The sequence below is a fragment of the Drosophila persimilis genome, unplaced genomic scaffold (assembly GCF_003286085.1).
Source record: "Drosophila persimilis strain 14011-0111.01,24,50 unplaced genomic scaffold, DperRS2 tig00001528-arrow-arrow-pilon, whole genome shotgun sequence".
NCBI classification, from domain to species: domain Eukaryota; kingdom Metazoa; phylum Arthropoda; class Insecta; order Diptera; family Drosophilidae; genus Drosophila; species Drosophila persimilis.
Genome location: NW_020825515.1, coordinates 806 through 72,894, shown reverse-complemented (window position 1 = coordinate 72,894; position 72,089 = coordinate 806). Strand labels below are relative to the sequence as shown.

Here is a 72,089-nt window from a genome sequence, read left to right as displayed (position 1 = left end):
ATGTCATCTTCAGGGGTTCCCTCAAGTACTTCCTGGTGACTGGAGCACCATTTCCTAAGTCTAAAGTTACCACGGGACAGTAAAGCTGATGTTTGGTCCATCTTTTCCATGACCTGTGCGACCGAATTACCGCCCGAAATGAGGTCATCCACGTAAAACTCCTGCCGCAGAGCAGCTGAGCCAAGAGGGTAGGATTCACCCTCGTCGATGGCCAGCTGGTGCATTGCGCGGACCGCTAAAAATGATGCAGCCCTCGTCCCGTATGTGACGGTGTCTAATGTGTAGACTTGAACCTCGGACTCGATGGAATCTCGCCATAGGATGCACTGATACAAATTGTCGGGTGGAGACACTCGTACGCAGCGGTACATTTTACAAATGTCCCCAGTGAGAGCGACTGGATATGTTCGAAAGCGAATCAATATGTTGAACAATGCAGGCTGAATAACAGGGCCTGTCATCATCACATCATTTAGAGAATATCCAGTTGATGTAGCTGCGGATCCATCGAAAACGACACGGAGTTTTGTCGTCGTACTGTCCTCCTTTAGGACACAGTGATGAGGCAAGAAATATTTGCAGAGGCTACGGGAATCAGGGTTGACTTGGTGCATATGATGCAAATCAATGTACTCCCTCATAAAGGCGGAATACCGCTCCTTTAGTGTAGGATCACGCTCCAGTTTTCGCTCCAGACTGATGAACCGTCGATAAGCCTGAGCATAAGATTCTCCTAAACGATCAATATTGTTGTTTAGCGGCAGACGAACTGCATACTCCCCGGATGGCAACCGTGAAAGGTGGCTTACGAAATGTGCTTCACAATCGTCTTCTTCTTTGGTATTCAACCCAACCTCCACACAATTCTCGACTTCCCAAAACATACGAAGAGTTTTATCCAACCTTGCTTCCATCTCAGCTATCGAATCTGGACAATTGTGCGTGGCCAAAAGCGCCGAGCTTGATACCTTCTGTCCACCACCAGATACGATCCACCCAAGCCGGGTCTTCTGCAGAAGAGGCAGTCCATCGGTGAGTTTGATTTGCCCTACGCAGAGGAGATCATAAAAAACGCTCGCACCAATCAGAAGATCAACCCGTTGAGGATTGAAAAATGCAGGATCAGCGAGCTGAATGTTAGATGGAATACGCCAATCGGATACATTTACTGCCATACTTGGTTGAGAATCGGTAATCGTGGGGGCGATGAGAGCAGTAAGCGTAGTTGTGTAAGCAGAGGTGCGAGAATACATACAAATGCTTATGGTGGATCCCTCAGTAGAAACGCTGGTATCGCCCAGCCCAGACACAAGTGCAGACGATTGAGTTCTCCTAAGCTGAAGCTGCTGGGCGAACCTGGATGTGACGAGATGCAGCTGCGATCCTGAATCTAAGATGGCACGACAAGGAACTAAAACGCCAGACCGATTCTTCACGAGAACCACGGCTGTAGCCAGAAGCACGACATCAGAGTGAAGACCTTGGGCAGCAAGAGAGGTAGACGAAGGTAGAGACGAGCTGCTAGCAGAATTTTGAGCAACGGAAAGAGTGTCCGGTTGAACGGCCAGATCGGGAGGAGTAATACCTGGGCAGCCTTGTGTTGTGGGCTGCATACTAACGAAGTGCAACAAACTATGATGCCTACCGCCGCATACTCGACATTTTCCACTATTGCATGCGCGGGTCCGGTGCCCCGGTTTTAGGCAATTGAAGCATAGGGAAAGCTTCTTCACTTCTTTGTGGCGCAGCAACGGTGAGAGATTTTCGAATATCTTGCACGAGTATATTCCATGGCCCGCTGAGTGGCAAAAGACGCATACAGACGGGTCGGCGGAAGAGTTGGAAGCTACAAACGTTTTCTTAACATGCGTATAGGAATGGTTTTTTCCCACCTGATCGCTACTAGCGTGTGTCGCTGTAGCATATTCCAATCGCTCCATTTTCTGGCAGCGTTGCTGCAAGAATTCGAAGAATTCCTCTGCGGTAGGTATAGCATCCGACGATGTGTGCTCCTCCCATTTGGTTTGCGTCTTCGAATCCAACTTCTGCAGCAGCATGTTGATAACCATGAATCCCGAGATCTCCTCAGCAGTTCCCAATGTCTGCAACGCTCGCATGTGTAAATTGACTGCATCCGAAAACTCCCGAAGCCTTTTAGCAGAAGGCGAGTCTACCCTCTTTAGCCCAAGAATCTTCTTGATGTGTGCCTGGAAAACAAGTCTTTTGTTATTAAAGCGTTTATTAAGTATATCCAGAGCCGCACGATAATTGGCACTGGAGAGCTCCAACGATCGAACCGAATCCAAAGCCGCATCAGCGAGGCAAGAGCGAAGGTGCTGGAATTTCTCGATGTCACTGAGATCCGCATCCGCTTCAATCACCGATTTGAACATTGCCATAAAATCCGAGAACTCCACGTATCCACCAGAAAACTTCGGCACCTTCAGCTCAGGAAGTCGCTGCTTGTGAGCCATGATGATGGTACTATGTCCGGAATGGCTTGGCAGAGTCGTAGAATTGGCAGCGGCGTGTGACTGGCTTACTTCAACAGCAGCCAGCAACTCAGCTTTCAACGATATGAAAAGAGTATCGAAGATTTCGCGCAGCTCACTCCCAATCTCGTTTTGATCGAGAGCCTCCAACTCATTATGGGCCTTATTAAATTCCGCTCGAATTTCTGCCAACATATCAAGGCGCACCTCGACTTCCGCGGCGGTCAGCTTGTCGATTTTATTCCCCGCGAAGGATTCGCCAAGCCTGTGCAATCGATCATATAATGACTGACTTTTACGTTTATACAGACTCAGTCTGGAATCAGCCACCACAATATTTCCGCCCGCGCCTGTATTTGGATCGTTGTCCATGTTAACCGTCGTGCAATCGACACAACAACGGAAAATGAAATACCGCTTAAGCGACGATGTATAGACGCGAGAGCGAGAATGCAAGACACGAAAAGTCAAGAACCGCGGCTGCAGCTGCGCAGAGAATGAGAGATTCGACGCTTAAAGTACCGGAATTTGTCTATAAATATTCCAGCCGCACTCTCACTGAATTTGCACTTTAAACTGTTTTTAATGTGCACACAAATGTATTTGTTGGTAGTTAAACTACCCAACAACACAATATTGTATAATTAATAAGTGTTTTAACGGAACGCGATTAAGCAATGGTTTTATATCACGTCGGGGGGTCACCAATGTTTGAGATGCCAAGCTTTTTTGGCACCTATGTATTTCAAAATAAAAAGAGATTTTGGGTTAAACTTTATAATTCGTATTTAATCTTGGTGGCTTAGCGGAAGCCGATTGCTTGCTATTGCCAGATGAACTTTATGCGAGATCGATATGCAACCAATGCGCAGAGGGGTTAGCATAGAACTAAAAACTATAGACGACGGCGTTAGATCAAAGTGACTGCCGAAGTGGCGGCAGCAGATCAAAGTAGTTGCCGAAGTGGCGGCGGCAGAGAGCCCCTTTAGCGAGAGAGCGCAGCAGCTCTGCAGAAAGTCAACGTTTTACAACATATGTAGGCGGCTCTCTATGCTCATACAATAATAATGTTAAAGTTACGGTTATTCTCCAGCGGCTGGCCCGAACATTGATAGTAACACAATTCTTGACGTATTTTAATCCATTTATTAAAGTCACTAGTTTTTTTATCATGTAAAATAGGCAAAAACGTTATATTTATTAAATCGCGTTTCTGGGCATTATTTACCAATTTTTGATATGCATTCGGATGCATTATGATTGTAGTGGAGCGGATCGAGGATCAATTATCCAACGGCGAGGTGTATGTTCCAGTATAAACTCCTAGCAGTCGTCACAGAAAGGAAAGGCCGATGGGTTTCGTTGTGTGTATATATATATATTGTTCATGTAGTTATTGGGTATTCGCGCGGTATGTCGACAGGTTGAAGCGGGGATGAAAACGTAACTGACTCTCTCATGAGGTAATCTATGCTTTATGCTGCCTTTATGCTGCGGTGAGCGCCGTGTGGATCGTGGATTGTGGATCCGAGCGCCCCTCCGAGCGCGCGAGCGCGAGCCGGGACCGAGGCGCGCGGAGCCGGCACAGTGCGCGGAAACTGTCTATTGCTGGCCTGAACATCCTCCCCCCCCCTTGCAGGATTGCAAAGTATAATGGGGTGGCCTATGGCTGGGTGCACGCCCCCGACACGATCCATCCAAAAACGGTGCTCTGGGCCACCGGCAGGCCGTCCTCACGCGCAAGGAACCCGGGCTGGATCACCTTCGGGTAGACATCTGCTCCCAAGATGAGCGAGATTGTCGCCGGTCGATGGAATTGTTCATCGGCAAGCCTCAGGTCACCGAAACGCGCCCGCACGGAATCGCTCAGCTGTCGGATAGGCGTGCGGATGCGCACACGGGGCTCGACCTTGAGCATCGTTTCCAACGTTTCCACACAAGTGGTGGGCAACTTGAAGGCGCTGGCCAAGGAGTCGTCAATACAGCTCACCGGCGTGCATGGGTCGATGAGCGCCGCCGTCTCGAAGTTTTTGGAACCCGTATCCAAGACCACCAGCGCCGTCGGGAGTATGATGAGGCTTCGATGTTGTAGAAGTGAGTCGACGGATGGTGCCGGGGGCCCTGCCACGGGGCGGCTCACGGGGAGGCGCGGGCGGCGGTCGGCGTGGGCCGACGTGGATGGCGACGATGCAGCCGAGGCTGAGCGGGCTGGACGCCGAGGTCGGCGTTTGACGTGGGGCGCTGTAGATGGCGACGATGCTCCTGAGGCCGAGCGGACTGGACGACGAGACGAGGGTATGTGGAGTAGAGTGTGGTGGTTTTTGCCACACACCCGGCACAGCCCGCCACTGCGACAATCCTGGCCGGAGTGTTGGTGGGCCAGGCAGTTCCCGCAATATTTGTTAATGAGGACAGCTCGGAGTCTCTTCTCAGGGCTCAGGCGAAGGAAATGGTGACAGGTCCGTAGCGGATGAATTCCTCGGCAGACCCGGCAACGGTACGAGTTGATCCCTCGATCACGCCGGCTCTCCGTGGTGCGGCTGGCGCGGATCCGTGGGGCCATGTCTGGATGTGGATGGAACTAGGATGGAATAGAGAAGTCGAAGAAGTATTAGTACGGAGCTGTGAATGGGACAAGTGCACATTCACGTTATTGTTGGATAGAACTACGGGGTTCTACTGGCAGGAGAACGAGCTTGACAATCGGTCTTTTGAGGGTACCGCGGGCAGTAAGGATATCCACCACACGGACCCTGTCGTCGGCACCGGGATACACGGAAGTTATCCTTCCGAGCCGCCATTCGTTGGACGGCAGGTTATCCTCCTTGATGACCACCATATCGCCAACCTGCAGATTTGGCGTCGGCGTCTGCCACTTAGTCCGCTTGTGGAGCTCCTTGAGGTATTCCTCCTTCCACCTTTGACAGAACTGTTGGTTGAGGGCCTTCAAATGCTGCCACCGATTGATGATCGAATTAAGGTTCCCCTTTATTTCGGGCTCGGCCGTACTCATTAAGGGCCCCCCAATAAGGAAGTGCCCGGGAGTGAGGGCTAGCAGCTCCGTCGGATCATCGGACATCGGTGAGAGCGGCCTGGAATTGAGGCACGCTTCAATCTTCGCGAGCAGCGTAGAAAGCTCTTCAAACGTATACCTCCGAGTGGACGTGGCCTTGTAGAAGAGAGTTTTGAAACTCTTCACTCCGGCTTCCCATAGGCCTCCCATATGTGGAGCTCCTGGTGGGATGAAGCGCCACGAAACCCGCTGATGGCTATATGCATCAGTCACCGAGTCCTTAAACGCGTCAAGGAAGTCAGAGCCGCATGCTCTGATCAACCCATGGCGGTCTAGGAAAGGGTTCATGTTCAGGATAGAACTTGACCTTGGCGTTGGCCGCTTACCGCTTAGGCAGCGATACTCCTCGGGGTATTCTCTACGCTGCGTCTCTAGGATAAGATTTTTTTCAGCTTCGGTAATTTCGCCGCTCGTAAGATGGCCCTTTTGCGCGGTGGCTAACTTCCGGCAGCGCTTGGTGAAGCGCAGGATATATGCACGGACTCGTAGAGCTCTCTCCAGATTGGAGAATCGTTCGAGGAAGTCTTCGGCTGGGTTGAGTGCGAAATGGGCTTTTACAGTTCGCTGCTCTAAGGTCATAACGGGGGAGTTATTAACTGGTGCCGGCCATTGATCTCGGCCCTTCTGCAGCCAAGTTGGTCCGTGCCACCAGAGTTGGTTCTCCACCAACTCCTGTAACGGCACGCCTCTGCTGGCTAAGTCCGCGGGGTTCTGTTCGGATGGAACGTGGCACCACTTCTCAATATCGGTCGCTTGAGATATCCTAGTCACTCGGTTGGCCACGAACGTGGTCCAGTGACACGCGGGCTTTGCCAGCCAGGCGAGGACTATGGTGGAATCGGTCCAGCAATAGCAGCTCGTACTTGCTGTTGGCATATTCGGCAGGATAGCCGCCGCCATTTCGGACAAAAGCACTGCCCCGCAAAGCTCTAACCGGGGGAGCGACACGGTTTTCACGGGTGCGACTCGCGTTTTCGCTGTGAGAAGCTGCACCTCGACCAAAAGGTCAACCTTAATGCGGACGTAGATGGCGGCACCGTAAGCCCTCTCGGATGCATCGCAGAACCCATGATGTTCGACTTTTACCGCTGGCCGGGAGCCGACCCATCTTGGAATATGGATTTGGTCGAGAGCGGAGTAGCTCCGCAGGAAACTTTGCCAGCGCTGGCGCATCTCGCTTGGAAGCTCATCGTCCCATCCCAGGTCCTGCAACCAGATTTCTTGCATGAAGATCTTGGACCGAACAATGAATGGGCCCAACCACCCCGCGGGGTCGAACAGCCTTGCGATCTGGGACAGAACTGCTCGCTTGGTGTATGACGACTCAGGCGCTAACTCGGGAGGGACAAAAAAAAACTCGTCTGAAGTCGCTTTCCAGCGAATCCCGAGAGTCTTAGCCGTGCTCTCTTCCTCCATCTCCAGAAAATCTGTGTGGAGACGATGAGCACTCGGAATTCCTGCCAGAATAGGTTTGTGGTTTGAAGTCCACTTCCGCAGCGGAAAACCTGCAGAGCTAAGTGAGGCCTGCAACTCGCGGATCGTTAGTCGAGCCTCATCGGTAGAATCCGCTCCGGCTAGGACATCGTCGACATACATGAATGAACGGATAATGCGACTTGCTTTCGGAAATCTGGACTGGACGTCGCTTGCTAGCTGTTGCAACACTCAGATGGCAAGAAAAGGAGCGCAATTGACTCCGAAGGTTACGGTCTTAAGTTCATAGTCGCGGATGAGTCCCTCCTTGTTTCGAAATAATATTCGCTGGAAAGGGGTGTGTTTCGGGTCAACCCAAATTTGGCGATACATCTTGGTGATGTCCGCGTTGAAAACGTACCGGAAATAACGCCACTTCTGGATCTGGAGGGTCAAGTCAGATTGGAGGACCGGGCCGGCGTGCAGAAGATCATTCAAACTCACACCGTTGGTCGACGGGCTGGATGCGTTAAATACCACGCGGACCTTCGTGGTAGTGCTCTCAGGCTTGAAGACAGCGTGGTGCGGAAGGTAGTAGGTTGAGGACCCATGAGTCGGAGGAACTTCTGTCATATGTTCAAGCTCTAGGTATTCTTGGATTACGGTGTCGTACTGCTCTTGTAGGGGACCGTTTCTTTTCAAGCGATTTTCGTTTCTTAGGAACTGGGCCAGCGCGGCTGCCCTTGAATACCCCAGATCTGATCCGAGATGATCTGGGTCGCGAAACGGTAACGTGACGACGTATTTCCCGCTTGGCGTTCTTGACGTAGTTCGGAGGAAATTTCTTTCGCAGTACGAATCCGACTCGCTTTCTATTTTAGTAGGAATGTCCTCCACCTCCCAAAACTTTGTGAGGAGTTTGTCCAACGGAGTCCCTAGCTCGGTGGAAATTTGCGTGGAGAAGGATGCGACCCGGCCTTGTACCGTGTTTGGCACTGGGCCTGTAAGAACCCACCCGAAAATGGTTTCCTGTCCGAGGAGAGATCCACAGATGTTCGTCTGTGAGCCGCTCAAAAGGATGGATGGAAGGATGTCGGCACCAATCAGGACATCTATTTGTGAGCTTTCGTAAAATGTCGGGTCTGCCCATGGCAGGTTCGGCAAGTCTCTCAACGAGTGTTGCGGGATCGGATGGGAGGGAAGGCTGCCTGATAGTTCCGGCAGGACATAGGCTGTGGCGTCCAATTGTAAGCCCGGCTTAGTCGGGGAACGGATGGAAAAATGGCAGAGTTTCTTGGACTGAGCGGATATTGTCTGATTGAGGCCCGAGACCTGTGCCTGGGCGAGTCGGAATGGCAACTTAATGATCTGGAAGAGACGTTCCGTAATGAACGTCGCCTCGGAGCCCGGGTCGATTAGAGCGCGGGCGCGAAAATTTGTCCCCAAGTGGCAAATATTAATAATAGCCGTGCCTAGGAGTACCGCCCTCTTGCCGGAGGCGAAATAGTTCTGAACGCTAGGCTGAGCTTCGGCAGGAGTCGGAAGTGGTACGGAATTGGGCACGGATTGGCTGGAAACTGGAGTGCCACGGTGCAGCAGCGTATGATGCCGGTCTCCACACGTGTTGCAGTTGTGGGCGCTTTGGCATTCACGAATCTGGTGACCTCTTGCGAAACAGTTTAAGCAAAGCATTTTTTGCTTAATATAGCTGGAGCGAGCATCAGGTCTCATCTGAAGGAATTGAGGGCATACCCGGATCGGATGGTTCTCTTTGGAGCAAAGATCACACGCTCTCCGCTTCGGATCCACAGTTGTTCCGAAAGAGTGAACCCGCCTTGCAACAGGGCTCCCTTGGGAACGGAATGGGTTGGGATTGCCCTTTGAACTCTCTGATAGGGGTAGACTCGCCCTGGAGTGGGCCTGAGTCTCCATGGCTGGATGGCCGTCCTCGGTAGCCTCGAGAGAAAGGTACCGCTCCGCCAGGAACTTGTCCATAGCGTGCCAGGTGGGAATTTCGGACTTGTGTGTCACGGACTGCTCCCAAAGCTCCAAAGTCGTTTTCGGCAACTTCGCGGATATGAGGTACACTAACACTCCGTCAGCGAAAATGCTGTCTGTGGAGACCTCGGAGTGGTTGAGTGTCGTAAGGCACTTGTGGACGGCCCTCTGTAGCTCTTTTAGCGCTGCAGCTGACTCGGTGCGGATTTGGGGCAGACTGAAAAGGATCTTCAGCTGGGCTTTGAGTATCAGCCTCTTATTCTGGAAACGCTCACGGAGGGCGCTCCATGCGGACGCGAACCCTTCGTTCGTGAGTGGAGCCTGTGCCACTATGTCGTGGGCCTCACCGCTTGTTTTTTTGTTGAGGTGGAACAGTTTTTCTACTGGCGGCAACCTCGGGTTCTCTATATATATGGCGGTGAACAGGTCTCGGAACGTGGGCCACTGCTGATAGTCCCCACTGAAAACTTCAGTGTCACATGGAGGAAGACGGCAACCGCCGGACGTCGGCACTTGAACGGCCAGTTGAGGCGTGTGAGGGACAGTCGGGGGTTCGAGCTGATCGTTCAGTTCGGCAAGGCATTGCGCGTAGACCGCGTAGCAGTCATCGTACATCCCCTGGACGTCAGCTACCCCCTCTGGATCTACTTCCGTTATCGCCTCCACACAGGCCTCGAACTCCGCGTCCACCTTCGCCCACAGGCTTCGGAGTTGATCTCGATGGACTTGGGAGAGCGAGCGGGTTGGTGTGCTAGCATCTGGAGCGCTGAGCTTCTGGTCGAAGCGTGTCAGTCTGCTTGCAGCCAAGGCAAACTTAGACCGTGCGGAACTGGCGGCCGATTGGGCCATAGTGCTCGGAACCGTGCGAGGGACGACCGAGGGGAGCAACAAGGCCTCAAAGGCATGTGGTGCGTGAGCCCTGGACGTGGTCGGACCTCGCTCAGTTGGGGCCGGACGGGAAGGTGTGGGCGTAGCGATTGAGCCGTTGGAGCTGGGTGGATGGGTTAAACTCAGCGAACTCACCCGCTTAAACTTCTTGCGAGATTTCTTCTCACCAGTGGGCATGGTTGGCTGATGGATTTGCGATAACGCGTATCAGAGTCGCAAAGCAGGTGAGCGGAAATGGAGAAGTGGAAGTTTTGAACGACGAACCGTGGATATGTGGCCTTGGCGGAATTTATTGCGAGTATTTATATAGTAGATGTCGGGCACCGTGGCCGGAATATAAATATAAAATACTACGATCAAATACAAAAAAAAAATGTCCAACCAAGAGCGACTAATGGATGAGCAATGATATTGATGCACAATGTCCCTTTTTGAGATGCCAAGCTTTTTTGGCACCTATGTATTTCAAAATAAAAAGAGATTTTGGGTTAAACTTTATAATTCGTATTTAATCTTGGTGGCTTAGCGGAAGCCGATTGCTTGCTATTGCCAGATGAACTTTATGCGAGATCGATATGCAACCAATGCGCAGAGGGGTTAGCATAGAACTAAAACTATAGACGACGGCGTTAGATCAAAGTGACTGCCGAAGTGGCGGCAGCAGATCAAAGTAGTTGCCGAAGTGGCGGCGGCAGAGAGCCCCTTTAGCGAGAGAGCGCAGCAGCTCTGCAGAAAGTCAACGTTTTACAACATATGTAGGCGGCTCTCTATGCTCATACAATAATAATTCTAAAGTTACGGTTATTCCTCAGCGGCTGGCCCGAACATACTCCCCCCGTTGCGAGCTAGTCTCTCAACAGATTCCTTAAGGGGCAGCAAACATAGCCGAGTGACGGCCCTCCTGATGTTTCCTGAGGATGTCTTCAGGTCAGCGACGGGACACACTCCGTCCTTGCCGAAAACGACATCGACCACTCTAGCCAGTGGCCAACGCATTGGAGGAAGATTTTCGTCCTTCACCAGAACGAGGTCGTTCTTGCAGATGTTTTGCGCGGGGGTGCGCCACTTCGCGCGCTCTTGCAAAAGAGTGAGATACTCTTCGCGCCAACGGCTCCAAAATATTTGCTGTAGTTGGGTGACCCGCTGCCAGCCATCCAGACGATTGTAGTTCAGCTTCGTTAGGTCAGGCTCGAGGATTTGCTCATGGGGGCCGCCTAAAAGCAGATGAGCAGGAGTCAAAACGTCTAAATCATCAGGATTTTCTGAAAGCGAGAGCAAAGGGCGAGAGTTAACAATTGCAGTGATCTGACAGATCAGAGTGCGCAGCTCGTCAAAGCTAAGCACAGATGGTCCAACTGAGCGGTACAGGTGATATTTTGCGGTCTTCACGGCCGCTTCCCACAACCCGCCAAAATGCGGAGAGCGAGGTGGAATGAAACGCCAGTCGATCGAGTCAGCCAAGCAGGATTCGTGGACCTCCTTCATATGCGGTTCGCTCAGACAGAGCTTCTTTAGCTCCAGAAGCTCGTTCTTGGCGCCAACGAAGTTTGACTTGGCCTTCCTCGAGTGGAAGTAAAACGCTTTAGTGCGCCTAGAAACGATGCAGTGGTCAAATCCTTTACGAGCTCCATGTGTATAGCCTTGGAAGTGAAGCAGATGAATACGCTAATGTAGCACTTGATCGGAGGCCTTGTGCGGATTTCTGATCGGTAGAAAAAAGGTCCACAGTAATCTACTCCAGTGACTTCAAAAGCTCGAGATCCTTCCAAACGTTCCTTAGGTAGGTCTCCCATGATGTGTTCGACCATGCGCGGCCTAGTCCTGAAGCATCTCACACATCTGCTGACGACCCTTGACACTGCCTTAACACCTCCAATGGGCCAATATTCCAGCCGAATTTTGGATAGCAAGGCGCGAGGTCCGGCATGGAGGTTTCTTTCATGGTAATATCTTATCAGCGCAAAGGTAATGGAATGTCCCTTTGGCAGAATGAGCGGGTGCTGAGCATCAAATCCTAGCGATGAGTTGCCAAGACGACCTCCAACTCTAAGTAGTCCAGAATGATCGATGAACGGGTTGAGCGAACTAATAGAACTGGATTTCATGACTTGACCATTGCGCCGAATCTCCTTTATGTCCATCCACAAATTTGCCAGCTGAATGTGTCGAATTAGAAAATGCGTTCCTTGCCGAATATCAGAAACGGTGAGTCCTGGATGCCTAAGACGATGTATAAATTTATGCATGTAGGCGAATGTGCGCTGCATGCGAAAGAATGAATTCGCAAATTTGCATCCGGACGTGAGATCGGCATGTGGAGACGTGATTAGCAATCCTCTCTTGCGAAGCTCCAAAGTTGCTATGTTGTTATTAGGAGATACAGGCCACTTATCCTTGGAGCATAGCAAAAAGGATGGGCCGTGAAACCATAGCTCTGACTGGATAAGATGGTTGGGAAGCGAGCCTCTCGAGAGAATATCAGCAGGATTTAAAGATGTGGGAACATAGCGCCATTCCATGTCTGCCGTCAACTCCTGAATTGATGCCACTCGATTTGCCACGAAAACTTGAAATTTAGCTGGCTCGTCCCTAATCCAAGATAATGCTGTTGACGAATCCGACCAGCAATAGAACCGACCTGTAAAGATTCCCATGTCCTTTACATTCTGCATGATTTTCGCAAGCAAATGGGCTCCACTTAATTCCAGCTTAGGAATCGATATAGTCTTTAGCGGAGCCACTCGCGACTTTGAGCACAAAACGTGGCTCGAAGACTGGGCTTCCCTGGACACGACATACACGCAAGCGCCATATGCTTCTAAGCTGGCATCACAGAATCCGTGAACTTCTGTAGCCACACTAGAACGAAGAACCAAGCGAGGAAATGAGATCCGAGAAATGCTTGCCAAACTATTTCTCAAGTCCATCCAAGTTGAATGCAATGCTGAGGGTAGGCTTTCATCCCAATCCAAATTTTCTCTCCAAAGCTGCTGAAGGAAGATTTTGCACCTGACAATGACTGGATTTATCAATCCAAGAGGGTCGTAGAACCGCGCAATCGTAGATAGAACCGACCGCTTTGATGGCTTTGAGGTTGTGTCCAGTGCGGACAAGGCAAAAAGCAGCTGATCCGAAGCAGGGTCCCACGCTAAGCCGAGAGTTTTGGCTATGTCGCTTCCATCATTAAACTTTAGGAACTTATCTATGTCATCTTCAGGGGTTCCCTCAAGTACTTCCTGGTGACTGGAGCACCATTTCCTAAGTCTAAAGTTACCACGGGACAGTAAAGCTGATGTTTGGTGCATCTTTTCCATGACCTGTGCGACCGAATTACCGCCCGAAATAAGGTCATCCACGTAAAACTCCTGCCGCAGAGCAGCTGAGCCAAGAGGGTAGGATTCACCCTCGTCGATGGCCAGCTGGTGCATTGCGCGGACCGTTAAAAATGATGCAGCCCTCGTCCCGTATGTGACGGTGTCTAATGTGTAGACTTGAACCTCGGACTCGATGGAATCTCGCCATAAGATGCACTGATACAAATTGTCGGGTGGAGACACTCGTACGCAGCGGTACATTTTACAAATGTCCCCAGTGAGAGCGACTGGATATGTTCGAAAGCGAATCAATATGTTGAACAATGCAGGCTGAATAACAGGGCCTGTCATCATCACATCATTTAGAGAATATCCAGTTGATGTAGCTGCGGATCCATCGAAAACGACACGGAGTTTTGTCGTCGTACTGTCCTCCTTTAGGACACAGTGATGAGGCAAGAAATATTTGCAGAGGCTACGGGAATCAGGGTTGACTTGGTGCATATGATGCAAATCAATGTACTCCCTCATAAAGGCGGAATACCGCTCCTTTAGTGTAGGATCACGCTCCAGTTTTCGCTCCAGACTGATGAACCGTCGATAAGCCTGAGCATAAGATTCTCCTAAACGATCAATATTGTTGTTTAGCGGCAGACGAACTGCATACTCCCCGGATGGCAACCGTGAAAGGTGGCTTACGAAATGTGCTTCACAATCGTCTTCTTCTTTGGTATTCAACCCAACCTCCACACAATTCTCGACTTCCCAAAACATACGAAGAGTTTTATCCAACCTTGCTTCCATCTCAGCTATCGAATCTGGACAATTGTGCGTGGCCAAAAGCGCCGAGCTTGATACCTTCTGTCCACCACCAGATACGATCCACCCAAGCCGGGTCTTCTGCAGAAGAGGCAGTCCATCGGTGAGTTTGATTTGCCCTACGCAGAGGAGATCATAAAAAACGCTCGCACCAATGAGAAGATCAACCCGTTGAGGATTGAAAAATGCAGGATCAGCGAGCTGAGTGTTAGATGGAATACGCCAATCGGATACATTTACTGCCATACTTGGTTGAGAATCGGTAATCGTGGGGGCGATGAGAGCAGTAAGCGTAGTTGTGTAAGCAGAGGTGCGAGAATGCATACAAATGCTTATGGTGGATCCCTCAGTAGAAACGCTGGTATCGCCCAGCCCAGACACAAGTGCAGACGATTGAGTTCTCCTAAGCTGAAGCTGCTGGGCGAACCTGGATGTGACGAGATGAATCTAAGATGGCACGACAAGGAACTAAAACGCCAGACCGATTCTTCACGAGAACCACGGCTGTAGCCAGAAGCACGACATCAGAGTGAAGACCTTGGGCAGCAAGAGAGGTAGACGAAGGTAGAGACGAGCTGCTAGCAGAATTTTGAGCAACGGAAAGAGTGTCCGGTTGAACGGCCAGATCGGGAGGAGTAATACCTGGGCAGCCTTGTGTTGTGGGCTGCATACTAACGAAGTGCAACAAACTATGATGCCTACCGCCGCATACTCGACATTTTCCACTATTCCATGCGCGGGTCCGGTGCCCCGGTTTTAGGCAATTGAAGCATAGGGAAAGCTTCTTCACTTCTTTGTGGCGCAGCAACGGTGAGAGATTTTCGAATATCTTGCACGAGTATATTCCATGGCCCGCTGAGTGGCAAAAGACGCATACAGACGGGTCGGCGGAAGAGTTGGAAGCTACAAACGTTTTCTTAACATGCGTATAGGAATGGTTTTTCCCACCTGATCGCTACTAGCGTGTGTCGCTGTAGCATATTCCAATCGCTCCATTTTCTGGCAGCGTTGCTGCAAGAATTCGAAGAATTCCTCTGCGGTAGGTATAGCATCCGACGATGTGTGCTCCTCCCATTTGGTTTGCGTCTTCGAATCCAACTTCTGCAGCAGCATGTTGATAACCATGAATCCCGAAATCTCCTCAGCAGTTCCCAATGTCTGCAACGCTCGCATGTGTAAATTGACTGCATCCGAAAACTCCCGAAGCCTTTTAGCAGAAGGCGAGTCTACCCTCTTTAGCCCAAGAATCTTCTTGATGTGTGCCTGGAAAACAAGTCTTTTGTTATTAAAGCGTTTATTAAGTATATCCAGAGCCGCACGATAATTGGCACTGGAGAGCTCCAACGATCGAACCGAATCCAAAGCCGCATCAGCGAGGTAAGATCGAAGGTGCTGGAATTTCTCGATGTCACTGAGATCCGCATCCGCTTCAATCACCGATTTGAACATTGCCATAAAATCCGAGAACTCGACGTATCCACCAGAAAACTTCGGCACCTTCAGCTCAGGAAGTCGCTGCTTGTGAGCCATGATGATGGTACTATGTCCGGAATGGCTTGGCAGAGTCGTTGAATGGGCAGCGGCGTGTGACTGGCTTACTTCGACAGCAGCCAGCAACTCAGCTTTCAACGATATGAAAAGAGTATCGAAGATTTCGCGCAGCTCACTCCCAATCTCGTTTTGATCGAGAGCCTCCAACTCATTATGGGCCTTATTAAATTCCTCTCGAATTTCTGCCAACATATCAAGGCGCACCTCGACTTCCGCGGCGGTCAGCTTATCGATTTTATTCCCCGCGAAGGATTCGCCAAGCCTGTGCAATCGATCATATAATGACTGACTTTTACGTTTATACAGACTCAGTCTGGAATCAGCCACCACAATATTTCCGTCCGCGCCTGTATTTGGATCGTTGTCCATGTTAACCGTTGTGCAATCGACACAACAACGGAAAACGAAATACCGCTTAAGCGACGATGTATAGACGCGAGAGCGAGAATGCAAGACACGAAAAGTCAAGAACCGCGGCTGCAGCTGCGCAGAGAATGAGAGATTCGACGCTTAAAGTACCGGAATTTGTCTATAAATATTCCAGCCGCACTCTCACTGAATTTGCACTTTAAACTGTTTTTAATGTGCACACAAATGTATTTGTTGGTAGTTAAACTACCCAACAACACAATATTGTATAATTAATAAGTGTTTTAACGGAACGCGATTAAGCAATGGTTTTATATCACGTCGGGGGGTCACCAATTTTTGAGATGCCAAGCTTTTTTGGCACCTATGTATTTCAAAATAAAAAGAGATTTTGGGTTAAACTTTATAATTCGTATTTAATCTTGGTGGCTTAGCGGAAGCCGATTGCTTGCTATTGCCAGATGAACTTTATGCGAGATCGATATGCAACCAATGCGCAGAGGGGTTAGCATAGAACTAAAACTATAGACGACGGCGTTAGATCAAAGTGACTGCCGAAGTGGCGGCAGCAGATCAAAGTAGTTGCCGAAGTGGCGGCGGCAGAGAGCCCCTTTAGCGAGAGAGCGCAGCAGCTCTGCAGAAAGTCAACGTTTTACAACATATGTAAGTTACGGTTATTCCTCAGCGGCTGGCCCGAACAGTCCCCCTATATAGAGTCGGTTGCAAACCGAATGTTCAAAACAATATACCCTTGAAAAGCATGGTAGCGCGTCACTTGGCGTTCCGTTACGGTCAAGCGCGGCACCGAAAAATATTCTCCCACCAACAACAACGCAAGCAAACGGTGGAGAAGCGAAAGCGAAAGGAAAAATGAAAAGAATGCGTCGCTGCTGTTGCTTGTATGTGTGTGTGTGTATGGGTGTAAGTGCTAGGTACCGTGGCTTGGATTAACGACCCCCCCTTTTGACGAGATTGAAACAACGGGTTAAAAAAAAACGGAGTAACCGTTTTATATACAATACAATACAATATATGTATGTACATATATACAGATGTGCAAGAGTTGTTAGTTGAAAATGCGTGCGCATATGTAAGATGATATGTATGGAGTCGTGTTTTATTTTTATTGACAATATAATGAGTTAAATAAAGATTGGTTGTGATTTGTGATTTGTTATTCTATATTCTTTAAAACAAACGAAAGAACTATAACCCGTTGCGCATGCACGGAATGAACAACAAATTAATTGCAAGAATATGTCTTTTTGTTTGTTGCCAGCCGCTTGGATTGCGTTGCTTACACATATGTACATATGTATGTATGTTGGTGTGCATGTGCAGTTGTCAGCAGCGAAAGCTCAGCTGGTAGCTGGGAGCGGTAGGAATCCTCCTGGATCGGAGGAGGAACGCAGGAGCTAGCTCGGATCAAATTAAACCTTTGGAGAAATAGGAGGCCACAACCGTTGGCAGAACGAAGTATGGTTTAATTTGGAGCTAGAGCGAGAAAGGCATATATGTACATATGTATGCCGCGGGAACTCGGACTGGGATGGGAAACTCGCACAAAATCACTGCACTGGTGTTGGGCACAATCGAAGGGTTGTACTTATCTTACACTTGGAGCGATCCGCCGATGCTGGCTGGGGTGAGCTTCTCCTTATGGGGAAGGCGAAGATCCGGCTCGAAGGACCAATGATTGTAGTGGAGCGGATCGAGGATCAATTATCCAACGGCGAGGTGTATGTTCCAGTATAAACTCCTAGCAGTCGTCACAGAAAGGAAAGGCCGATGGGTTTCGTTGTGTGTATATATATATATTGTTCATGTAGTTATTGGGTATTCGCGCGGTATGTCGACAGGTTGAAGCGGGGGTGAAAACGTAACTGACTCTCTATACCTCATGATCTATGCTTTATGCTGCGGTGAGCGCCGTGTGGATCGTGGATTGTGGATCCGAGCGCCCCTCCGAGCGCGCGAGCGCGAGCCGGGACCGAGGCGCGCGGAGCCGGCACAGTGCGCGGAAACTGTCTATTGCTGGCCTGAACACATTAAAATAACTTTGGTTAATTGATGCTTATTTTTAAGCATTGTTCAATATTTTTCCAAAAATCCCCGAAAGCAATGAACTTATTAAAACAGGTAAAAATCCTCCTTTTTGGATGAGAACTTTTCTCTTAGAATTTATTGACCGTTTTGGACATGAAATAAGACGTAATGCATTTTTATACTTTTTTAGAGCATATAGTTGCATTTTTGATATCTTATGATTTCCTCGTAGAGTATTCAACACTATCTCCACTAATGCTTTTACTAACTCAATGTCACAATTACTTATAATTGCATTTCGAAGTTTATTATTTGCCCTTTTGAGCACATAAAATAAATGTTTGTTCGCTTTCAGTCGATTTAGATTCTTTTTGTAAACCATTTTCATCTGAAAAGCAAACTGTATACTCAGAATTAAAAATATGTGTACGAAATCTAAGGAGATCATTTATTCCCTGAGTAAGATCAATAAGTAAATAACCATGTGGTTCATCTGTCACCTCCTTATATATTCTGAAGAGCTCCTGAGAATTTTCAGGATAAATTTGTCTTGCTAAGCATTGAAATTGTATCTTATCCCTAGGATTTTTGAACGCAACGATGTATTTTGTGTTTAGTGAAATATCTCGAGTATGTGATGATTTATGAAATATATTTTGTGTAACCACTATTACGGATAAATTCCTGTGGTGTGATCCTTTTGTAAATAGCTCACAGACATTTTTATTAAATGCACCCATCATTAAGTCATCTAGTATTAAAAGAATAGGGTCATGATTTTCATTTTCAATTGTTTCGGAAACTCCTTTATAGTATTCGATGGTATTAAAATTTGGCTTAGCATGCTCCTCTCCATAACACCAAATTATTCGATTAATTGAAATGCTCAGCAAATCATTCCTTTTGTTTATTAAATTTTCTAAAAACGTTGTCTTACCAGATCCTGAAGGTCCGCAAATAAGCATTGTAAAAGGATGTATAAATTGCTTAAACATTTTTGGGTTATGTTTTATTTATTAATATTTTATAAATGTTTTCTAACATCTAAGATATTCTAATTACGCGTCTCCTGATCGCGCTTTTTGGGGCAGTTTTTTTCTAAGTGAGTATCAGAGCCGCAATAATTACAATAAACAACTTGTGTGTATCCGCTTTTGTGAGGATCCTTTTCAAACAAACGCTTAAATGAATCCATTTTAAACAACTAGTTACTACAAGTGCTGAATATAAACTGAAAATCTAAACATATGAGTCACCATTACAGAAGATAGCGTAGTTAGAATTTTCCAAGATAACAAATAGCTTAAATAAATTATTTAGAGCACATCTAAGAGGAATTTTTTTGTGGATTCTACAGTTTGTAAAAAAATTTGGATAAAATGTGAGACTTTTTCCAATATCGATATCAATAATATTATTTGTTAAATACTTAGATAAAAACTTTTTTTTTAATTTCACCACGTACAATAACGGTGCTAAATCTATTTAGTGGTGAAAGTATTTCACCTAAACTTAAATATGATATTTCACCATCTGACCATTCCAATCCATTTATGGTTTGACGATTAATATTTTGTTGTTTAATCATTTCATTATCCAATTCATTCAGATGATATGGTGGTTTGAAATGAAAGAAGTTTGGTGTTACTGTTCCGGTTTGCATAAACGCCAATTCCTTAATAAAAAGTTGTTTATTATTTCCAAAGACATATTGAAAATCAACTATAACGCTTGAATTCCTGTCGATTGTGTTCATGTTGGTTTGAGATTTTGTAAGAAACTGAATGAGTCGTTGATGCCTATCTCCTTTATATACAGCCCAATTCAGTAAGAGTTCTTAGTTTTACAAAAGCATTCAACCCAAATGGACACGCTTCAATCAAAAAGAATTAGGTCCACTAGAAAGAAGCAGGATCACGAAGTCATTTTCGGTCTCGAATATTATGTAGTACATAATTTAAAACTTAAATGCGGTTTTTCAACTACAAGAAAATTCACTCCAATGATATGGATGCAGCAAAGCAAAAACAATTTCGTCGGTTTAGATAAAGATGAATGGATGCAATTGGTTACATACAAGGAGTATATCCAATTGAAACTTGATCAGTATGATTTTTTGATGCCTGATACAATTATAGACCATCCATTATTACCCACAATTAAGTGTAATTTTAGATTTCGAAAATCAGATAAGCAGTATGTGTTTATAATACATCAGTTTGGAAATAAAATTGAATTTGATAGTGAGTCCTGGAGATCGTTTTTAAGATTAGGCATTATTTTTTACCACATTTTTATGTTGGAATACGATACTTAAGCAAGAAATTATATACCTCTACTATAATAATATTATTCCTAAGTGTGCAGCCTTACAAAAATTTGATGTTCAACTAGCTGATTTAGACGGTACTTATGATAGAAATGTGCAAATAGATTTAACCCGTTTATGCTTTGAAATTTCCAAAAAAATGTGTAATCAAATAAAACGCGATGTTCTTGAGTATAAGCAAACACTTTTAAATAAGCAATCATCCCAACATAACAATAGAAAATAAACAATTATATTAAAAATGAGTAAATATACGGCCGTCCCTTATCCTTACTACTTGGTGGCGCCACCTATCGGTGATAATGTGAACTAACTTCGATCTCAATCCTGTTTCTCAACCATGTAAAATCCTCTCAAATCGATCCTTCGCTCATTTATATTCTCTCTCCTCCCTCTTACTGTCAATGAACCTGTTTTTACGATTGGTCCCGTGGTGCGATTCAAACAACCCTCAAACAGGTAGGTCATCCCTTTGCAATGAATCTAATGTGATAGTTTAGAGGTATTTTTTAAGTGTTTCCTGAAAAACGGTTTCGATGCCCTTGAACCTTTCTACTTTCTCTATAATTTATATTCCTCCTTTGTGTACCTAACACTGTCCCATAGCAAAGTGCCTATATAATAACTACTGATGTGTTTTAACACCCATATAGCTGCAACTGTAAATAAAGCTAAGGGTGTTTTAGCGTTCATCAAGCGTTGGTCCAAGGAGTTTGACGACCCGTACGTTACGAAACAACTGTACATCTCGTTAGTACGTCCTATATTGGAGTATTGTTCTTGTGTGTGGAGCCCGCAGTATAAAGAACAGCAGGCTGTTATTAAATCCGTGCAAAAGCAATTTTTAATTTTTGCCCTTCGGAACTTTAACTGGGACTCAGGTAGAATCTTGCCACCCTACCGGTCTAGGCTAAATCTTATTGACCTGCCGCCGTTGTACCATCGCAGAATATGCAATGGCGTAATGTTCGTGCACAAGCTCCTTCTTGGGACTGTTGACTCCCAAACTCTCTTGGGTCAGATTGACTTGGCCGTTCCATCTAGACCTACCCGTACTTTTAGGCCTATCCGTCTACCCATATGTAGGTCTAATTATGCTGATCATGAACCTTTTAGGGTTTTATGCCATAATTATAACTCCCTCTGTCAAACCCTATCCCCTGAACTGTCTCTTAAACTAATTGCATGCAATATTTATAATCATTTAAATTTAGCTAACTTTTAATCTTATCTTTTTCCGCCTTTAGTAACTAAGTACCATTATTAACAGATAATTGTTAATTTAATAATAAATAAATAAATATAAATATGTAACATGCACTACTGACCTAAATAAATATACAACGGACAGCTGCATGCATTTGTGTACATACACTGTTAAGATATTTACAGCACTATCATTAAACACATTCTGTATGACGTGCATGTGGTGAAATCTCACACCATCTGCATGATAGCCATTGTGACCGTCATAAATCTGACCTTTGGAATATTCCACTGTTGGATTTGTAGTAATTGCTTAGTCCTAAATATATATAACACATTTCCCTAGCAATATTATACTCAGAACTAATTAAACATACCTAATATCCTAAGTAAACAATTATACTCATAGAAATTGTATATAAACCTTGCATTTTACCAAATAAAATTAGTACGAAAGAAAACTCTGACGTATTCACATCTCCGAAGCTCAATTTGTTCAAGTACCGATTGCGGCGACCATTTGTTACTGGTACATGAACCGGTAGAATACAAATTAACATTTTTAGCATTCGATTGTCATATTGACAATCACCACAGAATCAAGTGAATCTACATCAACAGATTCATTTGATTTGTTCATTTGGTGACCATCATCTGGATTGTTGTTCCCGATTTGGAACTTGGATTTAGTTAGAAAATCCTACATAATTGCTCAACCATCACAGTCAACTTGGCGACTAAGGTTGAATTGGAAACAAGAATTCCAGTGTCATAAATATTTATTGAGATACTTTGACCATCTTCGTGGTTGTGAGTAGAGGCACAACCAGTCATAGTGACAAATAAATTACCTCCATCGGGTCAAAGTATTAAAATAAATAAAATAAAATGGCATCATCAAGCATTAATGTTATGCTAGACAGGCAGCTTGCCACAGGCGAAGAGATTCAGAGCCTGGTACGAAATTATAAAAAGGATTCTGCTGAAAGAAAGCAGAAACCAGAATATTTTAAATCCCGTATTGAGAACCTAATGAATCTCTGGGATATGTTTTCAAAAGAGGAAACTAATATTCAAAAAATAGTTCAAGGCTCAGAATTTGAGCATAATTATTTCGCCAATGACTATTTTAAACAAATAAGAGATTTAGTCATAAAACACAAATTCGAATTAACCAAACAACTATTTTCAATCGAAATGGAGATAGACGCAGGATCGATAACTTCTTTGGAGGATGAGCATGAAATAGGGCCCATGATTCGAGAACAAAAGGTGCTGCTTGAAAGTCAGCGCATCATGAACAGAATGACGAATGAGACGCGAAAGGACTTCAAACCAATAATCATAAAATATTGGGATGAGATAAGAACAATCCACATTGAAATTCACAAAAAATGTACAGACCCTGTAAAAATGGGGTATAACAATAAAAATTACATAGCAGCTGAAGACGCAGTGTTATCAGTCCAAATAATGACTGAATCAGACTCTGTTCAGCAAGTCATCGCTGCTCCTCATGTTAATAACGCATTACCATTGCCAAAGGTTGCCATTCCAAAACTTGGTGGAGATTACCTTAAATGGCAACAATTCCATGACATTTTTAAGAAAATGATTCATGAATCATCAGTACCTGTCATACAAAAGATGTGGTATTTGAAGACCAATGTAACGGGAGATGCAGAAAATTTAATACGCCACCTTTCGTTCACAGAAGGAAACTACATTACAGCATGGAATATGTTACAAGATCGTTTTAGTAACAAAAGAGTGCTAAGTAATGCATTGATTCAACGACTATTGGATCAAACTAGCACAACCAAAGATGCTAAATCAATTAAAATGTTGCATGATAATGTAAAGGAAACATTAGCAGCATTAAACAACATTGAGATAGAAACAGACAAATGGGACACGATTCTTCTTTGTCTGTTGACGAAAAAATTAGATCGTCAAACTTTTTCTATGTATGAGCAATCCATACAAAATTCAAAGGAACTACAGCCGTTGAGCGAGTTCATGCAGTTCCTCGAGCAAAGATTCCTAACTCTGGATGCTATTGGATGGGAAAGGACAAAGAAGCCCGTCACATGCGCATCAGCAGGAGCAGAAAATCAATATTACTGTTATTTCTGCGAGAAACCTAACCTAACCTAAAAGCACCAACTATGTGTTAAATGTTTTAAGCGTGACCACGCTGCAAGAAATTGTCAAAGAGATTGTTTTAAATGCAGCAAAGGACATAACACTCTTCTTCATTTAGAAACCAAGTTGGAAGCCAAAACAGCAGCATCGGTAAACAGTATACAAAGCAATTATTAGCCACTGTAGCGCCATTTGGCGTATAATAATTGTTATTAGGATCGTATTTTATAAAGTCTAGTGTAAGTTAGGCTAGGGCAAAGCGGGAGCGCAATAAAAGCTCGCTCTCTCGATCTTGGCGAATTCACCCCGCTTTGCCACCGTAGGTAAGATAGGAGAAGAAGAAATTGTTTGAATATATGAAGTAAGTCGAGAAAAATCTATGAAAACGAACGCACGCACTCCTTTTTTTTCGTCGTCGTAAAATACAAATTTGCAGTCACCCAAGTTTTTCGGTCTCTTTATTTAGAAAAACTATTCTAAATTTTCATGGCGCCCCCGGGTGGACTTGCAAATTAAACGTATTAATTAAAAGTGGAAGGCAAAAGTGACAGTGACACAGTGGAGAATAGATCAATAGCCAAAATCTATTATACCTATGTACATGCATATGTGTTACAGCTAAATTGCCAAATTGACCGCGACGTGTGTGCAAAGAATTCAACAAACAAACTGAAAATCACCGCGTCGGTCGTGCAATACCCTGTCTGCAGCTATATACCAAAGGAGATATATATATATACCATCTACCAAAGGAGATCCAAGTGGAGCATCCAGCACCAGAAGAGGAGAGTACAGCACCTGGAATTTCCAATCTTATCAAGAGGTATTTGTGCAAAAAATTGAAAGCTCGAGTGAAGACGAAAAGATTAAAAAACTCGCAAATATAGTCTTGTGCTTAAAACCTCGCTTTCAATTCTTGGCACATACGTATAACATAGTAGAGCTAGATTTGCATGCTGTAGTTAGAGTTGAGCATATATATGTAAGAAGGAGTGGGCCAGCTGGCCTATTGAAGGGGCAGCGGGGAGCAGCAACAGCAGTAATAACAGCAGCAGAGGAACAGCTGATGAGCAGCAACAGCAGCAGCAACAGCAGCAGCAACAACAGTAGTAACAGCAGCAGAGGAACAGCTGATGAGCAGCAACAGCAGTAGCAACAGCAGCAGCAACAGCAGTAGTAACAGCAGCAGATCAACAGCAGACAGAGAAGAAGAGGAACAGAGCGAAGCAGTGAAAAGGAGAGAACAGCAGCATACGGACGCGACTCAAGCAGCAGCAGAAAATCAGCAGAAATAAGCCGTAACATTAAGAACTTTTGTAAGCACACATACCAGGCCACCGCGATAATAATACGAATAAACAATACTTTAAATAATATCTTACATTTGGGGGCTCAACCGGTCGCGTACTGCCTGTGTAAAATCAAAAATTGTGTGTCTCATGTCTCAGAAGCCGGCAGCAGACGAAGCGAGACGGAAAAGCAAAAATTCGGTGCAAAAAAACTGCGCATTTGACTCTCAGAAGCCGCAAGCAGAGGAAGCGAGACAGCGAGTGGGTGAAAAGAAGAACCGAGAAAAAAGGGTTGTTTCAAGCCGGAAAATACAAGTGGACCACCAGCCGGGAATATGCAGAAAAACGAAGGCCCAAGTGGATCAGAAGAAAACAGGATCAATCGCCAGCAAAACGCGAACGAGGAAGCGATGAGGTCAACACTCCTAGAAGAAAACACACAGACGCTCCAACAGCTGGTTCAACTGCTCTCGATGAAAATAAATGCTGATGAAATAGACAAGAAAAATGATGCAAAGCTGGTTGTGGAAAATTTTGCCAAAATTATTCCAGAATTCAACGGAGAAAATATGTCGGTACAGCAGTGGTTTATTAACTTCGAGCTAAACGCTGAAGCATACGGACTAAATGACAAACAAAAATACGTGCAAGCCCGAGCAAAAATGACAGGTACAGCCGCTCTTTTTCTCGAGTCCACAGCAGTGTATGAGTACGGCCAATTGCGTCACCAACTTTTACAGGAGTTTGAGTGTGAGCGTTTATGCAGTGCGCAAATTCACAATCAATTGTCTATGCGAGTGAAGATTGCCGGCGAAAGTTTTCACGAATATATACTACAGATGAAACGCATTGCTGCACGTGGGACAACAGACACGGAGTCGGTGATTCGAACATTGAATTTAAAAACGGATTATAAGTACACCTTGTATGGATGCAGCTCATACAAGCAGCTGCGAGAGAAGTACGAAATCTATGAAAGAACGCTCGCGGTTGATGGGGGTTTTGCCCCGAAACAAAAAGACTCACAGCCGTTCGGAAAGAAGTCCAATTTCACCAAATATGAAAGGAAGCAACACTGCTACAATTGTGGATCCCTGGAGCATCTACGCAAGGATTGCCGAGCTGCATTAAAGTGTTTCCGCTGCAATCAGACTGGACACATGTCTAAGGATTGCCCGAGTGCTGCTGCCGTAAACGTTGCATACGAGGAAAAACGCCTGAAGTCTTTTAAAATTAACGACGTGCAAGTCAAGGGGCTCATAGACACCGGTGCAGATGTTTCCCTATTAAAGATGTCAGTGTTCGGCAAAATGAGTGGTATCCATCTGCAAGCCAGTTCGTCAACTTTGAGGGGACTTGGAAACAACATCACACGCTCCGCTCGGCAGTTTACGGCAGAAGTGGAGATCGACGGAATGCGACTGGCACACAAATTCCTTGTGGTGGCCGATCATGCCGTCGGATGCGAATTGTTGCTTGAACACGACTTTATATCCAAGTTAACAATGACATCAACGCAAGGAGGATATAAGTTTTCTCCCCTGCCGGGGGAGGAAACTGAGGACACCAAACAGATAAGTATTTACAACGTGGTCGAAGAAAATACTGACATAAACATTCCATCGCAGTTCAGAGATGCCGTCCAATCAATGATTCAGGACTTTACTGAAAAGAAGCAGACTGCAGTGTGCCCGATCATGCTGAAGATTGTACCGGACGAGAAAATAGCGCCGTTTCGACATTCGCCAAGTCGAGTGGCCATCAGCGAAGCCGACGTTGTCAAGCAGCAGATCGATGAATGGGCCAACGCTGGGATAATACGACGCTCATCATCAAATTTCGCCAGTCGGACTGTAATTGTCAAGAAAAAGGATGGGAGCAGCCGGGTCTGCGTGGACTATCGTCAGTTGAACAAGATGGTCTTGAAAGATTGCTTTCCCGTTCCAATCGTTGAAGAGGTGCTGGAAAAACTGGAAAATGCTAAGGTGTTCACCATCATGGACTTAGAAAATGGGTTTTCCTCGTTCCTGTGGAAGAAAGCAGCAAAAAATATACGGCGTTTATAACGAAGGAAGGCCCCTTTGCGTTCAACCGTGCGCCTTTCGGTTTTTGCAATTCGCCAGCAGTTTTCATCCGTTTTATAAGGTTTGTATTTCAAAACCTTATAAATGAAAACATTCTTGACCTGTACATGGACGATATCGTTATACACGCTGAAACCGCCGACGAATGCCTGGGAAAGCTGAAGAAGGCTTTTGATGCTGCAGCTGAATACGGGCTGAAGATGAAGTAGAAGAAGTGCCGATTTCTGCAGTCGACCATTACATTTTTGGGCCACCAAGTTGGAGGAGGTGAAATCAAGCCTGGATTGGAGAAAACCAAAGCCGTCAGCAAGTTCCCGATGCCGAAAAACATAAAGGCTGTGCAGTCGTTTTTAGGATTAACTGGGTTTTTCCGTAAATTCATAAGAAACTATTCGCTAATCGCCAAACCACTGACCAATCTGCTGCGAAAAGATGTCCCATTTAAAATGAGTCTGGAGGAGCAGCAGGCGTTCGCTACATTAAAGGAAGCATTAGTGAAAGAGCCGGTCTTGAAACTTTATCGCAGGAATGCAAAAACCGAGATACACACTGATGCGTCAAAGGACGGGTTTGCAGCGGCGTTGTTACAATGGCACGAAGGACAATTGCATCCGATCTTATTCTGGAGTAAGAAAACCTCGGAGTCTGAAGCACGACAGCATAGCTATATACAGGAAGCCAAAGCAATTTTCCTAGCGTGCAAAAAATTTCGTCAGTACTTACTTGGAACCAACTTTAAGCTCGTAACGGATTGCGCCGCTTTCAAGCAAACGTTAAGCAAGAAGGACGTTCCGCGGGAGGTAGCCCAATGGGTCCTGTACTTGCAGGACTACGACTTTGAAGTGGAACACAGACCAGGAGAACGGCTGAAGCATGTGGATTGCCTGAGTAGGTACCCAATTGATGTCATGATGGTATCTTCAGAAGTCACAGCAAGAATTAAGAAAGCCCAGCAGGAGGATACGATGATCAAAGCAGTTTCCGAAATTTTGAAAAGTAAACCATATGACTACTTTAAGTTGAAAGCTGGTCTCGTATACAAAGTGGTGCAAGGCACGGACTTGCTGGCAATACCGAAGTCATTAGAAAAAGAAATAATAACCGACGCTCACAACGCAGGACACTTTGCCGCTCAAAAAACAATGCATACCGTACAGCAGAGCTATTGGATTCCACATCTGGAAGGAAAAGTAATTCAGATCATAGGAAACTGTATGAAATGTATAATCTACAACAAAAAGCTTGGCAAAAAAGAGGGATTTCTGCATCAAATTGACAAAGGATCACAGTCGCTGTATACTATACACGTGGATCACCTTGGGCCTATGGATGCCACTTCAAAGCTGTACAAGTACATCTTCGCAATGGTTGATAGCTTTAGTAAGTTCGTATGGATGTATCCCACAAAAACAACAGGAGCAGACGAAGTTCTCAAGAAGTTAAGGGAGTGGTCTGATGTATTTGGTAATCCGGCACGCATAGTAAGCGATCGTGGAGCAGCATTTACATCTTCAAGCTTTGAGGAGTTTGTCAAGGAAAAGAACATCGAACACATATGGAGCTCCACAGGGGTACCAAGAGGAAACGGACAAATTGAACGCGTAAACCGATCTATTCTGAGCATCATTTCCAAATTGTCGTCGGACGAACCTGTAAGATGGTATAAGTTCGTACCGCGAGTTCAGAGGGCTATTAACAGCACTGTTCACGTGTTGCCATTTGTCCTTTTGTCCATTTGAGCTGATGATTGGGGTAATAATGCGTTGTGGACCGGATAGCGACATACTTCAGCTATATAGAAAAAGAGATGGTTGATAATTTTGAAGACGAGAGGCAAAAGATGCGACAAGAGGCAAAAGAAAATATTCAGCAGGCCCAGGACAGATACAACGAACAGTTCGATAAAAAGCGGAAATGCGAATACGGATACAAGGTCGGAGATCTCGTAGCCATACGTAGAACACAATTTGTAACCGGAAGAAAGATGGCCAGCGAATTCTTAGGGCCATACGAAATAACCAACGTGAAACGAGGCGGACGCTATAATGCTCGGAAGGCAGCAGACGTCGAAGGACCAAGCAATACGACCACAAGCAATGATAACATGAAACTATGGAGCTTTTATGTAGAAAACGAGGACGCATTGTCATCAGGGACTGATGACTAATCAGGATGACCGAGTGTAAGAAGGAGTGGGCCAGCTGGCCTATTGAAGGGGCAGCGGGGAGCAGCAACAGCAGTAATAACAGCAGCAGAGGAACAGCTGATGAGCAGCAACAGCAGCAGCAACAGCAGCAGCAACAACAGTAGTAACAGCAGCAGAGGAACAGCTGATGAGCAGCAACACCAGTAGCAACAGCAGCAGCAACAGCAGTAGTAACAGCAGCAGATCAACAGCAGACAGAGAAGAAGAGGAACAGAGCGAAGCAGTGAAAAGGAGAGAACAGCAGCATACGGACGCGACTCAAGCAGCAGCAGAAAATCAGCAGAAATAAGCCGTAACATTAAGAACTTTTGTAAGCACACATACCAGGCCACCGCGATAATAATACGAATAAACAATACTTTAAATAATATCTTACATATATTAATACATATATACTTAGTTAAATATGCGACACTTCAGTTTACGTTTTAAAAAAGATTTTATTCTTTCACTTAAACTTAGTGTACATTGATTAGTTATTTCCCCGACGATGACCGAGGTCCGATGTCTTGAATGGAATTAACTTTTGTTGAATTCTCCGACGATGTCGCGATTGACGTTTGTCTTGAACAGAACTGATTTGCCTTCTTAAATGTAGACTATTTATATCATGATGCTCGGCTTGGGATTCGGATTTGGATTCGGAGGCGTTGGCTTTGACATCGGCTTCGGAGATGGAGTACGTGACTCGATCGATATGTGGGAAAGGCGGCTTTTGATGAAAGGCTTCCGCTGCGTATGATCGGTGTTGCATTACTTGGGGGTGTTTGAGAATAGGGCCTCTGATTGGTCAGCTACGATGGCATGGTTCTTGAGAATCGATTAGTAATTGATCTCTGAAGAGTGGCGTGATTCTAGTTCGGCTGGATTTTAGTGCGGCTGGATTCTAGTGCGGCATCTATTGTTTTATGTTCAACTTCTAGCTTAGGGTGTTTGTTTACATTGCCTGCAATCGGCTACGTGTGGTCCATTTCGAGCGTGGGATTGTTTATGGGGGTTCGAAGCTGAGGGTGTGGGATTGTTTATAGTATTGTGGGTGCAGGGTAATAGACATAGACAAGGGTATGCGGAGCATGGACTATAGATATGTCACTCCCCCATTGTTAGATTTAAGCCTGTCCTCAGGCGATTATCCTTGGATATAGTTCAGGTGCGTCTAAAACTGTGCCTGCTGGGGATTCTTCGTCTTCGTCTAAGGATGTTTCTATGTGCGGGTCGGTTTTAGGCTTATTGCTTTTACTTAGATTAAACAATTTGTAGCTTAATCCTATTATGATTATGACAAATAGTAGTATTAAGCTTACATGTAATACATTATTTAATCGCGTATTACGATTTCTTTGGTTTGCAAATAAGACAGTGCTTTAATTTTGGTTACGTTATTCTTGATGTATATGCTCTGTGCAAATTCTGGTATTGAGTTGGATATTAAGAATTCATTTAATTGTACACTGCAATTATGTATTTTTATTAATGCGTTACCTTCTACTTTTATTTCTTGGTTTAGGCAATCTTGATTTAATATGGTTTTTGGTAATTTCCTTGAAATTGAATTTCGCTTGAAATGATTCTTAATTTTTCATTGATCGTTTTATGTAGCCGTTCTACATCAGAAACTCCGTTTTTACTGGTAGTGATTTCGATTTTCACATTTTCCGCATTCAACCATGCTTGCAATGCTGCGCACATAAAGGCTGAATCTTTGTCGGCTTTAATTCCCTGGGGTTGCCCATTTCGTTAAAGACTTTTATGATGGCTCTCTTTGTTTCTAACCAGTCACCACTCTTAACTTCTACAAGGGTAGCGAATTTAGAATATACATCAATGCATGATAGGAATTGTTGATTGCCTATCAAATAGAAATCCATGACATACTTTTCTCTGATATTTTGTATTTCAGGTGTGATTTCGAAGGTTAGATTGGTGTTACGATGCTCTGTTTTAACAACGTTGCACGTAGGACATTCATTGATAATATTTTGGATTAACTTTTGATAATCGGGGTAGTAGAATTTTCCTTTAAACCAATTAGTGGTCTTTTCGATACCTGGGTGAAGTAGCTCTTTATGATTCTTCAATATTAGTTCTTTGAATTCGGAGTAGTTCGGAATATCTATGAGTTTGGTACTGGATTTAATCAGTTTAGTGAAGTGATTTGGACTGATTATCTCCAGGAATGCCCTTTGGAACAGTGGGAAGTCTACTTCATTATGGAAATATAGTGCACTCTTTTTAGTACACACATATTCCTTTATTATATCGCTAATGACTCTGTCATTTCAGTATATGTGATTTTTATCAGTATCTTGTGGAAATAGTGGGATGTTTCTACCATATCCTCATTACCTTTAATCAGATCTATTTGCCTATTATAGTAATTGATTGGTCGCTCTGTAAGTGGAATATAATTTGTATCATCTTCTTGCGCGCTATGGACCGTTGCACAATCACTATTAATGGTTTCCCCGAGTAGGTTTTCGTTAATCTTTACTCTTGATAGCGCATCGGCTACATGGTTCTCCTTTCCTGGTAAATATTTTATTTTGAAGTCAAATTCATTAAATTTGATCTTCCATCGTTGTAGCTTCATATTTGGTTCCTTGAGGTTATTCAACCAAATCAGGGGTTTGTGATCACTTAATATCTCAAACGTTCTACCAAACAGGTATGATCTGAAATACTTAGTTGCCCAAACTATAGCTAGTAATTCCCTTTCTATTGCTGAATAATTGATTTCATGTTCGTTTAAGGTTCTACTTGCATAGCAAATTGGTTTGTGGTCTTGCGACAACACTGCTCCTAATGCAATGTTACTTGCATCGGTTGTTACCGTGAACATTTTGTTGAAATCTGGAAATGCGAGGATGGGGTCTGAGGTGATAAGTACTTTCAACTTTTCGAAGGCCTCGACGTATTTTTCTTCGGTTGGGTCTATGACTGCTCGTTTCTTTAATTTGAGTGTCATTGGTTTTGCTATATTAGCGATATTGGGAATGAATTTCCTATAAAATCCACATAAACCTATGAATGATTTTATTTTTATGGTTGTATTGGGTATTGGGAAGTTTTTTATGGCGGATATTTTCTTTGGATTAGGAACTATGCCGTTAGTTGTTACTACATGGCCTAGGAATTCCGTTTCTTTCTTCAGGAATTCACACTGAAGTGTGAAGTTTGAGGTTTGCATCTCTCAACTTTCCAAAGACCCTTTTAAGAGACAACAAATGTTCTTGCAATGATGTGGAATAGATAATGATGTCGTCTAGATACACAAGGCAATCTTTGAAAATTAAATCTTCTAACAGATTGTTCATGTATCTTTGGAATGTGGCGGGGGCAGTGGTTAGCCCAAAAGGTATACGAGTGAACTCGTAATGACCATGCTTCGTGGAGAAAGCTGTTTTTAGTATTGAACTAGGTTCCATTGGAATTTGATGGAATCCCTTAGCTAAATCGATTGTTGTAAAATATTGGCACCTACCTAGTTTATCTAGGATTTCGTCCATTCTGGGTGTTGGAAATTTATCCTTGATTGTCACCTCGTTTAGACTTCTATAATCTACTACCATACGATATTTCTGCTTTCCTGAAGTATCTATCTTTTTTGGTATTATAGCAATGGGTGCACAATAGGGCGAATTCGACTTACGAATGATTCCCTGTCTAATCATATCTTTGATTTGTTGAGTCACTTCCTGATCGTGTATTAGAGCATATTTATATGGTCGACGATATACAGGATCTTCGTGATGGGTTTTAATTTCGTGCTTTATAGTACTAGTGAAGGTCAAAATGTCACCTTCTTTATACTGCACGTCCTTAAATTCATAGAGAACTTTCTTTAGTTTCTCCTTTTCTTCGTCATTTAAATGTTCCAACCTTAGCTGGTTACATTCCCTTAATTCATTCTCTAATGCGGAAGCGAAGTATTGCTCTCCTTTAGGAGATGGGTCAAGGCACTTAGGTGTAGTTATATCTTCCTTTGAAGATGGCTTATCACCAGTGTGTGCGGTCTTGCCGTCGGCAATTGCTTCTCCACTTTGGATGATTGGGTATGACCTTTCTCCTAACGTTACCGTTTCATTTCGGTAATCGATGACGGCTTTGCTGGCCATCAAATATTCTCTGCCTAAGAGTATGTCATAATTTTCAAAAAAATTATGAATATACAGTTTTTGGTTGCATTACGTGTAATGCTCTGAGTCAGACGGACGGGTCCATTGATGGTATGGACGGTGAGGTTGTCGCTATCGACTTTGGAATCTGTATAGTTTTCTTTTATTATATTTATTGACGATCCCGAGTCCGCGATACCTCTTAATTTTGTATTATTTACAATTATTTCTATATATGGTCCTCCTCGTTTTCTTCCGAGGCACTCTGCTGAAAATTTACATCCATTTTCATATGTCCACTTTGGCTTTCCCTAGATCGTTTGACTGGCTGATTCGGTGCACTGCTACCTACCTGAGTCTGGTTGATTTGATAGTTAGTGGGATTCTGTACTCTGCCTTGGTTTAAGGAATTTCTAAATTCGTTAAATAATCCTTTATTATTTACTGCATTATTTCCTGAATTATTTCGATTCGATCCATGATTATTTCTGGAAGTGCTTGGGTTTTGATTGTTATAATCATTACTACTATAGCGAGGGTAATAATTTCCAACGTTCCTACGATTGTTATTTCCGTTTCTTGAGTGTTCGTGATTCTTGTTATCGTTTACGAAATTTTCGTAGATTCCTAACTCTTGAGCTGACTTTTCTAGGTTAGCCATAGTATAAATGTCTTTCTTTGCTAAAATAATGAACAGTCTATTGGGTAGGGCATCTTCTATGGTATGTCTGGTGGCGTTTTCAGAGCGTTTTTAAAGATTGTCTTATTTTCTGCGCTAGTTTCCAGATTTAGTTTACTTACTATAACATTGGACTTAATTTCTAGTTCCTCTATGAACTTACGAATACTCCCATTGAATTTGGTATCGTGTAATTGTTGTAGTAGCGTCTCGTATGGAGTGTGGTTGTTGAATTTGCTGATTAGGGCTTCCTTTAGATCACTCCAGGTGTTGGGTTGAAGGCTCTGTGATAAAAGTTGTGCTCGTCCGCACAGTTGACCCTCTGTTGGGTACAATCCGGAGATGTACTCAATCCTGCTTATGAACGAACTTAGACGTTCTTGGCATCCGTCGTATTTGCCTGATTGACTTCAAGGCTTGGTTCAGGTGTGTTTCTGTTAGCGGCATGTTGATTTCTTTTTATTTCTTTATTTTTTTCTAATATTAATTGAGTTTGAATCGTGTGTAGATTCTTTGGCGGATCTCTTTAGTATTAGCGTTACTTTTTCTCTGATCACTGTTGGTTATTACGTACTGTAACTGTCACTTAAACTTAGTGTACATTGATTAGTTATTTCCCCGACGATGACCGAGGTCCGATGTCTTGAATGGATTTAACTTTTGTTGAATTCTCCGACGGTGTCGCGATTGACGTTTGTCTTGAACTGAACTTATTTGCCTTCTTAAATGTAGACTATTTATATCATGATGCTCGGCTTGGGATTCGGATTTGGATTCGGAGGCGTTGGCTTTGACATCGGCTTCGGAGATGGAGTACGTGACTCGATCGATATGTGGGAAAGGCGGCTTTTGATGAAAGGCTTCTGCTGCGTATGATCGGTGTTGCATTACTTGGGGGTGGTTGAGAATAGGGCCTCTGATTGGTCAGCTACGATGGCGTGGTTCTTGAGAATCGATTAGTAATTGATCTCTGAAGAGTGGCGTGATTCTAGTGCGGCTGGATTCTAGTGCGGCATCTATTGTTTTATGTTCAACTTCTAGCTTAGGGTTTTTCTTTACATTGCCTTCAATCGGCTACGCGTGGACCACTTCGAGCGTGAGATTGTTTATGGGGGTTCGAAGCTGAGGGTGTCGGATTGTTTATAGTATTGTGGGTTGTAACGAACCCAAAAATGTTCGCTACAACGCATCTCCCAACGCCCAATAAAAACCCGGCTACTAAATTGCAACACCTCGCCCAACGTAAATTGATTTACTACACGAACACCCCCCCTCCACACATAGCCACCGATTGACACGCGCCGTCTTCATAACGCTGACCAAACACACCAGGTCACGCAGACTTCCACCACTCCAGACCAAGCAACTAGCCAGGCGCAGTCTTCCGGGCTCATCGGCTACAAAACGGTGACACCGCGGAAGCCCACGACAAGCACCCAACGGCAAACCCGCCAGCTCGCCAAAAACGCGAAGAGACAGAACCAGGTCAACCCACGATCGCCAGAACGGCGAAGTGCACCCCGACGCGGAAGTGCACTTTTGAACCCGCTGACACAGCGCCCATTGGCGTATAAATAGACGCCGACTGAAAACCAGAAAGCAACTTACGCACAGACCCGGCCCGGAGTACAGACGCGGTACCCGGAACTCACCAGAAGACATCGGCGCCCAATTAAAAATAAGTCATTTAATCCGCTAAGAAATACAATAAAGTGTCAAATTTGCAAAGTAAACGAGGGGGAACGTTGTAAGTTGCTGCGGACACCGCAACTCTACAGTTATACCCGATACTAAGTCAGTATGGCTCTCCTCCGGCAGACGCCGCTAATATTAAGCGACACGACGAAGAGTGCGTGCGAGAGAGACAGAAAATCAGTCTGAGCGTGACGTCGGGTGCTGCGTAGCCAGTGCAAATTGATTTGTTCCTTCTGGCTATAAAAATGATCTGATCTGATCCAGATTCAGATTCTGCGTTTTTAGTTTTCTCGAATCTGCAATATTGTGGATGCAACAGATTTTCGTCCTTTGTGGGGGCGGAAGACGGTGGGGCGAAATTCTGAGATATACGTTTTATAGTGAGATCTAACAGGAGTGCGGATACCAAATTTGGTTACTCTAGCCTTAATAGTCTCTGAGATTTGTGGTTGCCCCAGATTTTCGTCCTTTGCGGGGGCGGAAATTTTCCGGAGAGTGCTATAGCAACATCGTCCGCATACGCCACCGTCTGTGCCCGCGGATTTGTAGGGTTTAAAACTTCTGATCGCCCAGGAGATGTTCTCCCGGCTTAGCAGGCTCAGGAGGGCATTTGAGACGGCAAAAGGAGGTGCGAAGTAGTTGGGTCTGTTTTCATCGCAGCCAGGAAAGTGAGTATTTAGTAGAAGATTTAGCGATTCATCGCTGGACGTAGTCCACGACTGGTCGGTGTTCTTCAAGTAGCCCAGGGTGGGTGTTGTCTTAGAGAGAACTCTGCGCAAGCGCGAGGCTTCTGAGTTACTCTCGATTTCGCTGCAGAACTTACGCCAGGAGGCGCGTTTGGCTTTTCTAAGTTCTTTGTTGTAGGTTGACAGACTGGCCTTGTATTCGGCCCAGTTTTGCTCAACGTTCTCAGCCTTAGCTTTATTGAAGAGTCTCCGGGAGGCTTTCCGGAGTTCATCCAGTTTCGGATTCCACCATTCAGGTTTCCTCCGGCCTCTGTTCTTGAAAGTCAGTAAGTAAGTAACTGAAAAGGTACTCAGCCCTTTCGTTTGTGTCAGTGCTTCCCCACTGACAGTGATGTGCATTGGCGTCGCACCCCACAATTAGGCCGATGTCTTTGGCCGAAAATTCTGCGATTAGAGCCCGAAGAGGCGCGTGTTGAGGGGGGGTCTGGTTGATCATGCCCCATGTATGCAGAGCAGATGCTCAGTGAGCGCTCGTGGCCTTCGAGGCTCACTGCGGTGTGGTCTTCATTGCTGAAATTTGGGAGCAAAAATAAGTGCAATTCTCTTTTTGCAAGAATAAAGGTACGACTTTTACCTGCGGTTTCAGCTACGTATAGCTTGTAGTCAGAAGTCCTCAGTCCTGTTTCCGAGGATCTAGGGCTCCTGAATGAGGACTATGTCGGCTCCAGGTCCAGGAGGTCGACCGACATCATGGACGCCGCATCCGACGCCGGGTTGTTTTCCTCGCACGAGGCCCCCTCCTTCGAGATCTTCGGCAGCTCCGGGTCTGGCTCGACCTCCGCTTGCCTGCCCTTGCGATCCGACTTATAGGTGGTAATGGTGACCTTTTTGTATCCGTAGTCGACCACACCGTCCGTTTTGGCGAGAGGCTCTAGCGACTCCTCATTTAGGACGAGGATAATCTGGTGCCTCTGCCCCTGGATGTCCTCTACCTTGGCCACCTTCCAATCGGCTGTGGGAAGGTGGGGGTTGCAGACCTGCAGAAGCCTGAGGATTTTCTCAGGTTCTGCAGGTTTTGCCGATACCCATGCTCTGGCTCTCGGGCGGCTGGGAACATCCTCCCATCTCACGGCCTCCAGTTTCGCCCCTGGTAGACCTCTTTCAGTGCAGCAACCGCCTTCATGTAGAGGGCCGCATAGCGAGCGTCTTGGCAGGCGATGGCTTTCACCTTGCCTTGATGCCACCCTGCGTCCTCACACTTTGGCGGTGGTCCGCCGTTCTCCTCCAGTTCGTGTAAGAACCGGTCCTGGAGCTCGTTCTCCACCAGGTGCCACTTATCGCGAGGGACACCGATCAGGGTCTTGCCCCTCGCCACCTCAGCGAACGACCGGTTCGTGGGGTGGGTCTTCACCCGCTTGGCTTGCTGGGCTTGGCCTGGCTGGTTAGCGGGGTCCTCCGCTGAGCGTTGCCGCTTCTTGGGGGCCTTGGCTGCGCCCTTTCCGGCTTTGGCTGGCTGGAAGAGTGGCAGGATTAAGGAGGCCCACAGCCTCTGCTCCTTTCCTTGTGCCGACGCCCTAAAGGTCGGGTCCTCGTTGGACAGGATGAAAGCCGCTCGTCTCCTGTCCTGGTACGACGGCTTTGCTCCCCGTGGTGCAGAGACGCTGCTCGCCGGGGCCCCCATGGGTTCCTCGGTCCCGGTGCGCTTACCAGCCGCGATTACGCTCTGCTTGGCAGCCACCCCGGCCTCCGGTTCGCCCTTGGAGCCACCCGACTTGGAAGGACCCGATTGGCTTTTCGGGCCCCCCCTCGCTGCGGCCGCTGCCTGAAGACGTTGGACCGACTCAGTCTCCTTCCCCGTCTTCTTTGGACCTGTTTTCCCAGGCGTTGGTACAGAGGGATTGGCTTGTCCCTCCGGTACTTTAAGAAGAGTACCGAGCTCCTTAGCGGTGTTTTTGTTATGTATTTTTGATATATTTGGCATTTTTTATCCCACGAGTAGGCGGGAAGGGGTTGGTCACCCGAGGCATAGCCCGCTTGCCCCGGGAAGCCTAATTTAAACTGGAGGTCGGCAGGTATCCAGAGTCCGCATATTAGTGACCGGGCACCCCCCGGCCATGCATCCCTCGGAATATAACAGTGTCTCCTTGGATTGGGGTAATTTCACTGAGAGTTTTCTTCTCTCCGCCCGACTACCATTCGCCAGCATCCTGGCAGAGACATGACCGTGCCAGGACCTGTTTCCAGCCGGCCTCACGGGGATAGTGTAGTCGCACTTCCACCGGTGTGCACAGTTACGGCGGGTGACGGTTCGCTCCCAACCCTCTGTGTTCTGGATGGTGTGGGACGCAGGCCTTACCTGACTTGGCTGTCTGGATGCCTCGTCTCTTCCTGTAGCCAAAGTTCCAGGTCAGAAAGATGTAGATAAAGGTCAGCAGGGTTGCCAGCAGCAGCAGTACGGCACAAATGGGACACATGATGCGATGAGACCGGTCGACAGCGCGAACCCAACTGAAGCTCAATTTAGCAGCCTGCCCAATGATTTCAATTGAACCTGATGTCGCAGCTTCGAGCACGGTGGGGTGGTGCAATCACTTGAATTCGACTAATAAATAAATTGATAGAACTGGCTATTTGACCGTTGTGATTCCGGGACGGGACCGAAAACATAGCCCCGACCACATTTCGTTGTATGATAAGATTCGGTTATGTTATCAAGAACCAGGGCTAGTGCACTTATTCATTACTGGGCCACAGAGCACACATTAATGATGATAAAAATGTATAATAATATACCATATAGGGGACTGTTCCCCTATACTCTCATTAATTACTGGAAGAAAGGGTGAGCCTATTTCTATTATCAGTAAAGTTAAAAGATCATTGATAAAGTAAAATAAGATTGGAAAAATATTCCCATAGCCCCTATCTGTGAGAATTCACCTGTAAATTATATTAAAAGCCGGGGCATTACCAGATTCTTACTGGCATCGGAGTCGCTTCAAGTTTCTTAAAGAGCTCAGAGCACATCCGCTTCCACCACCGTATCCACGAGGGACTCCATCGGGTAGACCAGAATGGTGGCCAAATTTTTCGAGTTAACCCACTTCTTTGGCATTTGTTGATCCATATTGTATTGTTTCATATTATTTACAAGCAAGCAATCCATGCCCCACAAAACCCCAGATGTCAAATTCGATGTCGTGTGAGAATACTGGAAAAATATCAGTATAGTCCGGAACGTGCGGAGTAAAACACAAAAAAATAAAATTTTAAAAATTCTAAATTCCGAGGAATATTTATTTCGGTTTTTCTTCCATTAGGTTTAAGCATAAAGTGATTATTTTGTTTATACAAAAAGCAAAAAGTGAAAAAAAAAAAAAATCAAAATTTGGACCATTTGAAACATTTCAGTTGATTTTGCCATCTCTACGTCGATCACAACGGAGCTCAGGTTCAGCGACTGCGCTGGTACACAGAGGTTTCGTTTGCTTTCGGTTTGCAGTGCATCGAACACAGTGAAAGCATAAATGGTGTTGTGGTGGTAAAGTTTGTTTAAATTTTAACTTTTCTAGGCGGCTGATATCACCACATGCTACACGGCTCGACAATCGTCTAGGCAGGACACTACGTTTCCCGGGCAGTGACATGGATGCCACAAGACATGAAAAGATATCGGAAATTAAAAACTATTCGCAATCCAATAGTTGCACATTTTTGGTCGATGAATGAAGAAGCGAATGAAGTCATTGCATTATTTACTCTATATTTTGATACTAAGAATGATTATATTTTGATACTAAAAATGATTATATTTTGATACTAGAATACACAAAGATATCTAATTATTTTTATTGGCAACGAATGGGCCAAAAATATAAATTTAAATCATAGCATAGCAATCATAGCGCTATTCTGTAAAATCAAAATAAATTCACATAAGATCGACGCGGACTAAGCAGAAAACGAGGGGAACGTTGTGAGTTGCTGCGGACACCGCAACTCTACGGTTATACCCGATACTAAGTCAGTATGGCTCTCCTCCGGCAGACGCCGCTAATATTTAACGACACGACAAAGAGTGCGTGCGAGAGAGACAGAAAATCTGTCTGAGCGTGACGTCGGGCGCTGCGTAGCCACTGCAAATTGATTTCTTGCTTTTGGCTACAAAAATGATCCGATCTGATCCAGATTCAGCAACCGGATAGATATGGTCATTCTCTATGATTCTGCGTTTTTAGTTTTCTCAAATCTGCAATACTGTGGATGCAACAGATTTTCGTCCTTTGTGGGTGCGGATGGGGGTGGGGCGAAATTCTGAGATATACGTTTTATAGTGACATCTTAAAGGAGTGTGTGTACCAAATTTGGTTACTCTAGCCTTAATAGTCTCTGAGATTTGTGGTTGCCTCAGATTTTCGTCCTTTGCGGGGGCGGAAGGGGGTGTGGCGAAACTTGGACATGAAACGGTCAAGGTCCGATATCACAGGAGTGTTGATACCAAATTTGGTTGCTCTGGCTTTTATAGGTTCTGAGATCCTTGAACTCATATTTTGCAATTGGCAAAACCGACCATGAAACCTGTGTGTTAGAGTGAGACAGAGCGAGAAAGAGTGAAATTGTTTTCGTGATTCAGGCTGTAATAATTATACGATCTGGTTCAGATTTTGCACTCTAGAAGATATAGTCATCTTCTACGATTCTGCGTTTTTAGTTTTCTCGTATCGTCGAAATTGTGGATGCCACAGATTTTCGCCCTTTGTGGGGGCGGAAGTGGGCGGGGCAAAGTTTTGAAATATTTTTGGAGCAGTGACATATCACAGAAGTCTGGATCCAAAACATCGTTGCTCTAGCTCTTATAGTCTTTGAGCATTAGGCGCTGAAGGGGACGGACAGACGGACAGACGGACGGACGGACAGACGGACAGACAGACATGGCTCAATCGACTCGGCTATTGATGCTGATCAAGAATATATATACTTTATGGGGTCGGAAACGATTCCTTCTGGACGTTACACACATCCACTTTCACCACAAATCTAATATACCCCAATACTCATTTTGAGTATCGGGTATAAAAATTTCACCGCTGTTGTACTGAAGAATGGATGTTGTGTATACGGATGCACCGACAACGATTGACGCTAAATTGAATTGCGGGGCATGACTTTGTCTTAATTGATAGTTGGATCCTACTGACACCAAACGAATATAACCGACGAAAACAGGAAACCGGGCACCCCCCGGCCATGCATCCCTCGGCATATAACAGTGTCTCCTTGGATTGGGGTAATTTCACTGAGAGTTTTCTTCTCTCCGCCCGACTACCATTCGCCAGCATCCTGGCAGAGACATGACCGTGCCAGGACCTGTTTCCAGCCGGCCTCACGGGGATAGTGTAGTCGCACTTCCACCGGTGTGTACCGAAAACATAGCCCCGACCACATTTCATTGTATGATAAGATTCGGTTATGTTATCAAGAACCAGGGCTAGTGCACTTATTCATTACTGGGCCACAGAGCACACATTAATGATGATAAAAATGTATAATAATATACCATATAGGGGACTGTTCCCCTATACTCTCATTAATTACTGGAAGAAAGGGTGAGCCTATTTCTATTATCAGTAAAGTTAAAAGATCATTGATAAAGTAAAATAAGATTGGAAAAATATTCCCATAGCCCCTATCTGTGAGAATTCACCTGTAAATTATATTAAAAGCCGGGGCATTACCAGATCCTTACTGGCATCGGAGTCGCTTCAAGTTTCTTAAAGAGCTCAGAGCACATCCGCTTCCACCACCGTATCCACGAGGGACTCCATCGGGTAGACCAGAATGGTGGCCAAATTTTTCGAGTTAACCCACTTCTTTGGCATTAGTTGATCCATATTGTATTGTTTCATATTATTTACAAGCAAGCAATCCATGCCCCACAAAACCCCAGATGTCAAATTCGATGTCGTGTGAGAATACTGGAAAAATATCAGTATAGTCCGGAACGTGCGGAGTAAAACACAAAAAAATAAAATTTTAAAAATTCTAAATTTCGAGGAATATTTATTTCGGTTTTTCTTCCATTAGGCTTAAGCATAAAGTGATTATTTTTTTTATACAAAAAGCAAAAAGTGAAAAAAAATAAAAAAATCATAATTTGGACCATTTGAAACATTTCAGTTGAATTTGCCATCTCTACGTCGAACACAACGGAGCTCAGGTTCAGCGACTGCGCTGGTACACAGAGGTTTCGTTTGCTTTCGGTTTGCAGTGCATCGAACACAGTGAAAGCATAAATGGTGTTGTGGTGGTAAAGTTTGTTTAAATTTTAACTTTTCTAGGCGGCTGATATCACCACATGCTACACGGCTCGACAATCGTCTAGGCAGGACACTACGTTTCCCGGGCAGTGACATGGATGCCACAAGACATGAAAAGATATCGGAAATTAAAAACTATTCGCAATCCAATAGTTGCACATTTTTGGTCGATGAATGAAGAAGCGAATGAAGTCATTGCATTATTTACTCTATATTTTGATACTAAGAATGATTATATTTTGATACTAAAAATGATTATATTTTGATACTAGAATACACAAAGATATCTAATTATTTTTATTGGCAACGAATGGGGCAAAAATATAAATTTAAATCATAGCATAGCAATCATAGCGCTATTCTGTAAAATCAAAATAAATTCACGAAAGCTCGACGCGGACTAAGAAGAAAAAAATTTTGTGCATAACCATAAATAAAATTGCATTTCCATTTACTTTTAACGTTTCTTGGGTTCAGCTTCAGAATCAGGAGCAGGAACCGGGGCCGGAACTCTCCATTTGGTCAATTGGCAATTATCCCGGACAATGGCACAGCAGAGGCGCGTCGCATCCATCCCAGGACACTGAACGAGTGTTGGACATTATCCAGCGAATTCTCTGGGAAAAGAAACCTGCGCCATGCCCCAACATGATTCGTATGATAAGCACTTGTACCTGGTTGCATATAATTATCCCTGAAATAACCACACACCTCTATGTTTCATTTTGTATAAAAATATATAATTCTCAAGTTTATCAAAATATATTATCTTCATTGTCCTTTGTTTCCTTTGAACTAGAGACATGCCGACATGCTTTCGAACAGTAGGAGCACAAGCACCTCGAGCTCTGCTGATACTATTGAAGAGATACGTTCAAGATACGCTCACTTCGAAGATCCTGACCCCAGACCCCTGACCCGATCCGATAACAGGAGGAAATGTGTTTACCTGTTTGAATAGTCAGCGCATTAGTCTAATCGTAAATTAAGTTAATATTTTTCTTCAATAAAACGAACCTGTAGTTTTTTGTGTTGACTGTTACTAAACTGTTTTGTGTGCACCAGATCTACACAGGAATACGCCTTGAATTGTGTTAGTCGCTTAAATTGATGGGGGGGCTCTACAATGCTTGTATTTTAGTCGTGTGAAATGTGCGGACCTGTTGGATGGCGAATTATTTGTTTCAACATAAAGTTCAAATTTTGTTTAATAATACTAACCTGTAGTTTCGTGTTCAGTCTTTACGTATTACGAGTATATGTCGTATGTCAGATGTACCAGTAGAACGATTGAGAGATTGGACGATTGACAGAACAGATGACTCTTTCCCGCCTGTGTATGTGGCCTGTAGGAATATGCACACATGTACAAACATGTGTAAGTTTACTTTATGCTTAACTTTAGTAAAAAAAAACGAGGGGGAACGTTGTGAGTTGCTGCGGACACCGCAACTCTACGGTTATACCCGATACTAAGTCAGTATGGCTCTCCTCCGGCAGACGCCGCTAATATTAAACGACACGACAAAGAGTGCGTGCGAGAGAGACAGAAAATCAGTCTGAGCGTGACGTCGGGCGCTGCGTAGCCACTAAAAATTGATTTCTTGCTTTTGGCTACAAAAATGATCCGATCTGATCCAGATTCAGCAACCGGATAGATATGGTCATTGTCTATGATTCTGCGTTTTTAGTTTACTCGATTTTGCAATATTGTGGATGCAACAGATTTTCGTCCTTTGTGTGGGCGGAAGGGGGTGGGGCGAAATTTTGAGATATACGTTTTATAGTGAGATCTAACAGGAGTGCGGATACCAAATTTGGTTACTCTAGCCTTAATAGTCTCTGAGATTTATGAATATCCCCAGATCTGCATCCTTTGCGGGGGCGGAAGGGGGTGTGGCGAAATTTTGAAACAAACTCGTCTCGGTCCGATATATTAGGAGTGTGGATACCAAATTTGGTTGCACTAGCTTTTATAGTCTCTGAGATCTAGGCGCTAATGTTTTACTCTAAGCAAAGCCGCCTATGCTACGTGTGTGTTAGAGAGAGACAGGGCGAGAAAAAATGAAATTGTTTTCTTGATGCTGGCTATAATAATAATACGATCCAATTCAGATTCCGCAGTCTAAAAGATATCGTCATTCTCTACGATTCTGCGTTTTTGGTTTTCTCGTATCTTTAAAATTGTGGATGCCACAGATTTTCGCCCTTTGTGGGGGCGGAAGTGGGCGGGCAAAGTTTTGAAATATTTTTGTAGCAGTGACATATCACAGAAGTCTGGATCCAAAACATCGTTGCTCTAGCTCTTATAGTCTTTGAGCATTAGGCGCTGAAGGGGACGGACAGACGGACAGACGGACGGACGGACAGACGGACAGACGGACAGACAGACATGGCTCAATCGACTCGGCTATTGATGCTGATCAAGAATATATATACTTTATGGGGTCGGAAACGATTCCTTCTGGACGTTACACACATACACTTTTACCACAAATCTAATATACCCCAATACTCATTTTGAGTATCGGGTATAAAAACGAATCACTTTATGCTTAAACTTATTTGAATAAATTAATCCAAAATAAATATTTCTAAAAATTTTAAATTTTATTTTTGTGTGTTTAACTCCGGACGCTCCGAACTATACTGATATTTTTCCAGCAGTGTCATACGACATCGAATTTGACATTTGGGGTTTTTGGCATTAGTTGATCCATATTGTATTGTTTCATATTATTTACAAGCAAGCAATCCATGCCCCACAATACCCCAGATGTCTAATTCGATGTCGTGTGAGAATACTGGAAAAATATCAGTATAGTCCGGAACGTGCGGGGTAAAATACAAAAAAAAAAATTTTTTAAATTCTAAATTTCGAGGAATATTTATTTCGGTTTTTCTTCCATTAGGTTTAAGCATAAAGTGATTATTTTTTTTATACAAAAAGCAAAAAGTGAAAAAAAATAAAAAAAAAATCAAAATTTTGACCATTTGAAACATTTCAGTTGATTTTGCCATCTCTACGTCGATCACAACGGAGCTCAGGTTCAGCGACTGCGCTGGTACACAGAGGTTTACGTTTGCTTTCGGTTTGCGATACATCGAACACAGTGTAAGCATAAATGGTGTTGTGGTGGTAAAGTTTGTTTAAATTTTAACTTTTCTAGGCGGCTGATATCACCACATGCTACACGGCTCGACAATCGTCTGGGCAGGACACTACGTTTCCCGGGCAGTGACATGGATGCCACAAGACATGAAAAGATATCGGAAATTAAAAACTATTCGCAATCCAATAGTTGCACATTTTTGGTCGATGAATGAAGAAGCGAATGAAGTCATTGCATTATTTACTCTATATTTTGATACTAAGAATGATTATATTTTGATACTAAAAATGATTATATTTTGATACTAGAATACACAAAGATATCTAATTATTTTTATTGGCAACGAATGGGCCAAAAATATAAATTTAAATCATAGCATAGCAATCATAGCGCTATTCTGTAAAATCAAAATAAATTCACATAAGATCGACGCGGACTAAGAAGAAAAAAATTTTGTGCATAACCATAAATAAAATTGCATTTCCATTTACTTTTAACGTTTCTTGGGTTCAGCTTCAGAATCAGGAGCAGGAACCGGGGCCGGAACTCTCCATTTGGTCAATTGGCAATTATCCCGGACAATGGCACAGCAGAGGCGCGTCGCATCCATCCCAGGACACTGAACGAGTGTTGGACATTATCCAGCGAATTCTTTGGGAAAAGAAACCTGCGCCATGCCCCAACATGATTCGTATGATAAGCACTTGTACCTGGTTGCATATAATTATCCCTGAAATAACCGCACACCTCTATGTTTCATTTTGTATAAAAATCTATATTTCTCAAGTTTATCAAAATATATTAACTTCATTGTCCTTTGTTTCCTTTGAACAGAGATATGCCGACATGCTTTCGAACAGTAGGAGCACAAGCACCTCGAGCTCTGCTGATACTATTGAAGAGATACGTTCAAGATACGCTCACTTCGAAGATCCTGACCCCAGACCCCTGACCCGATCCGATATCAGGAGGAAATGTGTTTACCTGTTTGAATAGTCAGCGCATTAGTCTAATCGTAAATTAAGTTTATATTTTTCTTCAATAAAACGAACCTGTAGTTTTTTGTGTTGACTGTTACTAAACTGTTTTGTGTGCACCAGATCTACACTTGAATTGTGTTAGTCGCTTAAATTGATGGGGGGGCTCTACAATGCTTGTATTTTAGTCGTGTGAAATGTGCGGACCTGTTGGATGGCGAATTATTTGTTTCAACATAAAGTTCAAATTTTGTTTAATAATACTAACCTGTAGTTTCGTGTTCAGTCTTTACGTATTACGAGTATATGTCGTATGTCAGATGTACCAGTAGAACGATTGAGAGATTGGACGATTGACAGAATAGATGACTCTTTCCCGCCTGTGTATGTGGCCTGTAGGAATATGCACACATGTACAAACATGTGTAAGTTTACTTTATGCTTAACTTTAGTAAAAAACGAGGGGGAACGTTGTGAGTTGCTGCGAACACCGCAACTCTACAGTTATACCCGATACTAAGTCAGTATGGCTCCCCTCCGGCAGACGCCGCTAATATTAAACGACACGACAAAGAGTGCGTGCGAGAGAGACAGAAAATCAGTCTGAGCGTGACGTCGGGCGCTGCGTAGCCACTGCAAATTGATTTCTTGCTTTTGGCTACAAAAATGATCCGATCTGATCCAGATTCAGCAACCGGATAGATATGGTCATTCTCTATGATTCTGCGTTTTTAGTTTTCTCGAATCTGCAATATTGTGGATGCAACAGATTCTCGTCCTTTGTGGGGGCGGAAGGGGGTGGGGCGAAATTCTGAGATATACGTTTTATAGTGAGATCTAACAGAAGTGCGGATACCAAATTTGGTTACTCTAGCCTTAATAGTCTCTGAGATTTGTGGTTGCCCCAGTTTTTCGTCCTTTGCGGGGGCGGAAGGGGGTGCGGCGAAACTTGGACATGAAACGGTCAAGGTCCGATGTCACAGGAGTGTGGATACCAAATTTGGTTGCTCTGGCTTTTATAGGTTCTGAGATCCTTGAACTCATATTTTGCAATTGGCAAAACCGACCATGAAACCTGTGTTAGAGTGAGACAGAGCGAGAAAGAGTGAAATTGTTTTCGTGATTCAGGCTATAATAATTATACGATCTGGTTCAGATTTTGCACTCTCTAAGATATAGTCATCTTCTACGATTCTGCGTTTTTAGTTTTCTCGTATCGTCGAAATTGTGGATGCCACAGATTTTCGCCCTTTGTGGGGGCGGAAGTAGGCGGGGCAAAGTTTTGAAATATTTTTGTAGCAGTGACATATCACAGAAGTCTGGATCCAAAACATCGTTGCTCTAGCTCTTATAGTCTTTGAGCATTAGGCGCTGAAGGGGACGGACAGACGGACAGACGGACGGACGGACAGACGGACAGACGGACGGACGGACAGACGGACAGACAGACATGGCTTAATCGACTCGGCTATTGATGCTGATCAAGAAAATATATACTTTATGGGGTCGGAAACGATTCCTTCTGGACGTTACACACATCCATTTTCACCACAAATCTAATATACCCCAATACTCATTTTGAGTATCGGGTATAAAAAACGAATTACTTTAAGCTTAAACTTATTTGAATAAATTAATCCAAAATAAATATTTCTAAAAATTTTAAATTTTATTTTTGTGTGTTTAACTCCGGACGCTCCGAACTATACTGATATTTTTCCAGCAGTGTCATACGACATCGAATTTGACATTTGGGGTTTTTGGGGGCATGGATTGCTTGTTTCAGTTTTTTGTGAACTTTGCGTTGACTCGTTTTTGACAATTTTTTGACATCCCTAAAGTCTCAATTTGTGCTTCCGTACTTTGTTTTAGATGACTGACCTTGATAAACCGTATTTGATTATCCACTATAAAATGTCATATGAAGTCAGCGCGGACGAGTGGGAGGATGAGAGCGATCTATACACCTTGCTAGACGGCGGGGGGAGCGAGAAATCGAGCGACTTTTTACGACGTTGGTCGAGAATTTTAACCGAACTTTGTTTACATTCGGGGAATGTATACCAACTAAGATCTCTTTTAGCATTGAAGCATTCATATTTTATATTTTATTATTGTTTTTACAAGTACATATTACTGAAACAGTCTCTATTTGAAATAGTAAATTGAATTAGTAATGATTTAAATCAGCTTGGAAAACAGAGTTTTAATACTAATTAAAGTAAATTAGCGTAACATTTCACTTACGTTTCACTTTATGCTCATTTACGTTTTATGCTTTAACCTTTTTTGCTTAAATATTATTTTATAAACAATACAATACAAAGGCGTCCTCAAAATTGGCCAATCTTGTAGAAAAGTTATTCATCAATCAGATAAAATTATGTGTTTAGGGGTGTCGGTCAAAATCGAGGAATATGATTGGACAGAGAACGATTAACCCATTATCGACCAGCTTGTACTAAAATAAACTCCACTGAAGTAGTTCAGCATAGATGGTGGAAGATATCGTGGTTTTTTTTGCAAGTAAAGGGGAAGGATAGGATGGATCTACAAAAATAATTTACAAACAGTATTATTTTCCGCGGATTAAACACTAACCATACAGTGTGGTTAGTGGTTTAACTCAAGTTGTTATATTGTTTAAATAAATGGCGCTTAAATGGGATAAGTTTGGTTTTTCATCGGTATATTTGCGGTATTTCGGAGGGTTAGACGGTCACACTGCTGCTCTACCCTGCAACGAAAACGAGGGGGAACGTTGTGAGTTGCTGCGGACACCGCAACTCTACGGTTATACCCGATACTAAGTCAGTATGGCTCTCCTCCGGCAGACGCCGCTAATATTAAACGACACGACAAAGAGTGCGTGCGAGAGAGACAGAAAATCAGTCTGAGCGTGACGTCGGGCGCTGCGTAGCCACTGCAAATTGATTTCTTGCTTTTGGCTACAAAAATGATCCGATCTGATCCAGATTCAGCAACCTGATAGATATGGTCATTGTCTATGATTCTGCGTTTTTAGTTTACTCGATTTTGCAATATTGTGGATGCAACAGATTTTCGTCCTTTGTGTGGGCGGAAGGGGGTGGGGCGAAATTTTGAGATATACGTTTTATAGTGAGATCTAACAGGAGTGCGGATACCAAATTTGGTTACTCTAGCCTTAATAGTCTCTGAGATTTATGAATATCCCCAGATCTGCATCCTTTGCGGGGGCGGAAGGGGGTGTGGCGAAATTTTGAAACAAACTCGTCTCGGTCCGATATATTAGGAGTGTGGATACCAAATTTGGTTGCTCTAGCTTTTATAGTCTCTGAGATCTAGGCGCTAATGTTTTACTCTAAGCAAAGCCGCCTATGCTACGTGTGTGTTAGAGAGAGACAGGGCGAGAAAAAATGAAATTGTTTTCTAGATGCTGGCTATAATAATAATACGATCCAATTCAGATTCCGCAGTCTAAAAGATATCGTCATTCTCTACGATTCTGCGTTTTTGGTTTTCTCGTATCTTTAAAATTGTGGATGCCACAGATTTTCGCCCTTTGTGGGGGCGGAAGTGGGCGGGGCAAAGTTTTGAAATATTTTTGTAGCAGTGACATATCACAGAAGTCTGGATCCAAAACATCGTTGCTCTAGCTCTTATAGTCTTTGAGCATTAGGCGCTGAAGGGGACGGACAGACGGACAGACGAACGGACGGACAGACGGACAGACAGACATGGCTCAATCGACTCGGCTATTGATGCTGATCAAGAATATATATACTTTATGGGGTCGGAAACGATTCCTTCTGGACGTTACACACATACACTTTTACCACAAATCTAATATACCCCAATACTCATTTTGAGTATCGGGTATAAAAATGAGCAGTAATTTTCATGGGAAAAAACAGACAATACCTTGGTGAACATTCGAACATACCTTGTTTCACTGCAATTTCACAGCAGGCGGATTTTGAATTTGAATGAAAGGGCCTTGCAGCCCCCCACTTGGAACGAGTGGGGTCAGTAGCCGTAGCCGTTACCATTAGCAAAATGTAAATATTGTAGAAACGATTCAAAATCATATATTTCAAAGAAATCGATTCACTGCCTTTGAAATGTGATATACTCTTTTGATTACGAAAACAGCTGGACTAAAGGAAAATCATGACGCGCATCTTGCAGACGTATCTGTTCAATAGGTCGACACGATGAAGCTAAATAAAGCACGCTCAGCTGTTCAACGACTCGGGAATGGATCTAGAGGTAAGGAGCAGCGAAGAGGAGCTCGATTGTCGGCCCCCAGAAAATATTCTTCCCCCGCTTTTCGGACCAGTTAACCCTGAACCTTTGTAACTGAAGAATTTCTGGCATTCCCAAATATGATTACACATGTGCCGTGCCATGGACTATGACTCGATCACGCATTAAATTAACTTTGTAAGGAGGATTAGCAGATCCCCTGATCATTCTTTAACTTTTTCCAGATCGAAAGCAGAAGTCACAGCATCAAACGTTCGGTGGCAAATGACTCAAAGTGAGCCTCTTGTCCAGCTCTGGACACTTCGACATTGACATAGCCTATAGCATACCCGCCATAGACAGCGGGGATGGTGTGTTATCAGCGGCCCCAGTGGCGAGGAATAGTGACATGAACAAGGACTCTATATCAGCCTCCTGGCTCTTTGACGACCAAGAGGACTGCACGGCGGATTAAAAACTTATATTTATTAATTATTCAGCCAGGCTTACCTTTTTCACAACGAAAAATATTGACTCACCAAACGAGGTGAAATATTGGTACCCGACAAATTTAGGGTAGAGCGTCGCTTGGCTGGCGCGTACACGAAAACCACACAAGAATAGCAACGAACAGCAATGGTGACAAGCGAAAACGAACGAGGGGGAACGTTGTGAGTTGTTGCGGACACCGCAACTCTACGGTTATACCCGATACTAAGTCAGTATGGCTCTCCTCCGGCAGACGCCGCTAATATTTAACGACACGACAAAGAGTGCGTGCGAGAGAGACAGAAAATCTGTCTGAGCGTGACGTCGGGCGCTGCGTAGCCACTGCAAATTGATTTGTTCCTTTTGGCTAAAAAAATGATCTGATCTGATCCAGATTCAGCAATCTAATAGATATGGTCATTATCTATGATTCTGCGTTTTTAGTTTTCTCAAATCTGCAATACTGTGGATGCAACAGATTTTCGTCCTTTGTGGGTGCGGATGGGGGTGGGGCGAAATTCTGAGATATACGTTTTATAGTGACATCTTAAAGGAGTGTGTGTACCAAATTTGGTTACTCTAGCCTTAATAGTCTCTGAGATTTGTGGTTGCCTCAGATTTTCGTCCTTTGCGGGGGCGGAAGGGGGTGTGGCGAAACTTGGACATGAAACGGTCAAGGTCCGATATCACAGGAGTGTTGATACCAAATTTGGTTGCTCTGGCTTTTATAGGTTCTGAGATCCTTGAACTCATATTTTGCAATTGGCAAAACCGACCATGAAACCTGTGTGTTAGAGTGAGACAGAGCGAGAAAGAGTGAAATTGTTTTCGTGATTCAGGCTGTAATAATTATACGATCTGGTTCAGATTTTGCACTCTAGAAGATATAGTCATCTTCTACGATTCTGCGTTTTTAGTTTTCTCGTATCGTCGAAATTGTGGATGCCACAGATTTTCGCCCTTTGTGGGGGCGGAAGTGGGCGGGGCAAAGTTTTGAAATATTTTTGGAGCAGTGACATATCACAGAAGTCTGGATCCAAAACATCGTTGCTCTAGCTCTTATAGTCTTTGAGCATTAGGCGCTGAAGGGGACGGACAGACGGACAGACGGACGGACGGACAGACGGACAGACAGACATGGCTCAATCGACTCGGCTATTGATGCTGATCAAGAATATATATACTTTATGGGGTCGGAAACGATTCCTTCTGGACGTTACACACATCCACTTTCACCACAAATCTAATATACCCCAATACTCATTTTGAGTATCGGGTATAAAAATTTCACCGCTGTTGTACTGAAGAATGGATGTTGTGTATACGGATGCACCGACAACGATTGACGCTAAATTGAATTGCGGGGCATGACTTTGTCTTAATTGATAGTTGGATCCTACTGACACCAAACGAATATAACCGACGAAAACAGGAAACCGGGCACCCCCCGGCCATGCATCCCTCGGCATATAACAGTGTCTCCTTGGATTGGGGTAATTTCACTGAGAGTTTTCTTCTCTCCGCCCGACTACCATTCGCCAGCATCCTGGCAGAGACATGACCGTGCCAGGACCTGTTTCCAGCCGGCCTCACGGGGATAGTGTAGTCGCACTTCCACCGGTGTGTACCGAAAACATAGCCCCGACCACATTTCATTGTATGATAAGATTCGGTTATGTTATCAAGAACCAGGGCTAGTGCACTTATTCATTACTGGGCCACAGAGCACACATTAATGATGATAAAAATGTATAATAATATACCATATAGGGGACTGTTCCCCTATACTCTCATTAATTACTGGAAGAAAGGGTGAGCCTATTTCTATTATCAGTAAAGTTAAAAGATCATTGATAAAGTAAAATAAGATTGGAAAAATATTCCCATAGCCCCTATCTGTGAGAATTCACCTGTAAATTATATTAAAAGCCGGGGCATTACCAGATTCTTACTGGCATCGGAGTCGCTTCAAGTTTCTTAAAGAGCTCAGAGCACATCCGCTTCCACCACCGTATCCACGAGGGACTCCATCGGGTAGACCAGAATGGTGGCCAAATTTTTCGAGTTAACCCACTTCTTTGGCATTTGTTGATCCATATTGTATTGTTTCATATTATTTACAAGCAAGCAATCCATGCCCCACAAAACCCCAGATGTCAAATTCGATGTCGTGTGAGAATACTGGAAAAATATCAGTATAGTCCGGAACGTGCGGAGTAAAACACAAAAAAATAAAATTTTAAAAATTCTAAATTCCGAGGAATATTTATTTCGGTTTTTCTTCCATTAGGTTTAAGCATAAAGTGATTATTTTGTTTATACAAAAAGCAAAAAGTGAAAAAAAAAAAAAATCAAAATTTGGACCATTTGAAACATTTCAGTTGATTTTGCCATCTCTACGTCGATCACAACGGAGCTCAGGTTCAGCGACTGCGCTGGTACACAGAGGTTTCGTTTGCTTTCGGTTTGCAGTGCATCGAACACAGTGAAAGCATAAATGGTGTTGTGGTGGTAAAGTTTGTTTAAATTTTAACTTTTCTAGGCGGCTGATATCACCACATGCTACACGGCTCGACAATCGTCTAGGCAGGACACTACGTTTCCCGGGCAGTGACATGGATGCCACAAGACATGAAAAGATATCGGAAATTAAAAACTATTCGCAATCCAATAGTTGCACATTTTTGGTCGATGAATGAAGAAGCGAATGAAGTCATTGCATTATTTACTCTATATTTTGATACTAAGAATGATTATATTTTGATACTAAAAATGATTATATTTTGATACTAGAATACACAAAGATATCTAATTATTTTTATTGGCAACGAATGGGCCAAAAATATAAATTTAAATCATAGCATAGCAATCATAGCGCTATTCTGTAAAATCAAAATAAATTCACATAAGATCGACGCGGACTAAGCAGAAAACGAGGGGAACGTTGTGAGTTGCTGCGGACACCGCAACTCTACGGTTATACCCGATACTAAGTCAGTATGGCTCTCCTCCGGCAGACGCCGCTAATATTTAACGACACGACAAAGAGTGCGTGCGAGAGAGACAGAAAATCTGTCTGAGCGTGACGTCGGGCGCTGCGTAGCCACTGCAAATTGATTTGTTCCTTTTGGCTATAAAAATGATCTGATCTGATCCAGATTCAGCAATCTAATAGATATGGTCATTATCTATGATTCTGCGTTTTTAGTTTTCTCAAATCTGCAATACTGTGGATGCAACAGATTTTCGTCCTTTGTGGGTGCGGATGGGGGTGGGGCGAAATTCTGAGATATACGTTTTATAGTGACATCTTAAAGGAGTGTGTGTACCAAATTTGGTTACTCTAGCCTTAATAGTCTCTGAGATTTGTGGATGCCACAGATTTTCGCCCTTTGTGGGGGCGGAAGTGGGCGGGGCAAAGTTTTGAAATATTTTTGGAGCAGTGACATATCACAGAAGTCTGGATCCAAAACATCGTTGCTCTAGCTCTTATAGTCTTTGAGCATTAGGCGCTGAAGGGGACGGACAGACGGACAGACGGACAGACGGACGGACGGACAGACGGACAGACAGACATGGCTCAATCGACTCGGCTATTGATGCTGATCAAGAATATATATACTTTATGGGGTCGGAAACGATTCCTTCTGGACGTTACACACATCCACTTTTACCACAAATCTAATATACCCCAATACTCATTTTGAGTATCGGGTATAAAAATTTTGTGCATAACCATAAATAAAATTGCATTTCCATTTACTTTTAACGTTTCTTGGGTTCAGCTTCAGAATCAGGAGCAGGAACCGGGGCCGGAAGTCTCCATTTGGTCAATTGGCAATTATCCCGGACAATGGCACAGCAGAGGCGCGTATGATTCGTATGATAAGCACTTGTACCTGGTTGCATATAATTATCCCTGAAATAACCACACACCTCTATGTTTCATTTTGTATACAAATCTATAATTCTCAAGTTTATCAAAATATATTAACTTCATTGTCCTTTGTTTCCTTTGAACTAGAGATATGCCGACATGCTTTCGAACAGTAGGAGCACAAGCACCTCGAGCTCTGCTGATACTATTGAAGAGATACGTTCAAGATACGCTCACTTCGAAGATCCTGACCCCAGACCCCTGACCCGATCCGATTACAGGAGGAAATGTGTTTACCTGTTTGAATAGTCAGCGCATTAGTCTAATCGTAAATTAAGTTTATAATTTTCTTCAATAAAACGAACCTGTAGTTTTTTGTGTTGACTGTTACTAAACTGTTTTGTGTGCACCAGATCTACACTTGAATTGTGTTAGTCGCTTAAATTGATGGGGGGGCTCTACAATGCTTGTATTTTAGTCGTGTGAAATGTGCGGACCTGTTGGATGGCGAATTAGTTGTTTCAACATAAAGTTCAAATTTTGTTTAATAATACTAACCTGTAGTTTCGTGTTCAGTCTTTACGTATTACGAGTATATGTCGTATGTCAGATGTACAAACATGTGTAAGTTTACTTTATGCTTAACTTTAGTAAAAAAAAAAAACGAATCACTTTATGCTTAAACTTATTTGAATAAATTAATCCAAAATAAATATTTCTAAAAATTTTAAATTTTATTTTTGTGTGACATTTGGGGTTTTTGGCATTAGTTGATCCATATTGTATTGTTTCATATTATTTACAAGCAAGCAATCCATGCCCCACAAAACCCCAGATGTCAAATTCGATGTCGTGTGAGAATACTGGAATAGATAATACTGATAGATATGGTCATTATCTATGATTCTGCGTTTTTAGTTTTCTCAAATCTGCAATATTGTGGATGCAACAGATTTTCGTCCTTTGTGGGGGCGGATGGGGGTGGGGCGAAATTCTGAGATATACGTTTTTTAGTGACATCTTAAAGGAGTGTGTGTACCAAATTTGGTTACTCTAGCCTTAATAGTCTCTGAGATTTGTGGTTGCCTCAGATTTTCGTCCTTTGCGGGGCGCCATAGACAGCGGGGATGGTGTGTTATCAGCGGCCCCAGTGGCGAGGAATAGTGACATGAACAAGGACTCTATATCAGCCTCCTGGCGCTTTGACGACCAAGAGGACTGTACGGCGGATATTTATTAATTATTCAGCGAGGCTCCGATTATCACTATTACAAAGCTTACCGATTTACTTTTGAAATCACATAAATTGGGGTTACCTTTTTCACAACGAAAAATATTGACTCACCAAACGAGGTGAAATATTGGTACCCGACAAATTTAGGGTAGAGCGTCGCTTGGCTGGCGCGTACACGAAAACCACACAAGAATAGCAACGAACAGCAATGGTGACAAGCGAAAACGAACGAGGGGGAACGTTGTGAGTTGCTGCGGACACCGCAACTCTACGGTTATACCCGATACTAAGTCAGTATGGCTCTCCTCCGGCAGACGCCGCTAATATTTAACGACACGACAAAGAGTGCGTGCGAGAGAGACAGAAAATCAGTCTGAGCGTGACGTCGGGCGCTGCGTAGCCACTGCAAATTGATTTGTTCCTTTTGGCTAAAAAAATGATCTGATCTGATCCAGATTCAGCAATCTAATAGATATGGTCATTATCTATGATTCTGCGTTTTTAGTTTTCTCAAATCTGCAATATTGTGGATGCAACAGATTTTCGTCCTTTGTGGGGGCGGATGGGGGTGGGGCGAAATTCTGAGATATACGTTTTATAGTGACATCTTAAAGGAGTGTGTGTACCAAATTTGGTTACTCTAGCCTTAATAGTCTCTGAGATTTGTGGTTGCCTCAGATTTTCGTCCTTTGCGGGGGCGGAAGGGGGTGTGGCGAAATTTGGACATGAAACGGTCAAGGTCCGATATCACAGGAGTGCGGATACCAAATTTGGTTGCTCTGGCTTCTATAGGTTCTGAGATCCTTGAACTCATATTTTGCAATTGGCAAAACCGACCATGAAACCTGTGTGTTAGAGTGAGACAGAGCGAGAAAGAGTGAAATTGTTTTCGTGATTCTGGCTATAATAATTATACGATCTGGTTCAGATTTTGCACTCTGTAAGATATAGTCATCTACGATTCTGCGTTTTTAGTTTTCTCGTATCGTCGAAATTGTGGATGCCACAGATTTTCGCCCTTTGTGGGGGCGGAAGTGGGCGGGGCAAAGTTTTGAAATATTTTTGGAGCAGTGACATATCACAGAAGTCTGGATCCAAAACATCGTTGCTTTAGCTCTTATAGTCTTTGAGCATTAGGCGCTGAAGGGGACGGACAGACGGACAGACGGACGGACGGACAGACAGACAGGGCTCAATCGACTCGGCTATTGATGCTGATCAAGAATATATATACTTTATAGGGTCGGAAACGATTCCTTCTGGACGTTACACACATCCACTTTTACCACAAATCTAATATACCCCAATACTCATTTTGAGTATCGGGTATAAAAAAAATCAAAATTTGGACCATTTGAAATATTTCAGTAGATTTTGCCATCTCTACGTCGATCACAACGGAGCTCAGGTTCAGCAACTGCGCTGGTACACAGAGGTTTACGTTTGCTTTCGGTTTGCGGTACATCGAACACAGTGTAAGCATAAATGGTGTTGTGGTGGTAAAGTTTGTTTAAATTTTAACTTTTCTAGGCGGCTGATATCACCACATGCTACACGGCTCGACAATCGTCTGGGCAGGACACTACGTTTCCCGGGCAGTGACATGGATGCCACAAGACATGAAAAGATATCGGAAATTAAAAACTATTCGCAATCCAATAGTTGCACATTTTTGGTCGATGAATGAAGAAGCGAATGAAGTCATTGCATTATTTACTCTATATTTTGATACTAAGAATGATTATATTTTGATACTAAAAATGATTATATTTTGATACTAGAATACACAAAGATATCTATCTAATATCAACGAATGGGCCAAAAATATAAATTTAAATCATAGCATAGCAATCATAGCGCTATTCTGTAAAATCAAAATAAATTCACATAAGATCGACGCGGACTAAGAAGAAAAAAATGTTGTGCATAACCATAAATAAAATTGCATTTCCATTTACTTTTAACGTTTCTTGGGTTCAGAATCAGGAGCAGGAACCGGGGCCGGAACTCTCCATTTGGTCAATTGGCAATTATCCCGGACAATGGCACAGCAGAGGCGCGTCGCATCCATCCCAGGACACTGAACGAGTGTTGGACATTATCCAGCGAATTCTTTGGGAAAAGAAACCTGCGCCATGCCCCAACATGATTCGTATGATAAGCACTTGTACCTGGTTGCATATAATTATCCCTGAAATAACCGCACACCTCTATGTTTTATTTTGTATAAAAATATATAATTCTCAAGTTTATCAAAATATATTAACTTCATTGTCCTTTATTTCCTTTGAACTAGAGATATGCCGACATGCTTTCGAACAGTAGGAGCACAAGCACCTCGAGCTCTGCTGATACTATTGAAGAGATACGTTCAAGATACGCTCACTTCGAAGATCCTGACCCCAGACCCCTGACCCGATCCGATATCAGGAGGAAATGTGTTTACCTGTTTGAATAGTCAGCTCATTAGTCTAATCGTAAATTAAGTTTATATTTTTCTTCAATAAAACGAACCTGTAGTTTTTTGTGTTGACTGTTACTAAACTGTTTTGTGTGCACCAGATCTACACTTGAATTGTGTTAGTCGCTTAAATTGATGGGGGGGCTCTACAATGCTTGTATTTTAGTCGTGTGAAATGTGCGGACCTGTTGGATGGCGAATTATTTGTTTCAACATAAAGTTCAAATTTTGTTTAATACTAACCTGTAGTTTCGTGTTCAGTCTTTACGTATTACAGGTATATGTCGTATGTCAGATGTACCAGTAGAACGATTGAGAGATTGGACGATTGACAGAACAGATGACTCTTTCCCGCCTGTGTATGTGGCCTGTAGGAATATGCACACATGTACAAACATGTGTAAGTTTACTTTATGCTTAACTTTAGTAAAAAAAAAACGAATCACTTTATGCTTAAACTTATTTGAATAATGTTCGGGCGAAGCCCGAGTGTAAATTTTATACCATTGTTTTATTGCCTATCAATTCACCTTCTTTTCTATTTTGGTCATTATACTAAACTAACGTAACGTAAGCGTAGCTTTATCTATGCTCGCTCAGCAACATGCTCTCATTTAATCATCTATTCTTATCTATGCTCGCTCTTGTTATCTTTTCTTTCCTATGCCGTCGCTAAGCCGTCAGCAGCTGCGCCTGCTCTAGCAGTTACCGCTTGATATAGTTGGAGAACAGACCCTTTTTGTCCCCAATCTATTACTTTGGCTCGAGATCGGCTCGCTTGCCTCATCCAAGTGTGTCACTCTAATACTATTGTAAAAGGCTCTGGCATCTTCGGCCACCCTCAACACACAAAATACCTATAATAAAATTTATAACGTTTTCGGAAATTAATAATTTGTGAAATTATTGAACAATCATAGTCAGCGAAAAAGCTCGTTGTCTCAACATTTGGTGACCCCGACGTGATCGTCAGTAACAATTTGGAAATAAACAATTATAAACAGTGAAAATTATCCGCTAAACATAACTGTTCGAACGCGAAGCGGTTAGTTCCCATTTCGTCGCGCGCTTGCTTACAAGCACTAATACAGCTACGTGCATTAGCGGCTTCGGGTTCGCTGCACTTGCGCTTGCATACCAAAAAAAATCAAACGGTTGGTTCTTCGATTCTTCTTTGTGCTTTGCTCGCTGCTGCCTGTCGAAAATGGATGAGTCTAATGACGTGCCGGAAAACAGGGTGTCTTTTTACAAACTAAAGGCACTCTCAATAGACAACAAAGCCGTTTCACTTCGAGAGACGATATTGAATGATGAAAACAACCCAATCAGTGAAGATGCGCTAAGTGTTCATTTAAAATTCTTGGAAAAAATATCCGACTCATTTAATGTTACGCATTCTAATTTAGAAGAGCTTGATGTAAGCGAAATTGGCAGCGACTTAAGCAACAATTTTGAGGATTTGGCGATGGAAATCGAAGTTCGTATTCGCTCAGCACTCCGCAGGACTACCCAGAACATGCCGCATCACTCAACGATACGACCCGAGCTCAACGTTACTGCCTCCGGAAATGTACGGTCACGATATCATATTCCTGACATTAAACTTCCCACTTTCCGTGGAGGTTATACTGAGTGGGCAGACTTTTACTCGATGTTTAGCACAGTAATAGATCAGGAGCCCTTTCTATCAAAGATTGAGAAGTTCCAGCACCTGCGCTCATGTTTGGATGGACCTGCCCTGGAGGCTGTTCGCTCTTTGGAAGTATCGGAGAGCAATTATGATATTGCATTGGACATTTTAAACAATCGTTTCAATAATAAACGTTTAATCTTTCAGGCACACGTCGCTGAGATTCTGAGGCATGAGAAGGTTGAAGATGGGTCAACTACAAAGCTACGTACTTTATCGGACAAGCTTCATTCTCACATGAGAGCGCTTAGATCGATGGGTACCATGGAGGAAATAGCTGGATGCATCATCGTTCACTCCACATACAAGTATCTCGACTCTGATACCAGGACCAAATGGGAGGAGCTGTCGCCCCCTAACGTCATACCAACATGGGACCATTTTTCGGCTTTTTTGGAGAGGAGATGTCAAGCCATGGAGACCATGGATCAAGCTATGTTGATTCAAATCCATAGCAGTCAGGTTGGAAAACATAAACGAATCACTCATTCAAAACACAGTCTTGTTGCTACAAATACAATCGTATTGGAATGCGTGTTCTGTGATAATAAAGGGCATAACATTTACAGCTGCACTCGCTTTGGAAACCTTTAGCCATCTTTGCGTCTTAGAGAGGCAAGGAAGCTTAGAGTTTGCTTCAACTGTTTGAAGAAGGGACATCGGAATACCTCCTGCAGTTCAGGCTCTTGTCGCACATGCGGTGAAAAGCATCATACCCTTTTACATATCAACAATCCGCTGCCTACGTCAGTTAACACGGAACCTGCAAACGCTACTACGTCTCCTATTCAGACAGACTTATGCCCAGGCCCCAATCTTTCAAGTTCTCTTGTTGCCGCTTCATCACCATGCTCGCCTCCTGCTCAGAATCTTAGCTCAGACGTAGTGCTTCTAGCCACGACAGTCATTATGATAAAGAGTCGAGTTGGTGATCTTCTTCCTTGCCGGGCTCTTCTGGATTCAGGCTCTCAGATTAATTTAATAACCTCTCGCTTTGCTCAGAGGCTTCAGCTGAAACGAGCCAAAGGGTCGGTATCAGTATCGGGTATCGGCGCTGATTCTGCATTTCACACGGAAGGTTCAGTTAATTTGGTCATTCAATCCAGGACTTCCGATTACTTCACGAGTCTCACAGCTCTCGTTGCTCCACGTATTACAGGAAACCAGCCTGCTTCTTCATTTGATGTATCCAAATGGGAAATGCCATCCAATATCAGCCTTGCTGACCCACACTTTAACAAATCTCAGCGCATCGATGTACTTATTGGAGCCAGCTTATTTTACGACATTTTATGCGTTGGACAGATCAAATTGGAGAGGGGACTTCCTATAATACAAAAAACCCGTCTCGGCTGGGTTGTCACAGGTGGAGGTCAGTACTCCCGCAGCTCAGTGCTCCTAGCTGCCTCTAGTTCGACGGAATTGAGTCAAACGCCTACCGTTGGTTTGGATGAGCTAGTGCGAAGGTTCTGGGAAGTGGAAAACTGCCACGGTCCCGCTACAGAAGCAACAAAGGAGGAAATTGCTTGCGAGGAACATTTCAAAAAACATTGCGGTCGGCTTCCAAGTGGCGAATATTGCGTTCAATTGCCTTTAAAGCTGAGTGACAGTCTTCTTGGAGATTCTTATCAACAAGCCTATCGCAGATTTCTCAATCTAGAGCGCAAACCGCTTCTCAAGGCCCAATACGCCGCATTTATAAAGGAATACGTCGATTTGAATCACATGTCCCCTGTCAAAAGTGACGCACTTAAACAATGCAAATTTTTTCTTCCTCATCACTGCGTCTTAAGAGAAGACAAAACCACCACAAAACTCCGAGTAGTTTTCGACGGATCCGCTTGTACATCTACAGGATATTCCCTCAACGATATATTGATGTCAGGCCCAACAATTCAGCCAAAGTTAGTTACGACTCTTCTTCGATTTCGTACCTTTCGTATAGCATTGACTGGTGACATTTGTAAAATGTATAGATGCGTCCGTGTCTCGCCCCAAGATAGTTTTCTGCAGTGCATACTGTGGCGTGACTCACCCCTCGAGGAGCTAAGGACATTCAAGCTGGATACCGTGACCTATGGAACGAAACCAGCAGCATTTCTGGCCGTCCGTTCTATGCACCAACTAGCGGCAGACGAGAGTTCGTCATATCCAATTGGCTCTGAAGTTGTGCTGCGGGACTTTTACGTGGATGATTTGCTAACGGGGGGAGATACTACAAATGAGGTGCTGGAAATAATTCGCCAGGTGTCAGGACTATTAGCCAAAGGAAATTTCAAGATCAGAAAATGGTGTTCCAACGATACATATGTACTCGATCAAACACCCCATGAAGATAGGGAAACATTTGTTAAATTTACTGATGGCAGCGATGTAACCAAGACGCTAGGTTTAGCATGGAATCCCACTTCGGATGAGCTATTATTTTCATTCTGTCCCAATCAAGTCCCTTCGAAACCAACTAAGCGAGTTGTATTGTCAACTATTGCACGATTTTATGATCCACTCGGACTTATAGGGCCAGTTATTACTAAAGCAAAAATATTTCTACAGCAGCTGTGGAAAGAAAAGCTTCATTGGGATGAAAGTCTGCCAGTCTCCTTACGCACAACTTGGATCAACTTTATTCAGCAGTTTGACTCTATGCAACAAATTTCTTTCCCGCGCCTATCTTTCCTTCGAAGCAGCAACCTTGAAATGCATGGATTTTGTGATGCTAGCATGAGTGCTTATGGAGCTTGCATCTACGCTGTTTCGCAAGGCGACAATGGAGTCAAGGAAAATCTTCTATCTTCCAGATCTCGTGTAGCGCCACTGAAGACTATCACAATACCCAAGTTGGAATTATGTGGTGCAGCGCTACTCGCTCAGCTTATGCATGAAGTGTCTTTGATGAACTTCAAGTGCTCTTATTATTGCTGGTGTGACTCCACAGTCGTTTTGGCTTGGATCAAGAATCAACCATCCAACTTCAATGTATTTGTCGCTAATAGACTTTCTGTTATTCAGGAACTCACATCTGGAATGTCTTGGCTGCACGTGCCAACTGATCTAAACCCTGCCGATATGCTTTCTCGAGGATCATTACCAGCTGAGCTCATCAATTCTCATCTTTGGAAGTATGGACCTACATACTTGACAGCCAGTAAGGATCAATGGCCAAGTACACCTGCTCTTCCAGAGCCGGTTTTGGAGGTACGAAAAACCATACTAATTACAAACTGCGCGTCAAGATATTTGGTGGAAGAATCAAAGTTTGTAAATTCCTTCCCCAAAATGCAACGAATTTTTGCGTATGTATGCAAATTCATTCATCGACGAAAGTCTGGAATAACTGTGGAGGACTTGCGTTTGGGAACCGAACTGCTTATTCGTCTTACTCAACAATCTCGTCTATCCACTGAAATAAGAGCCCTGGAAACGCGAAAGGACATCAAGGCTTCAAGCTCGATCGCCTCTCTTTCGCCATTTTTAGATGATTGCGGTTTGCTTCGAGTTGGAGGGCGTCTTAAAAACTCTACCTTGGACTTTGAAGCACGGCATCCCATAATATTGCCCAAGAATCATTCCATCACTTCTGCTCTGATACGGCACTTACACGAAAAGCACCTTCACGCTGGACCCCAGTCGCTATTAGCCATCATTCGTCAAACGTACTGGCCAATCGGTGGCCGAAAGACCGTAGCACACGTAATCCAAAAGTGTGTCAGATGCTTTAGAGTGAAGCCTCGAACTCTCGAGCAAATAATGGCAGATCTTCCGGTGGACAGAGTCAGCGAATCTCGTGCATTTTTAGTTACCGGCGTGGACTATTGCGGTCCGTTCCTGTATAAATCAGAAGTTCGAAACCGGCCCCCACTAAAGTGCTACATGAGCATTTTTATATGCTTCTCCACCAAGGCGGTTCACATCGAGCTTGTGAAGGATCTTACAACATCTGCGTTCCTCTCTGCTCTTCGCCGTTTCATTTGCACCCGTGGAAGACCGATTCGTATTTGGTCAGATAATGCCACAAATTTTGTTGGAGCGCGGAACGAACTGGCGGAACTTAAGTCGCTATTCCTAAGCGACAGTCATCAAGAAGCCGTGCATCAAGCTTGTCTCAACGATTGCATCGATTGGCGTTTCATTCCTCCTAGATCGCCACATTTTGGAGGATTGTGGGAGGCGTCAGTCAAGCTTGCTAAGCATCATCTTCGACGTGCCCTCGGATCCTCGCTTCTTGGATTTGATGAGCTGCGCACTCTCGCGTGCAATATCTGTGCAATCATTAATTCAAGGCCATTGTTTCCTCTTTCAGAGAACCCTGCAGATCTCGATGTACTCACGCCCAGCCATTTTCTAGTTGGCGCCCCTATCACAACCTTCTTGGAGCCTGACTTGGTTCATTTAAACGTCGATCGCTTGGACCGTTGGCAGAAGGTCACACAGCTTCAGCAAATCTTTTGGTCTCGCTGGCGCCAATCGTATTTAACCAGTCTTCAAGAAAGAACGAAGTGGCGCACCCGGAATCCTGAGCTTCACGTCAATGATGTCGTTCTTGTTAAGGACGAGAACTTCCCTCCTCTGAAGTGGCCTCTAGCGAGAATCCTCGAGCTCATCCCAGGAGCTGATGGCGTGTCTCGAGTCGCCTTGATCAGGATGGCTACAGGTGTTAGCCGAAGAGCACTTGCAAAACTATGTCTATTGCCTCTCCGAGATGAGGTGAAAGGCATGGATCCTTCCACGGGGGGAGTATGTTCGGGCGAAGCCCGAGTGTAAATTTTATACCATTGTTTTATTGCCTATCAATTCACCTTCTTTTCTATTTTGGTCATTATACTAAACTAACGTAACGTAAGCGTAGCTTTATCTATGCTCGCTCAGCAACATGCTCTCATTTAATCATCTATTCTTATCTATGCTCGCTCTTGTTATCTTTTCTTTCCTATGCCGTCGCTAAGCCGTCAGCAGCTGCGCCTGCTCTAGCAGTTACCGCTTGATATAGTTGGAGAACAGACCCTTTTTGTCCCCAATCTATTACTTTGGCTCGAGATCGGCTCGCTTGCCTCATCCAAGTGTGTCACTCTAATACTATTGTAAAAGGCTCTGGCATCTTCGGCCACCCTTAACACACAAAATACCTATAATAAAATTTATAACGTTTTCGGAAATTAATTTTATTATAGGTATTTTGTGTGTTGAGGGTGGCCGAAGATGCCAGAGACCGTAGCACACGTAATCCAAAAGTGTGTCAGATGCTTTAGAGTGAAGCCTCGAACTCTCGAGCAAATAATGGCAGATCTTCCGGTGGACAGAGTCAGCGAATCTCGTGCATTTTTAGTTACCGGCGTGGACTATTGCGGTCCGTTCCTGTATAAATCAGAAGTTCGAAACCGGCCCCCACTAAAGTGCTACATGAGCATTTTTATATGCTTCTCCACCAAGGCGGTTCACATCGAGCTTGTGAAGGATCTTACAACATCTGCGTTCCTCTCTGCTCTTCGCCGTTTCATTTGCACCCGTGGAAGACCGATTCGTATTTGGTCAGATAATGCCACAAATTTTGTTGGAGCGCGGAACGAACTGGCGGAACTTAAGTCGCTATTCCTAAGCGACAGTCATCAAGAAGCCGTGCATCAAGCTTGTCTCAACGATTGCATCGATTGGCGTTTCATTCCTCCTAGATCGCCACATTTTGGAGGATTGTGGGAGGCGTCAGTCAAGCTTGCTAAGCATCATCTTCGACGTGCCCTCGGATCCTCGCTTCTTGGATTTGATGAGCTGCGCACTCTCGCGTGCAATATCTGTGCAATCATTAATTCAAGGCCATTGTTTCCTCTTTCAGAGAACCCTGCAGATCTCGATGTACTCACGCCCAGCCATTTTCTAGTTGGCGCCCCTATCACAACCTTCTTGGAGCCTGACTTGGTTCATTTAAACGTCGATCGCTTGGACCGTTGGCAGAAGGTCACACAGCTTCAGCAAATCTTTTGGTCTCGCTGGCGCCAATCGTATTTAACCAGTCTTCAAGAAAGAACGAAGTGGCGCACCCGGAATCCTGAGCTTCACGTCAATGATGTCGTTCTTGTTAAGGACGAGAACTTCCCTCCTCTGAAGTGGCCTCTAGCGAGAATCCTCGAGCTCATCCCAGGAGCTGATGGCGTATCTCGAGTCGCCTTGATCAGGATGGCTACAGGTGTTAGCCGAAGAGCACTTGCAAAACTATGTCTATTGCCTCTCCGAGATGAGGTGAAAGGCATGGATCCTTCCACGGGGGGAGTATGTTCGGGCGAAGCCCGAGTGTAAATTTTATACCATTGTTTTATTGCCTATCAATTCACCTTCTTTTCTATTTTGGTCATTATACTAAACTAACGTAACGTAAGCGTAGCTTTATCTATGCTCGCTCAGCAACATGCTCTCATTTAATCATCTATTCTTATCTATGCTCGCTCTTGTTATCTTTTCTTTCCTATGCCGTCGCTAAGCCGTCAGCAGCTGCGCCTGCTCTAGCAGTTACCGCTTGATATAGTTGGAGAACAGACCCTTTTTGTCCCCAATCTATTACTTTGGCTCGAGATCGGCTCGCTTGCCTCATCCAAGTGTGTCACTCTAATACTATTGTAAAAGGCTCTGGCATCTTCGGCCACCCTCAACACACAAAATACCTATAATAAAATTTATAACGTTTTCGGAAATTAATAATTTGTGAAATTATTGAACAATCATAGTCAGCGAAAAAGCTCGTTGTCTCAACAAATAAATTAATCCAAAATAAATATTTCTAAAAATTTTAAATTTTATTTTTGTGTGTTTAACTCCGGACGCTCCGAACTATACTGATATTTTTCCAGCAGTGTCATACGACATCGAATTTGACATTTGGGGTTTTTGGGGGCATGGATTGCTTGTTTCAGTTTTTTGTAAACTTTGCGTTGACTGGTTTTTGACAATTTTTTGACATCCCTAAAGTCTCAATTTGTGCTTCCGTACTTTGTTTTAGATGACTGACCTTGATAAACCGTATTTGATTATCCACTATAAAATGTCATATGAAGTCAGCGCGGACGAGTGGGAGGAATATAGCGAGGAAGAGTGGGAGTGGGAGGATGAGAGCGATCTATACACCTTGCTAGACGGCGGGGGGAGCGAGAAATCGAGCGACTTTTTACGACGTTGGTCGAGAATTTTAACCGAACTTTGTTTACATTCGGGGAATGTTTACCAACTAAGATCTCTTTTAGCATTGAAGCATTCATATTTTAGATTTTATTATTGTTTTTACAAGTACATATTACCGAAACAGTCTCTATTTGAAATAGTAAATTGAATTAGTAATGATTTAAATCAGCTTGGAAAACAGAGTTTTAATACTAATTAAAGTAAATAAGCGTAACATTTCACTTACGTTTCACTTTATGCTCATTTACGTTTTATGCTTTAACCTTTTTTGCTTAAATATTATTTTATAAACAATACAATAGAAAGGCGTCCTCAAAATTGGCCAATCTTGTAGAAAAGTTATTCATCAATCAGATAAAATTATGTGTTTAGGGGTGTCGGTCAAAATCGAGGAATATGATTGGACAGAGAACGATTAACCCATTATCGACCAGCTTGTACTAAAATAAACTCCACTGAAGTAGTTCAGCATAGATGGTGGAAGATATCGTGGTTTTTTTTGCAAGTAAAGGGGAAGGATAGGATGGATCTACAAAAATAATTTACAAACAGTATTATTTTCCGCGGATTAAACACTAACCATACAGTGTGGTTAGTGGTTTAACTCAAGTTGTTATATTGTTTAAATAAATGGCGCTTAAATGGGATAAGTTTGGTTTTTCATCGGTATATTTGCGGTATTTCGGAGGGTTAGACCACTAACCATACTGTAACCATACACTATACTGTATGGTTAGTGGTTAGACGGTCACACTGCTGCTCTCCCCTGCAACGAAAAAAATGAGCAGTAATTTTCATGGGAAAAAACAGGCAATACCTTGGTGAACATTCGAACATACCTTGTTTCACTGCAATTTCACAGCAGGCGGATTTTGAATTTGAATGAAAGGGCCTTGCAGCCCCCCATTTGGAACGAGTGGGGACAGTAGCCGTAGCCGTTACCATTAGCAAAATGTAAATATTGTAGAAACGATTCAAAATCATAAATTTCAAAGAAATCGATTCACTGCCTTAGAAATGTGATATACTCTTTTGATTACGAAAACAGCTGGACTAAAGGAAAATCATGACGCGCATCTTGCAGACGTATCTGTTCAATAGGTCGACACGATGAAGCTAAATAAAGCACGCTCAGCTGTTCAACGACTCGGGAATGGATCTAGAGGTAAGGAGCAGCGAAGAGGAGCTCGATTGTCGGCCCCCAGAAAATATTCTTCCCCCGCTTTTCGGACCAGTTAACCCTGAACCTTTGTAACTGAAGAATTTCTGGCATTCCTAAATATGATTACACATGTGCCGTGCCATGGACTATGACCCGATCACGCATTAAATTAACTTTGTAAGGAGGATTAGCAGATCCCCTGATCATTCTTTAACTTTTTCCAGATCGAAAGCAGAAGTCACAGCATCAAACGTTCGGTGGCAAATGACTCAAAGTGAGCCTCTTGTCCAGCTCTGGACACTTCGACATTGACATAGCCTATAGCATACCCGCCATAGACAGCGGGGATGGTGTGTTATCAGCGGCCCCAGTGGCGAGGAATAGTGACATGAACAAGGACTCTATATCAGCCTCCTGGCGCTTTGACGACCAAGAGGACTGCACGGCGGATCAAAAACTTATATTTATTAATTATTCAGCCAGGCTCCGATTATCACTATTACAAAGTTTACCGATTTACTTTTGAAATCACATAAATTGGGGCTACCTTTTTCACAACGAAAAATATTGACTCACCAAACGAGGTGAAAACCAATATACCCGACAAATTTAGGGTAGATCGTCGCTTGGCTGGTGCGTATACGAAAACCACACAAGAATAGCAACGAACAGCAATGGTGACAAGCGAAAACGAAAAATTTCACCGCTGTAGTTCTGAAGAATGGATGTTGTGTATACGTATGCACAGACAACGATCGACGCTAAATTGATTTGCGAGGCATGACTTTGTCTTAATTGATAGTTGGATCCTACTGACACCAAACGAATATAACCGACGAAAACGGGAAACCGGGCACCCCCCGGCCATGCATCCCTCGGCATATAACAGTGTCTCCTTGGATTGGGGTAATTTCACTGAGAGTTTTCTTCTCTCCACCCGACTACCATTCGCCAGCATCCTGGCAGAGACATGACCGTGCCAGGACCTGTTTCCAGCCGGCCTCACGGGGATAGTGTAGTCGCACTTCCACCGGTGTGTACCGAAAACATAGCCCCGACCACATTTCATTGTATGATAAGATTCGGTTATGTTATCAAGAACCAGGGCTAGTGCACTTACATATTCATTACTGGGCCACAGAGCACACATTAATGATGATAAAAATGTATAATAATATACCATATAGGGGACTGTTCCCCTATACTCTCATTAATTACTGGAAGAAAGGGTGAGCCTATTTCTATTATCAGTAAAGTTAAAAGATCATTGATAAAGTAAAACGAGGGGGAACGTTGTGAGCCGCGGCAAAGGCCGCGGCTCTACTTTATACCCGGTACTCAGTCAGTATATACGTGAGCTTATGATCTACATACATGAATGTAAGTTATAAAATATATTTTATACGTAAACGCCGCTCGAATTAGCTCCCAATTTAATACATTAAATTGGTACCCAGGGAACACCACGGGGAGGCCATCACGATGCAATGGGGTCACTCTAGCCAAAATATAATCTTGGGGACCTACGAGTCGACTTGAGCTGCTTTTAAAAGCATTTTTAAGCTCCATATTCCCCAAAAATTTAAAAAAAGGATTCCAATCCTTTATAAAAAATAAAAAATATCTAAACTAACAAGAATACCTATATACATACATAGAAATGATTAATAATAAAACTATTTCAACCTTAACTTAATTAACAAAATAATAAAACGGATAAAAATAAAAAAGGTTTAACAAAGGTAAAGACTAAAGAATTAATATAATTCAGAATACGGCTAAATAATACAAAATATTAAATATTTACACTAATGCCTGATTACCAAAAAAGTTTAGTCTTCTGCCTCTCTAACATTAACTAAAATTCCACTATGATAACTATAGATAGTCTCAAAGGTGCGCGCGGTGGCCCTGCTATCGGAAATGTTTGAAAACGCCCAGTCAATATGCGTATCGCAATTGGTTGTGGACGAGTTCAAATCTAACAATGACCTACAATTCCTTTCTGAAAGGAATTCATAAATTTTCTTACAGCAACCTGAAGGGTACGAAGGCATAAATTAAAATCTCCTAACACTACGGAATTTCTATCTAAAAATGGATGCCGTTGAAATAAGACCTCAAATTCTGCTTCGAACTTTCGCAACGGATACGTGGGGGTTCTGTAAATAACAATAAAACCGACAGATTTGTACTTAAACAAAGCATACTCGAACACTGGAGATGCTAAGTTCCCGGAATCCGCATAATATCGATTACTTTCAATAATACTACAATGATTCAAAAGTTCATTCCTAACGAATATTAGAATGCCTCTTTTCGGTCTAGCTCCGCTGGCTACGGACTGGCAATCTAACCGCAACTGCTGTGGAAAAGCCAGGAATATTATAAGCTTCATTAGAGTATGTGGAAGCCTCAACGAAGCACAAAATAGAAGATTTGAGCATTAGCTGATCAGAACAGACATCGATAAAATGGCAGTGCAAGCTTTCCGTATTATGGAAGAAAATATTTAATTCGGACGGATTGAGTAAACAATCGAAGTGGGTGTGAAGTAACTTAGCGGAACGCAAGTTCTCCATCTCTTTCGCGACAGGACAGTCCCGCTTGGGTCTCGAAGGAATGAGTGGTCCAACGATATAAAGTCCGTTCGCACTGGTGGCCCTACTACAAGCTACATACAATGCTTCTTTTTGCATATTGGATGAAGTGTGGACGACCACTTTGCTGTATGTTGCTCCCTGACTCTTATGAATAGTTATAGCTTCAGCAGCTACAATCGGAAACTGTTTTCGGTCAATAGTAACTTGTTCATTTTGATGGTATTGAAAACTTTTTGTAGTTTTCTGAACTGGGGTCCAAGAAGATTCGTTACTATGGCTGCGCTTTGACCGTGCGTTAACTCCTACGCTTTCCTCGAGAAAATGTATCCAAAGAAGTTCGGGAGTATTGGATGAGCTGAGATCTATCTGCATTAAAAC

General features: G+C 43.7%; 9 long non-coding RNA genes across 9 annotated transcripts; 5 read left to right on the top strand and 4 right to left on the bottom strand.

Annotated features, from left to right (window-relative positions):
* The first annotated feature begins 39,821 nt into the window (after nt 1-39,821).
* On the top strand, nt 39,822-40,230 carry LOC113567036. The gene is made up of 2 exons (XR_003409314.1): nt 39,822-39,912; nt 39,970-40,230. It is a non-coding gene; the product is annotated as an uncharacterized LOC113567036 (long non-coding RNA).
* A 2,364-nt stretch (nt 40,231-42,594) lies between these two features.
* LOC113567038 lies at nt 42,595-42,996 on the top strand. Its single transcript, XR_003409316.1, has 2 exons — nt 42,595-42,678; nt 42,736-42,996. It is a non-coding gene; the product is annotated as an uncharacterized LOC113567038 (long non-coding RNA).
* Nucleotides 42,997-43,524: 528 nt separating this feature from the next.
* On the bottom strand, nt 43,525-44,068 carry LOC113567040. Its single transcript, XR_003409318.1, has 3 exons — nt 43,936-44,068; nt 43,732-43,874; nt 43,525-43,663 (listed from the first exon to the last, which is right to left on the bottom strand). It is a non-coding gene; the product is annotated as an uncharacterized LOC113567040 (long non-coding RNA).
* A 1,668-nt stretch (nt 44,069-45,736) lies between these two features.
* On the top strand, nt 45,737-46,145 carry LOC113567037. Its single transcript, XR_003409315.1, has 2 exons — nt 45,737-45,829; nt 45,885-46,145. It is a non-coding gene; the product is annotated as an uncharacterized LOC113567037 (long non-coding RNA).
* Nucleotides 46,146-46,635: 490 nt separating this feature from the next.
* LOC113567039 lies at nt 46,636-47,182 on the bottom strand. The gene is made up of 3 exons (XR_003409317.1): nt 47,073-47,182; nt 46,880-47,011; nt 46,636-46,811 (listed from the first exon to the last, which is right to left on the bottom strand). It is a non-coding gene; the product is annotated as an uncharacterized LOC113567039 (long non-coding RNA).
* A 6,732-nt stretch (nt 47,183-53,914) lies between these two features.
* LOC113567035 lies at nt 53,915-54,323 on the top strand. Its single transcript, XR_003409313.1, has 2 exons — nt 53,915-54,005; nt 54,063-54,323. It is a non-coding gene; the product is annotated as an uncharacterized LOC113567035 (long non-coding RNA).
* A 1,339-nt stretch (nt 54,324-55,662) lies between these two features.
* LOC113567034 lies at nt 55,663-56,011 on the bottom strand. Its single transcript, XR_003409312.1, has 3 exons — nt 55,956-56,011; nt 55,763-55,894; nt 55,663-55,694 (listed from the first exon to the last, which is right to left on the bottom strand). It is a non-coding gene; the product is annotated as an uncharacterized LOC113567034 (long non-coding RNA).
* A 2,036-nt stretch (nt 56,012-58,047) lies between these two features.
* LOC113567033 lies at nt 58,048-58,422 on the top strand. The gene is made up of 2 exons (XR_003409311.1): nt 58,048-58,106; nt 58,162-58,422. It is a non-coding gene; the product is annotated as an uncharacterized LOC113567033 (long non-coding RNA).
* A 428-nt stretch (nt 58,423-58,850) lies between these two features.
* Nucleotides 58,851-59,367, bottom strand: LOC113567032. The gene is made up of 3 exons (XR_003409310.1): nt 59,336-59,367; nt 59,146-59,277; nt 58,851-59,077 (listed from the first exon to the last, which is right to left on the bottom strand). It is a non-coding gene; the product is annotated as an uncharacterized LOC113567032 (long non-coding RNA).
* Between the last annotated feature and the right edge of the window lie 12,722 nt (nt 59,368-72,089).